The 60,948-nt window shown below is 40.3% G+C and overlaps 1 protein-coding gene across 1 annotated transcript; it reads right to left on the minus strand.

The window, feature by feature from the left end:
• Positions 1-1,298: 1,298 nt before the first annotated feature.
• LOC134326353 (mitogen-activated protein kinase kinase kinase 11) lies at positions 1,299-60,290 on the minus strand. The gene is made up of 10 exons (XM_063008503.1): positions 59,534-60,290; positions 20,440-20,620; positions 17,888-18,036; positions 10,210-10,385; positions 8,127-8,373; positions 6,202-6,309; positions 5,902-6,058; positions 5,335-5,441; positions 3,167-3,730; positions 1,299-2,147 (listed from the first exon to the last, which is right to left on the minus strand). Exons 1-10 carry the CDS (start codon positions 60,288-60,290, stop codon positions 1,540-1,542), a joined length of 3,054 nt encoding a protein of 1,017 aa, XP_062864573.1. The 3' UTR covers positions 1,299-1,539.
• Positions 60,291-60,948: the final 658 nt, after the last annotated feature.

Below are 60,948 nucleotides of genomic sequence, written 5' to 3' on the forward strand. Positions count from 1 at the left end.
AGATGCAGTTGGCTACTGCACACGTGTCGGAGGGGTCGTGTGTCAGTCTCACTCTATCAGCAGTGAAGATCAGCATCAGTAGAGAGGAAGTGTAATGCAATCGGGTAATTGGATACGACTAGATTGGGAGGAAAATTGGGAAAAATGCAAAAAAAAAAATAATTAAAAAAAAAATCAAGGGTGATGCTAATGTTGACCACAACTATATCTGTTCATTTAAAATCTATTTGTAAACATAAAGGATTTAAGAAGACTTGCTGGAACTGGTTTATCTAAACATGCTAACACAGCTAATTACAAATGGAACACATCAGTATGCAAGCTGGCAATAATTTAAACCTAACTGATTTTATGATTTTTGTAATATAGACTTTGTAATATGATAGTGTATTGACAAGTGACATCTCATGTTTTTAACTTAGCAAACTGGCACTACTGCTCACTTAGTGAGCCGCTTGGATCGAGTTGTTGAGTAGTTCACATATAGCAATTGAGAGCCAAGTTTTGACCACCGAGCGAACCGAGTTGCTCCCAAGCTGGCACATCTAATGCCGACCAGTCGGCGTGCGAAAATCAGGGCAAAAATTGTGTAGTGTGAACTAGGCATTAGGTAAATTAAAGATACAGAATTGCCTGTGCTGGTGTTTGGCATTGAACTTCAGCTGATAATGAATAATGTGCACTCTACCTGAATGTAACCTAAAGTGTAAAACATGTTAAAATCCCAATAAACAATTATGTAGGGCAGTTATGGTCCTAAACCACTAAGAACTGAAGCTAGACACATGTAGCTAAGCATCTTCTTTATCTAAGCATCGGCAGACTAGTAAATGTCCAACTTGTTTTAAAGTTAATATGCTGTTTTTTGCTAGTTCATGGCCAGGATGTTTAGGATTGTGTTCTAAACATGTTTATACTGTGTTTTACTGTGTTTAGAAGCTTGGAGCAACCAGCTAATGCTTGTCTGTGTTTTTTTGTTTGTTTTGGTTTTTGTATCATGATACATATTGTGTATTTCAAACTACTTATCAAGATGTTCTGCCATATCACCCAGTCCTGCATACATTCTGGCCTTCATTCATTAATAATTAGCAACGTTAGCATTTTGTTTCGTTATTTATAAGCTAAAACAAGACGTGAATGTTCACAAATTGAGGTAACCAACTGAAAAAGGCACTTGAAAATGTGGCACTCCAAATATCTCATAAAATAAAAATATGACAAACAAAATTCCCAGTTGTACACTTGCAGTGCTAATAATTGCTAATAATAATTGAGGGAAATGGCTTTGCTGGTGAAATTATTCACTTGATTTGACATAAAGGCACATTGTATAAATGCAAATCAGCTACCCTTTTTTAAAAGCAAGAAAAAATTATAATTATAATTATAAATTATTTGATGTTGGGTTAACTTTTTTCATTGTTTTGCAAAAATACTGAATACATTTTCGGACAAAATCTCCAGAGCACCACATGGTAGTAATCACTGCTGGTATAAACTCATGCTGTACGTGACAGGTAAATGTATGGCTTCCCCTTAAAACCGGTCATCTTTCTGTTGTGTTGCTGATTTGAAGGGACTCAGACCCAGAGTCCTCCTTGGAAAAACTTTCTCTTTGGCAACATCTATGGGCTTGTTGACTCCTGCCCAGCCCAGGTCAATAAATGGGGTGTCAGCAGGGTTCAGTGTGGCAACCCTAAGTGACAGGTTAGGACTACCATTGGCCGAACAGGGTGCGGAGCGAGACATATGGAAAGGAGCACAAAAAGGATCAAATGGTGATGAAAGGTCAGAGTTTGCAGAAGGATCCACCTTGAGGCTAAAAGGATCACAGTCAGGAGATGGAAATGGGTCACAGTCTGTAAAAGGGTTGGTAGGAGAGGGTCGGTACCCTAGTCGTGGACTCGTCGGGTTGCTAGTTGAGATGCCAACCTGTAAGCCACACTTTTTTTTCCCGCCAGCTGAAATAAAGCTCCAGGGATCGATCCGTGGTCTGTTAGGGGATGGACGTGGCCGTGGAATGATGTCGACCTCCAGACGCTGTGTTTTGGGGCTCCAAGGACAAGAGTCTGGGTACTTAGCAAAAAGTACAGGAGACTGTGTGTCCGCTTCCATAGTGTCTTGGCACAGTGGTAGATCCAAAACTGAATAAAGAAGAAAGAAAAAGAAACAGAAATTAAATAGATTAGATAGAGCACATAAAAAACTGCTTAAACAGCCCAATTTGAACTGATAATTACAAGGTACAATACACCGATCAGTCATAACATTAGCACATCCCACAGACGTTCGATTGGATTGAGATATGAGGCCAAGTCAACACCTCAAACTCATTGTTGTGCTCCTCAAACCATTTCTGAACCCCAGCTCCATACATAACAAACTGTGATGCTCTGTGTATTCTGACACCTTTCTATCAGAACCAGCATTAACTTCTTCAGCAATTTGAGCTACAGAAGCTTGTCTCTTGGACCACACGCACCAGCCTTCGCTCCCCACATGCATCAATGAGCCTTGGCCGCCCATGACCCTGTCGCCAGTTTACCACTGTTCCTTCTTTGGACCACCTTTGATAGATACTGACCACTTGACCTGGGAACGCCCCACAAGAGCTGCAGTTTTGGAGATGCTCTGACCCAGTCGTCCAGCCATCACAATTTGGCCCTTGTCAAACTCGCTCAAATCCTTGTCCATTTTTCCTGCTTCTAACACACCAACTTTGGGGATAAAATGTTCACTTGCTGCCTAATATATCCCACACACTAATAACCCAACTAATTTTCTTTTTAAATAGACCACATTAAATGCAATTCAGACCCCCTTGCATGTCCACCAACTATCCTTACTGTACTCCTTTCCCCATTTAGCTAAAAGTTCTATTATTTGTACTTTGCTATTCCAAGAAGTTGAGAGGCCTAACTTAATAAGGAGTCATTTGTCATAACCATGACTATTTAATTAAAAAATAACTGTTAGCTAGATCTTAGTTAGAAGATCTGTATAATAATCAGCATATTTGATGAGTGTAGGTTAAATAGTTCAGCTTTTGAATGTTAAAAGTAATATTTGGCATAGCATTTATCTATAAAACCTGAAACTACAATCTAACAGAAGATGATCATTTAAAATCCACCATTTAAGAATAACTGTCTGAAGTTAATACCTAGTTGTGAGGCTCTGGAACTTCTCCCTCTGTCTCCACTTTCAAACATTTCTTTTATTTCTGTCCCTCCGAGCTGGTCAGCACTTCCATGCAGTGGAGTCTTTCTGCCTGATCTCTCCAGGTGTCTTTCTCTGGGATTTGGAGGTGGGGGGGTCAGGGATAATGGCTTATTTTCCAGAGGCTTCAGTGTATCGAGAAACCCTTGAGGCAAAGAATCCACACTGAAAGTGATGAGGTCCCCAACTATTGAGTTATTTGTGGGTAAGTCCTCCAGAGCAAGTGGGGGGTGTTCTCGCTCTAGCTCCAGAACAGAAACGTTAGTTCTTGGGGCAGTTCGTGGAGGTGGAGTAGGCGGGTGCTGTGGTTCCAAATGACGACCCAGAGCCACAGAGGCCAGCAAGGTAGCACCACTGAGCAGGGCCTTGTGAGTGCTCTTGACATGGACAAGAACACCTGAGCGACAGTCAGGGTTTGGGGAGCTTCGAGGAGACAAATATCCCTCTTCACTCTCAGAGTCCTCTGCTGTGTGAGCCATCCAGAACGGTTCTTTACTTAAGCCAGAACCTAGAAAAGATTAGAAACAGTGATGACCACATGCCCATAGTAGCCTGCAGGCTGTGGCTTGTTCTATGACAATGGAATTTTGATTACATTTCTGGTAGGCCAACAGGCATACAATAATTTGTTATATCTAGACACCTCAAAAATAAAAGATTCTAATGTGCCCACTATTTATGAAGTAACCACAATAAGTAATTAAGCCAACGCTGCTGGCCTTGCTACTTGCTAATTAACAAAACACAACAGGCAGGTTTAGTTTTTGCTGGACCAATCACCACAACAACAAATTAATATTAAACAATGAAAAAGTAAACAATAAAAATGATTCATTCTCGAGTTTTCTCTTCGTCGTCTTGAGTCAGTGACGTAAAAGTGGTTGCTGATTGGATCATTTAAAGCTGGCAGCAACACTAAAGAATTGTAAGATCTCTGTTGTTTTGCTGTATTGACGTTTATCATGGTTTCTTGTTAGCCAGGAGCTAATATGCCTCCACTCTCCAAACGCCTGCCTCAGCTGTGCCCATCTGTGTAAGAAAATCGCTTGAAGGCAAGATAACATTACACCAGATTTAAAAAGATAAGGACTTACATGACTCTTTATTAGCTACCGTCATTGATCCTGCCACTGTACCTGCTCTAAACAACACTGCTCTGTGACCAAAAACTGTTTCTGTCCAGGCCAAAAAAATCAATGGCCACAACTGGGTGCTCGACCAATGCTGGTAGCCTAACACACGGTAACAGCCCACAGGTGAAAGCTAGGCAGCAGGCGCTCTGACAGGCAAATCCTCATCTTCTGACCCCACACTGCTGTATTACATTGGAAAAACAGATTCTCTGTTTTAGAGAATGCGAGGACCATCCTCAGTCCTTTAACAAATCTGATTCACGCAATGCACACCTGGCTCTTGACGGTAGGTTTGAGGCTGCCATGCCAACAATAACTTTTCTGCTTGACTGCCAGATGTGTTGAGAATCTGTGGTGACTACAGTCATGTCCAAAACAATGTTTCCAGAATATTTCCAGAATATATAAATCAATTTTCAACTGTGTTTGTCCACCTAACTAATGAAAACCCTTTTATATAATTTATTCTCTCGGCTGTCGCGGTTAAAAGCTGAAACTGGTCATTCGTTCATTAAGCTGTCACTTACACAACAACCAATGAAGAGAGAGATTGAAATTCCACCCAAAATCTGAATTCAGAAGCTCTGATTGGTTTATACATCTGAATCTCTTTAACAAATGAGTTGTTTACGAGTGAGCAAAACGAATGAATCTTTACCATAGATAAGAGCACAGTTTCCTGATTCAATTCCAATGAATAATTTGTCTAAAAAGAGTCGTTTCTGACTCATTGACCCAGTGATTCAGTTTTCATGTGTGTGTGTGTGTGCACGCGCCCAACAGCTTATACGCGAAAGAAAGCGTTCCACGCATCGCTTGTGCTTTGTTTTAAACATTCTGAAATGGTAACCTGTGTATCCTAGGCATACTCGAATATATCAATATTTGTGATATACCGCCCAGTCCTAACTGGTAGCTTGAAAATATAAGGCACACCTCTATGTGTCACAAGCACGATGGAGAACAACAGATAACATACCATTTTGGGATGGTTCTGGTGTTGTGGATCGGTACTCTTCAAAGTCGTCTTTGGAGTCTCCATTTTCATTGCTGTCCAATGCCAGGAGCCGAGCTCTCATAGACAAACTGAAACATACAAACAAACACATAACTCCATTAGTTTCTACTCCCTCAGAAAATATTTAGATAGTAATATGTGCACTTTTGTATAAATACACTTTTACTTGGCGAGCGTTGTGGTGGATCTGGTACTACTGGAAACACTGAGTACAAGGTAGGAAGGAATACACCCTATAACTTAAATCCCCTTACACCTCCCCTGACAATTAATAATGGTCAATTTAACTTACATTGGCTCAGCTGGTAAAGTAGGTACCATATGGCAACATGAGTCCTTAGATCCTGGCATAATACTTGTCTGGTTACTGTCTGTGAGAAGTATTGTAACGACACCAACCAACTCTACCATCTACCCACTCAGAAGGGGTCATTTTAATTGGTATCTTTAATAGTTTTTGTGGGCAAACCAAAACATTTTACATGAATACTTGCGTGTCAGTATGTATAGGTGTATATGAGAACATACCCACTGTCATGTGGACTAAGGCGCTGCATTTTGGGGCTCTTGGGACTTTTGGGGCTCTGGGGTCTCCAGTGGGAGGTAAGTCTCCTTTCTCCATTATTTTTAAGAGGAAGTGTCTCACACTGCCCCACCGAGCTCCACTTACTCTCACTTGGACTCACTGCAATAATTATTATAATTATAAAACATGACAACTGTATTAATAAAAGCATCAGAATTTTAAATGAACATTTTCAAATAATGACAATATCTTGACACAGTATGACTAAATTTGTATGTGTTAGTTGTAAAAGTCACACTCACGTTGGATTGCACGAAAGCGAGGACCAATAGATGGTGAACACAAATCTGGAGAATTCCGTCTCTTTTCCAAACCAGGAGATGCTTGCACTGTGATCTTATGAATAAAATCTGAAACACACATTACATTTACATGGTTTGATGATTCGGTGGGTGGCAATGTTGACTCACAGCAAGAAGTTCCTTTTGTGAGGAGTCTGCATGTTCTCCACGTGGCTATGTGGGTTTCTTCCCGGAACTCTGGTTTCCTTCCACAGTAAAAAGACATATACACTGATCAGCCATAACATTAAAACCGCCTCCTTGTTTCTACACACACTGTCCATTTTATCAGCTCCACTTACCATATAGAAGCACTTTGTAGTTCTACAATTACTGACTGTAGTACATCTCTTTCTTTGCATACATTTTTAACCTGCTTTCACCCTGTTCTTCAATGGTCAGGACCCCCACAGGACCACCACAGAGCAGGTATTATTTGGGTGGTGGATAATTCTCAGCACTGCAGTGATACTGACATGGTGGTGGTGTGTTAGTGTGTGTTGTGCTGGTATGAGTGGATCAGACACAGAGTTTTTAAATACCATGTCCACTCACTGTCCACTATTAGACACTCCTAACTAGTTGGTCCACCTTGTAGATGTAAAGTCAGAGACAATCACTCATCTATTGCTGCTGTTTGAGTTGGTCCTCTTCTAGACCTTCATCAGTGGGCACAGGACGCTGCCCATGGGGCGCTGTTGGATGGATATTTTAGGTTGGTGGACTATTATCAGTCTAGCAGGGACAGTGAGGTGTTTAAAAACTCTATCAGCTTTGCTGTGTCTTATTCACTCGTACCAGCACAACACACACTAACACACCACCACCATGTCAGTGTCACTGCAGTGCTGAGATTGATCCACCACCCAAATAATACATACTCTGTGGTGGTCCTGTGGGGGTCCTGACCATTGAAGAACAGCAGGAAAGGGGGATAAAAAAGCATGCAGAAAAACAGATGGACTACAGTCAGTAATTGTAGAACTACAAAGTGCTTCTATACGGTAAGTGGAGCTGATAAAATTGACAGTGAGTGTAGAAACAAGGAGGTGGTTTTAATGTTATGGCTGAGCAGAGTAAGTTGTGAGAATTGCAGATTGCCCATGTCTGTGTTTAACATTGAATTGATGTGATGAATCATGTGTAACCTAATCTGTCCTGTCATGAATGTAACCACAGGTGAGATCCAGGGTTGAAATTTCTGTGGTACCATCAGCCAGTATGGGGAGGGGGTCTTTCCAAACAGTATTGCAGTTTGTTGACATGCTTATCAGTGCACTCTCAGTGCTGATCACAAGCCCAGATAAATTAGGACAACAGGAAGGGTTGCATAAGGAAGTGCATCCTGCATGATATTGCAGATTTTAAAACCTGACCTAAAGTTGGGTTACAACATGATTAAACTATTGGGAACTCACTAATGACCCTGTGATAATCACCACCCAGATGTGTGTTCAAACCACAGTGAAAAGGAGCTTCCACAAAAAAACCTAAGAGAGAAGATAATTAAATTGCACCAGAAGGGCAATGCATATAAGACCTTGCACATTCCTAGAGACTTCTTTGGGAGCATTGTCTGAAAGTTCATGGCGCAACAGACAACAAAGAAAGACTTGATAACCTGATTAAAGCTGGGACAAATGTGTGAGATCACTTAACAACCAAGGTGGATGGATGGATGGATGGATGGATAGACAGATAGATAGACAGACAGTGATGCATACAATACAATACAATGACGCACATAAAGTTGCAGTCTGAACTATTCAAACCCATCAGCTTTAAAGGTATTAAGGTATGGTGATATTTATAGAATTAAATGAGGTCACATCCCAGTGCATGTAGTTATGAGTGCAACCATGCAGGCAACATCCTGCTCTGATTACCCTGTGGCATGCTGATCTTCTCTCCATTTTTACTCTTGAGCTTGTGTTTTTTAAAGGTTCCTTTGCGCTTCTTGACGTTAGGTTTCTCCTGGTTCTGGTTCAGGTGGAGAATGAGGAGTGATAGTTCCCTCTCGAACACATCCTGCTCCCACTGTGCTAACTGCTGCTCCCTCAGACGAAGAAATTCTTCATGAGATTTCTGCTCCAAAGCAGCACGCTTCAGTTCTTCTTCACGACACAGCAGCTCCTAAACCATATTAAACACAAATATTATTAAACACAAATATTTTTCAAAAGTTATAGATTTTTTATTCACTATATTCTGTTGAGTACTTTTAGAATTGCAATGTCTGCATGTCTATCCAAATATACATGTATATACACTGATTACGCATAACATGAAAGGGTCTACATGGTCTGCAACAATGCTTAGGTAGGTGGTACGTGTCAAAGTAACATCCATATGTATGGCAGGACCCAAGGTTTCCCAGCAGAACATTGCCCAAAGCATCACACTGCCTCCGCCGGCTTGCCTTTCTTCCCATAGTGCATCCTGGTGCCATGTGTTGCTCAAGTAAGCAACGCACACGCACCCGGCCATCCACATGATGTAAAAGAAAATGTGATTGATCAGATCAGGCCACCTTCTTCCATTGCTCTGTGGTACAGTTCTGAAGCTCATTTGCCCACTGTCAGTGCAGCCCCATATGCAACAAACTGCAATGCACTGTGTATTCTGACACCTTTCTATCAGAACCAGCATTAACTTCTTCAGCAATCTGAGCTACAGTAGCTCGTCTGTTGGATCAGACCACACGGGCCAGCCTTCGCTCCCCATGTGCATCAATGAGCCTTGGCCAGCCATGACCCTGTCGCCGGTTTACCACTGTTTGTTCCTTGGACCACTTTTGATGGATACTGACCACTGCAGACCGGGAACACCCCACACGAGTTGCAGCTTTGGAGATGCTCTGACCCAGTCGTCTAGCCATCACAATTTGGCCCTTGTCAACAGATTTACATCCCCTTAATACAACCTTTCAACTATAGTGTTCTGAACTGTTTTTTTCTGTCATGCTCTTTATCTGATGACACTCAGCTCATCCTGTCATTTTTCCTTTCAGACATTCTCAGTCGGATCTCAACATGCCTGACAGATATCTAATTACAGATGGCAGCTTATGATTTAAATAGTAATCCCTCATTGACTCTCGGATCAAACAATCTGATAATGTTAAAAACCTTGGTGTTGTCCAGGATAACTAGCTGTACTTCACAGCTCATGTTGCCAAGCTGACAAGATTGTTGTCCTACCTCCTGGTCCACTATCAGACCCCTGTAGATGCCTGTCTAAATTTAAATCAAATCAAATACTATCACATCGGCCGCTCAGGTGGCACAGCAGTAAAAACACACGCTAGCACACCGGAGCTGGGATCTCAAATACATAGTATCGAATCTCAGCTCTGAACAACGATTGGCCTGTTGTTCATATAGGGGTGGGGTAGTAGTAAGCCGGATAGGGTCTTCTCGTAACTGATGCAACTATGACCTCTGCTGGCTGATTGATGGCGCCTGCACAGGGGCAAGGAAGGAGTGCGTTAATCAGGGTGTGTCTCTCGGTACACAGGGCTGATCCGCATTAGCACTCGCCTAGTGCAGGTGAAAAGATACATACTGCTCTCTTCACAGGCTTTCTGTAGCTGACTGTATTCAATTTTAAACAACGGTTCTTGTCTACAAATCCAAAGATTGACCAGCCCTGACATTACCTTGAGAAATTATCAAACACATTCTTTACCACAAATCTTCAAGCTACAAGTTAAGCATGTCTTGATCCACCAATCAGAACTCAAAGGAGACAAGCATCAATACTCTTCTTTTAGTAGCACTACTTCCCGTCAGTTCAAACAGCTAGATCTGTTGCTGTCTTACAAAGACAACTAAAGATCCACCTCCTTACAATAAAAACTTACTTCTATATGTACTTTTGTTTTAATAAAATCTGAATAGAAACATGTGGATGAGGATAATAAAAATAATAATAAGAATTACAGGAAAAATACTCTTTAAACATACAGACCTTTTCCTTGGCACGTAGCTCATCAAACATGTCCTGGATCTCCAGTTTCCAGTTGTCCTGCAGTGAATGGAAGGAATCTGGAGGCATCTCCTCCATCACCTGCTGCTCCAGTGCACACAGCTGCGCCAAGATGGAGGCAAAGCTCGGCCTGTGGTGCGGGTCCTGGTCCCAACATTCTAGTATACACATACATACGTTCACAAACACACACACCACCACACCACAATTAAAGAACAAGCTTTAAAAAAATTGGGACAGAGGTATGTTTACCATTGTTTACTATTGTGTTACATTACCTTTGCTATATATATATATATATATATATATATATATATATATATATATATATATATATATATATATATATATATATATACAGTGTATCACAAAAGTGAGTACACCCCTCACATTTCTGCAGATATTTAAGTATATCTTTTCATGGGACAACACTGACAAAATGACACTTTGACACAATGAAAAGTAGTCTGTGTGCAGCTTATATAACAGTGCAAATTTATTCTTCCCTCAAAATAACTCAATATACAGCCATTAATGTCTAAACCACCGGCAACAAAAGTGAGTACACCCCTAAGAGACTACACCCCTAAATGTTCAAATTGAGCACTGCTTGTCATTTTTCCTCCAAAATGTCATGTGATTTGTTAGTGTTACTAGGTCTCAGGTGTGCATAGGGAGCAGGTGTGTTCAATTTAATAGTACAGCTCTCACACTCTCTCATACTGGTCACTGAAAGTTCCAACATGGCACCTCATGGCAAAGAACTCTCTGAGGATCTTAAAAGACGAATTGTTGCACTACATGAAGATGGCCAAGGCTACAAGAAGATTGCCAACACCCTGAAACTGAGCTGCAGCACAGTGGCCAAGATCATCCAGCGTTTTAAAAAAACAGGGTCCACTCAGAACAGACCTCGCGTTGGTCGTCCAAAGAAGCTGAGTGCACGTGCTCAGCGTCACATCCAACTGCTGTCTTTGAAAGATAGGCGCAGGAGTGCTGTCAGCATTGCTGCAGAGATTGAAAAGGTGGGGGGTCAGCCTGTCAGTGCTCAGACCATACGCCGCACACTACATCAAATTGGTCTGCATTGCTGTCACCCCAGAAGGAAGCCTTTTCTGAAGTCTCTACACAAGAAAGCCCGCAAACAGTTTGCTGAAGACATGTCAACAAAGGACATGGATTACTGGAACCATGTCCTATGGTCTGATGAGACCAAGATTAATTTGTTTGGTTCAGATGGTCTCAAGCATGTGTGGCGGCAATCAGGTGAGGAGTACAAAGATAAGTGTGTCATGCCTACAGTCAAGCATGGTGGTGGGAATGCCATGGTCTGGGGCTGCATGAGTGCAGCAGGTGTTGGGGAGTTACATTTCATTGAGGGACACATGAACTCCAATATGTACTGTGAAATACTGAAGCAGAGCATGATCCCCTCCCTCCGGAAACTGGGTCGCAGGGCAGTGTTCCAGCATGATAATGACCCCAAACACACCTCTAAGACGACCACTGCTTTATTGAAGAGGCTGAGGGTAAAGGTGATGGACTGGCCAAGCATGTCTCCAGACCTAAACCCAATAGAACATCTTTGGGGCATCCTCAAGCGGAAGGTGGAGGAGCGCAAAGTCTCGAATATCCGCCAGCTCCGTGATGTCGTCATGGAGGAGTGGAAAAGCATTCCAGTGGCAACCTGTGAAGCTCTGGTAAACTCCATGCCCAGGAGAGTTAAGGCAGTTCTGGGAAATAATGGTGGCCACACAAAATATTGACACTTCAGGAACTTTCACTAAGGGGTGTACTCACTTTTGTTGCTGGTGGTTTAGACATTAATGGCTGTATATTGAGTTATTTTGAGGGAAGAATAAATTTACACTGTTATATAAGCTGCACACAGACTACTTTTCATTGTGTCAAAGTGTCATTTTGTCAGTGTTGTCCCATGAAAAGATATACTTAAATATCTGCAGAAATGTGAGGGGTGTACTCACTTTTGTGATACACTGTATACAGTGCCTTGCAAAAGTATTCAGCCCCCTTGAACTTTTCAACCTTTTGCCACATTTCAGGCTTCAAACATAACGATATGAAATTGTAATTGTTTGTGAAGAATCAACAACAAGTGGGACACAATCGTGAAGTGGAACGAAATTTATTGGATATTTTAAACTTCTTTTAGAAATAAAAAACTAAAAAGTGGGGCGTGCAATATTATTCAGCCCCTTTACTTTCAGTGCAGCAAACTCACTCCAGAAGTTCAGTGAGGATCTCTGAATGATCCAATGTTGACCTAAATGACTGATGGTGATAAATAGAATCCACCTGTGTGTAATCAAGTCTCCGTATAAATGCACCTGCTCTGTGACAGTCTCAGAGTTCTGTTTAAAGCGCAGAGAGCATCATGAAGACCAAGGAACACACCAGGCAGGTCCGAGATACTGTTGTGGAGAAGTTTAAAGCCGGATTTGGATACAAAAAGATTTCCCAAGCTTTAAACATCTCAAGGAGCACTGTGCAAGCGATCATATTGAAATGGAAGGAGTATCAGACCACTGCAAATCTACCAAGACCCGGCCGTCCCTCTAAACTTTCAGCTCAAACAAGGAGAAGACTGATCAGAGATGCAGCCAAGAGGCCCATGATCACTCTGAATGAACTGCAGAGATCTACAGCTGAGGTGGGAGACTCTGTCCATAGGACACAATTAGTCGTACACTGCACAAATCTGGCCTTTATGGAAGAGTGGCAAGAAGAAAGCCATTTCTCAAAGATATCTATAAAAAGTCACCTGGGAGACACACCAAACATGTGGAAGAAGGTGCTCTGGTCAGATGAAACCAAAATCTAACTTTTTGGCCACAATGCAAAACGTTATGTTTGGCGTAAAAGCAACACAGCTCATCACCCTGAACACACCATCCCCACTGTCAAACATGGTGGTGGCAGCATCATGGTTTGGGCCTGCTTTTCTTCAGCAGGGACAGGGAAGATGGTTAAAATTGATGGGAAGATGGATGGAGCCAAATACAGGACCATTCTGGAAGAAAACCTGTTGCAGACCTGAGACTGGGACGGAGATTTATCTTCCAACAAGACAATGATCCAAAACATAAAGCAAAATCTACAATGGAATGGTTCACAAATAAACTTATCCAGGTGTTAGAATGGCCAAGTCAAAGTCCAGACCTGAATCCCATCGAGAATCTGTGGAAAGAGCTGAAAACTGCTGTTCACAAACACTCTCCATCCAACCTCACTGAGCTCGAGCTGTTTTGCAAGGAAGAATGGGCAAAAATGTCTGTCTCTCAATGTGCAAAACTGATAGAGACATATCCCAAGCGACTTGCAGCTGACTTGCAGCTTGCAGCTGTAATCGCAGCAAAAGGTGGCGCTACAAAGTATTAACGCAAGGGGGCTGAATAATATTGCACGCCCCACTTTTCAGTTTTTTATTTCTAAAAAAAGTTTAAAATATCCAATAAATTTCGTTCCACTTCACGATTGTGTCCCACTTGTTGTTGATTCTTCACAAAAAATTACAATTTCATATCGTTATGTTTGAAGCCTGAAATGTGGCAAAAGGTTGAAAAGTTCAAGGGGGCTGAATACTTTTGCAAGGCACTGTATATATATATATATATATATATTATATGCAGTGCCATCAGAAAGTATTCACACCCCTTCAGTTTTTACACATTTTGTTACGTTACAGACATTCGAAATCCGATTTGAGTATAGTTTTCTTTTAAAAAATCTACATGGAATAGCCCATAATGACAAAGTGAAAACATGTTTTCAGACATTTTTGTAAATCTTTTAAAAATGTAAACATTTAAACATAATAGGTACATAAATATTCACACCCTTTGCTATGACGCTCAAAATTGAGCTCAGGTGCATCCAGTTTACACTGATCATCCTTGAGATGCTTCTACAACTTGATTGGAGACCACCTGTGGTAAATTCAGCTGATTTAACATAATTTGGAATGGCACACACTTGTCTATAAAAGGTCTCACAGTTCACAGTGCATATCAGAGCAGAAACCAAGCAATGAAGTCAACGGAATTGTCTTCAGACCTCCGAGACCGGATTGTGTCAAGGCACAAATCTGGGGAAGAAAACAAAAAAATTTCTGCAGCATTGAAGGTCCCGAAAAGCACTGTGGTCTCCATTATTCGGAAATGGAAGACGTTTGGAACCACCAGAACCCTCCCTAGATCTGGCCGCCCGACCAAACTGAGTAATCGGGGAAAAAGGGCCTTGTTCAGAGAGGTGACCAAGAACCCAATGGTCACTAAGGCAGAGCTCCAGTGTTCCCTTGTGGAGATAGGACAGCCATCCAGTAGGTCAACCATTGCTAACACACTCCACCAATCAGGCCTTTATGGTAGAGTGGCCAGATGGAAGCCACTCCTCACTAAAAGGCACATGGCAGCCCGCTTGGAGTTTGCCAAAAAGCACCTTAAGGATTCTCAGACCAGAGGAATCAAAATAGAACTTTTTGGCCTGAACTACAAGCGTCATGTCTGGAGAAAAACAGGCACTGCTCATCGCCTGGCTAACACCATCCCTACTGTCAAGCATGGTGGTGGCAGCATCATGCTGTGGGTATGTTTTTCTGCGGCAGGAACTGGGCGACTAGTGCGCATAGAGGGTAAGATGATAGCAGCCAAATATAGAGAGATTCTTCAAGGAAACCTGCTCCAGAGTGCTCTGGAACTCAGACTAGGGTGACGATTCATCTTCCAACACGACAATGACCCAAAGCACACAGCCAAGATAACAAAGGAGTGGCTTCAGGAGCAGTCTGTGAATGTCCTTAAGTGGCCCAGCAAGAGCCCGGACTTGAATTCAATTGAACATCTCTGGAAAGACCTAAAAATGGCTGTCTACAGACACTGCCCATCCAACCTGACTGAGCTTGAGAGGATCTGCAGAGAAGAATGGGAGAAAATGCCCAAAAACAGGTGTGCCAAGCTTGTACAGACATACCCATGAAGACTTGAGGCTGTGATTGCTGCCAAAGGTGCTTCAACAAAATATTAAGCCATGGGTGTGAATACTTATGTACCTACTATGTTTAAATGTTTACATTTTTAATAAATTTACAAAAATGTCTGAAAACATGTTTTCACTTTGTCATTATGGGCTATTTCATGTAGATTTTTTAAAAGAAAACTATATTCAAATCGGTTTCCAAATGTCTGTAACGTAACAAAATGTGGAAAAAGTGAAGGGGTGTGAATACTTTCTGATGGCACTGTATATATATATATATTTATATATACTGATCAGGCATAACATTATGACAACTTTCCTAATATTGTGTTGGTCTCCTTTTTGCTGCCAAAACAGCTCTGACTCGTCAAGGCATGGACTTCACTAGACCCCTGAAGGTGTGCTGTGGTATCTGGCACCGAGATGTTAGCAGCAGATCCTTTAACTCCTGTAAGTTGTGAGGTGGCGCTTCCATGAATCGAACTTGTTTGTCCAGCACATACCACAGATGCTCTGGGGAATTTCTTCCATTGCTTCGTGGTCCAGTCCCGATGCTCAACTGGTGCCCCATATGCAACAAACCGTGATGCACTGTGACACCTTTCTATCAGAACCAGCATTATCTTCTTCAGCAATTTGAGCTACAGTAGCTCGTCTGTTGGATCGGACCACACCGGCCAGCCTTCGCTCCCCACGTGCATCAATGAGCCTTGGCCAACCACTTTTTTCTTGGACCACTTTTGATAGATACTGACCACTGCAAACCGGGAACACCCCACAAGAGCTGCAGTTTTGGAGATGCTCTGACCCAGTCAACTAGTCATCACAATTTGGTCAAACTCGCTCAAATCCTAATGCTTGATCATTTTTCCTGCTTCTAACACATCAACTTTGAGGATAAAATGTTCACTTGCTGCCTAATATATCCCACCCACTAACAAGTGCCGTGATGAAGAGATAATTAGTGTTATTCACTTCACCTGTCAGTGCTCATAACGTTATGCCTGGTCAGTGTACAGTGTATCACAAAAGTGAGTACACCCCTCACATTTCTGCAAATATTTCATTATATATTTTCATGGGACAACACTATAGACATGAAACTTGGATATAACTTAGAGTAGTCAGTGCACAGCTTGTATAGCAGTGTAGATTTACTGTCTTCTGAAAATAACTCAAAACACATCCATTAATGTCTAAATAGCTGGCAACATAAGTGAGTACACCCCACAGTGAACATGTCCAAATTGTGCCCAAATGTGTCGTTGTCCCTCCCTGGTGTCATGTGTCAAGGTCCCAGGTGTAAATGGGGAGCAGGGCTGTTAAATTTGGTGTTTTGGGTACAATTCTCTCATACTGGCCACTGGATATTCAACATGGCACCTCATGGCAAAGAACTCTCTGAGGATGTGAGAAATAGAATTGTTGCTCTCCACAAAGATGGCCTGGGCTATAAGAAGATTGCTAACACCCTGAAACTGAGCTACAGCATGGTGGCCAAGGTCATACAGCGGTTTTCCAGGACAGGTTCCACTCGGAACAGGCTTCGCCAGGGTCGACCAAAGAAGTTGAGTCCACGTGTTCGGTGTCATATCCAGAGGTTGGCTTTAAAAAATAGACACATGAGTGCTGCCAGCATTGCTGCAGAGGTTGAAGACGTGGGAGGTCAGCCTGTCAGTGCTCAGACCATACGCCGCACACTGCATCAACTCGGTCTGCATGGTCGTCATCCCAGAAGGAAGCTGACGCACAAGAAAGCCCGCAAACAGTTTGCTGAAGACAAGCAGTCCAAGAACATGGATTACTGGAATGCCCTGTGGTCTGACGAGACCAAGATAAACTTGTTTGGCTCAGATGGTGTCCAGCATGTGTGGCGGCGCCCTGGTGAGAAGTACCAAGACAACTGTATCTTGCCTACAGTCAAGCATGGTGGTGGTAGCATCATGGTCTTGGGCTGCATGAGTGTTGCTGGCACTGGGGAGCTGCAGTTCATTGAGGGAAACATGAATTCCAACATGTACTGTGACATTCTGAAACAGAGCATGATCCCCTCCCTTCGAAAACTGGGCCTCATGGCAGTTTTCCAACAGGATAACGACCCCAAACACAACCTCCAAGATGACAACTGCCTTGCTGAGGAAGCTGAAGGTAAAGGTGATGGACTAAACCCAATTGAGCACCTGTGGCGCATCCTCAAGTGGAAGGTGGAGGAGTTCAAGGTGTCTAACATCCACCAGCTCCGTGATGTCATCATGGAGGAGTGGAAGAGGATTCCAGTAGCAACCTGTGCAGCTCTGGTGAATTCCATGCCCAGGAGGGTTAAGGCAGTGCTGAATAATAATGGTGGTCACACAAAATACTGACACTTTGGGCACAATTTGGACATGTTCACTGTGGGGTGTACTCACTTATGTTGCCAGCTATTTAGACATTAATGGCTGTGTGTTGAGTTATTTTCAGAAGACAGTAAATCTACACTGCTATACAAGTTGTACACTGACTACTCTAAGTTACATCCAAGTTTTATTTCTATAGTGTTGTCCCATGAAAAGATATAATAAAATATTTGCAGAAATGTGAGGGGTGTACTCACTTTTGTGATACACTGTATGTACTTCCATATATGAATGGATGGATGGATGGATGGATGAATGAATAATCTTACCTGACATAAGTTGGGCGAAGGGATCAGGACAGGTGGATGGTATGGGCAGGGTCAGTTTGTTTACTGCCACTCCATAAGCTACGGCTAAACCATCTATCCCTCTGTATGGAGCCTCACCAGTCAGTAACTCCCACAATAACACACCATAACTAGATAAAGTAGAAATAAAAAGTTAAAAACATTAACATACATATACTAACTTCCAAATGTCACAAATTATTTAACCTTAATTCCAGAGGGTGTAATATGCTCATGCATCAAACAGCACTATGTGCTTAGAAATTACATATAGAAGCAGCTTTAGGACAACATTTAATAAGGTATAAAATTATAAAACAATATACTATAAAATCTGCAATGGTGTCAGTCCCTCCCTGTATCTAAGCACATGGATTTAATGTTTTTTGTTAAATTACACACCCCCTCTGTCTCTTCCCCTTTTTACTAATTCATCCTCTGATTTATGATCCACAGTCGTCCCTTGTGTGTCAATGATTAATCTGCGTATTTAAAACTCTCGCTGGTCCCAGCCAGCTTGCCTAAACTCTCACCCATCCCAGCCAGTTCTCCAGACCTGTGACTCCTCCACCACTGTTTTGTCAGCCTTCAGACAGCCCAAGCGATGCAAAGTTCATCCTTCCCTGTCTCTAAGCACATGGATTCTGTGTTTTTGTTTTGTTACACACTGTCTCTTCCCCTTTCCTCTGATTCACCCCTTGGTTTATGATTGCCAGCTGTTCTTTGTTTTATTTGCTTGTTTATTAGGGTTTTAACATCATGTTTTACACTTTGGTTCCCATCATAACAGGACAGGCAGTTACAGTTGAGAAATAATTTATGAGATTAATGTCAAACACAGTCACTGAAAAATTTGGGACAGTATGGAAAATGCTAATAAAATAAAAATGCAGTGTTTCTTACATTTACTTTGACTTTTATTTGATTGCAGACAGTTTGAACCTGATATATTTCATGCTCAACTTCATTTCATTTCTTAATATACCTCCATTCCTGCATTTCAGGCCTGCAACACATTAAAAAAAGCTGGAACGGAAGCAATTTAGGGCTAGTAATGAGGTGAAAAAACTAAATAATGATGTGACTTCAAACAGGTGATGTCAGCAGGTGATTGTAATCATTTTGTTTGGTACAAAAGCAGCATCCAGGAAAGGCTGAGTGTTTAATGAGCAAAGATGACCAGAGGATCTCCAGCTTGTCAACAAATGTGTGAGAAAATAATTGAAATGTTTAAAAACAATGTACCTCAAATAGAGATGGGAAGGGATTTGCATATTTCTCCCTCTTCAGTGCATAATATCATTAAACCATTCAAGAATCAGGAGGAATTTCAGTGTGTAAAGGGCAAGGGTGCAAGCTTAAGCTGAACGCCTGTGATCTTCAATCCCTCAGACGGCACTGCATCAAGAACCGCCACTCAACAATAGCTGATATAACCACAAATCCAAAAGCCAGTGTCTGTCATGGTATGAGGTTGTGTCAGTGCCCTTGGCAAAGGTCATTTACACTTATGTGATGGCAGCATTAATGCAGAAAAGTACATTGAGATCTTGGAGCAACATATGCTGCCTTCAAGATGTCAACTTTTCCAGGGACGTCCATACATTTTTCAACAGGACAATGCAAAACCACATGCTGCACACACTACAAAGGCATGGCTGTAGAAGAAGAGAGTACGGGTACTGGACTGGCCCCAGTAAAGAATGTGTGGAGAATTTTGAAACAAAAAATGCAACAACGATGACTCCATACTGTTGCACATCTTAAGACGTGTTTGCAGGAAGAACGGGACAAAATAAAAGCTGAAACACTAAATCACTTGGTCTCCTCTGTGCCCAAACGTCTTTTAAGTGTGGTGAAAAGGAATGGCAACATTACAAAATGGTAAATGCTTTACTGTCCCAACTTTTTTTGGAATGTGTTGCAGGACTGAAATGCAGGAATGGATGTTTATTAATAAATGAAATGAAGTTGAGCAAAAAAACATGAAATATCCCAGGTTCATGCTGTCTGCAATCAAATAAAAGTCAAAGTAAATGAAAGGAACTCTGTGTTTTTTTTTAATTATTATTTGCAATTTCCATGCTGTCCCATCATTTTCTGATTTGGGGTTGTACTTAACACTTGTTGCATTATGCATTACATGTAAAATGCTGGTTGTACAAAGGACACAGTGTAAATATACCATAAAACGTTCCTTCTATTTTTTTATTACTTTTACACACACACTCTAACAGCATGATAGGTCAAATGGGTACAATGGGTGCGGCTACAGCTACATGGATCCTGGAGACCAGGATTTGACTCTCTCCTCCAATCACTTTATATGAGGTTTTTACATGTTCTCCCAGCATCAATGTGTTTTCTCCAGCTACTTTAAACATACGACTGAAATAGATTGCCATCTTGTCATTGCCACTAGGTGTATTTAAGCAAATAAAGGTTTGAGTGTAAGTTTGGCCTGCATAAAATTTGTACCCCTCCCTGACCAGGCAAAAATGAGTAAATGAAGTAAATGAAACACACACTCCTACCTCCACACATCACTGCCTTTTGAAAAAGTGGAAGATTTGATGACTTCTGGTGCCATCCAGGCATAGGTTCCTGCTGTGCTCATCTTAGTGGTTTTGTGCCACTCTCTGGCCAATCCAAAATCTGTGATCTTCAAGGTGTTTCCTTCTATGCCATTCTTCTCTATTGGATGTGCTAAAAGTACTAAAGAATATGTAGAGAGGTATGTTAGTTCATGGTGATGAACAGGATTATTTAATTCATTACTCATCATCTGCACTGTGGATCATCACTTCCTGTGTGTTGGCAGAAAAGCAGAACTGGATGTGTGCATGAGAGACATCACAGACAAATAAGTAGCAAGAGTTAGGGAGGAGGGGGGAGGAAACTGCACTGCAAGTTTTAGAATAAAAGTCAGGCACTTGGGTGGTGGATGATTCTCAGCACTGCAGTGACAATGACATGGTGGTGGTGTGTTAGTGTGTGTTGTGCTGGTATGAGTGGATAACACAGCAGTGCTGCTGGAGTTTTTAAACACATCACTGTCACTGCTGGACTGAGAATAGTCCACCAACCAAAAATATCCAGCAAACAGTGTCCTGTGACCACTGATGAAGGTCTAGAAGATGACCAACTCAAACAGCAGCAATAGATGGGCGATCGTCTCTGACTTTACACAGATGAATACACACTGGACATGGTGTGACATGGACTAGGGAGCTCTCTACATAGACAGCATTCTACTTCACCCTACGCGTGCTTCCAAGAAGAAGCTGTTCAAATTCTTAGATATCTTAAAATGCTGTCTAGTAAGGTACCTTAAATTTTAACAGGATTTTGACTGAATAACGAGGGAGCATCCGATGCTTTCTAAGTGGTGAAGGCAATCCCAGGATTCAGTGCAGCATAACTTTTCTCACAAAAAAAAATGACAAATATGGCGGACGGTGCAGAGCAACGAACAAGTTATTTTCAAATGTAAATAAATTGTCATTGACCTATAATTTGTATAAAGGTGCACAAGTGTCTTTTATTCGCAAATTTGGGCTTGTCAGTGACAAATCAAGTTTTCGGTACACGGAGGGAGACATTAGTTGACATGCTACCTTAAAGTCTGAGAGTCTGAAATCCTGCTCTACCACAAGCAAACTAAAGAGCACACTCGAACAGCACACACACACACGCGCACACACGCACGCACACACACGCACACACACACGCACACACACACGCACGCACACGCACGCACACACACACGCACACACGCACACACGCACACAGATAGAGAGAGAGTGTGTGTGGTGCTTTCCTCCAGTCCGTTCCTGATCCCTCCCCAATGTTTGTCTTTGCATGTGTAACTAAAGTTTATTTGCAGAGGATGCACAGTGTGCAGAGCAATCTATGTACAGACAATACAATGATACCACTATATGTGTGGGTAAGCCAAAAATCACTAAATATACACCGATCAGCCATAACATTAAAACCACCTCCTTGTTTCTATACACACTGTTCATTTTATCGACTTCACTTACCATATAGAAGCACTTTGTAGTTCTACAATTACTGACTGTAGTCTATCTGTTTCTCTACATGCTTTGTTAGCCCCCTTTCACCCTGTTCTTTAATTTTCAGGACTCTCCCAGGACCACTACAGAGTAAGTATTATTTGGGTGGTGGAGCATTTTCAGCACTGCATTGACACTGACATGGTGGTGGTGTGTTAGTGTGTGTTGTGCTGGTATGAGTGGATAAGACACAGCAATGCTGATGGAGTTTTTAAACACCTCACTGTCACTGCTGGACTGAGAATAAGTCCACCAACCAAAAACATAAAGCCATCAGCGTCACCCCCCAGCGTCCATTTAGAAGATGACCAACTCGTCTCTGACTTTACATCCACAAGGTGGACCAACTAGGTAGGAGTGTCTAATAGAGTGGACAGTGAGTGGACACGGTATTTAAAAACTCCAGCAGCGCTGCTGTGTCTGATCCACTCACACCAGCACAACACACACTAACACACCACCACCATGTCAGTGTCACTGCAGTGCTGAGAATTATCCACCACCCAAATAATACCTGCTCTGTGGTGGTCCTGTGAGGGTCCTCACTAGGGCTGGGCGATATATCGAGATTTTATAAAATATCGATATATTTTCATACGCGATATAAGATAAGACAATATCGCAAATATCGATATAGATGTTGCGTTCCAGTTAGATCAGACAGTTCGTCTTTCTCTTCTCCCAGTTTGTCTCTGCACATGTTCACCTGGGCACATGTTCACTGAACACAACTCGCCCCTCCCCACCGCTTCACCAGTAATTCCTGCAGGCAGCGATAGCATGGAGACGGATAAAGACATGACCGAAGCTATCGAAGAGGAGCTGCTTACTAAAAAGAAAAATAATGACTCTTTTTGGAATTATTTGGAGATGGTTCGAATTCAAAGTGTCAGATGAGCAGCAGAATAATGTATTCTGTAGAGAATGCCGAAAACAAGTCCAGACAAAAGGTTCCAGCTCCGTGTACCTTTGGCATGGCTGGATTACTGACCGGGCCAGTGGGGCCAGCGCCCAGGGGCCCTTGAGGTCAGGGGGGCCCTGGCCCAAAACATTTTGCGATGCCTATCAACATTTATGATACAATATAATTTTATTTCCGAGGGCCCTCCATTTTAAGGATCCTCTGACTATTAGGGACTTTGACCCCAGGGCCTCTTGGGGGCCCTAGCCATGCTTTTGGGCCCTAGCCATGCTTTTGGGCCCCTTATGAAAATGGATGAGGCGTTGTGGCACTGCTCTGACTTCGACTTCTGGCTATTAGGGGTCCTAGGAAAGAGGGGGGCATATTTTTAGAGGGCCCTGGTTATGAGAGCCCCTACCAGGGGGCCCTAGAGAAGAGCAGGGCATACCATTAGAGGGCCCTTGATCACGAGGGCCCCTGCTATGGGGCCCTTGACTTCCATAGAAGTCGTTTACCATGGCTCCTTGACTTGCTAGGGACCTACAAATTGCCAGGCAAGCTACCATATTTCATAACAGACATTTGTTGCAAATATGTGATTCAGGCCCTTACTTAATGTTTCTGAATTTGTATTGTTTCAAAATTATTATGTTCAATTTCTCTTAAGCGCAGAGACACAAATTAAAGAGAATTGAAAAGAGTTGTTGCAGTCATCCAGTTTTTGGGGGAGAGGGGACTTGCTTTCAGGGGAGATGATGAGCTATTAGGATCAGCCCACAATGGTAATTTTTTGGGCATCATAGAACTCTTAGCCAAATTTGACCCATTCCTAGCTGAGCACCTCCAAAGGTTTGGAGGTAAGGGAAAAGGTTCTGTGTCCTACTTATCATCGACAGTGTGTGAAGAATTTATCCATTTGATGGGACAGAGAACAAAGCAGGCAATTGTTAATGAGATCAAAGAATCAAAATACTTCTCTGTTATAGTTGACTCCACTCCAGACCTTGCTCATGTGGACCAACTTACTTTTATTTTCAGGTTTGTTAATAATGACGGACATGTAGTTGAGCGTTTTCTAGCTTTTGAGCCTATTGAAAACCATAGTGGGGACAGTTTGGCAGAGTGTGTCGTTGCTATGGTGGAGAATCTGGGCCTAAACTTATCCAACTGTAGGGGCCAGTCATATGATAATGCAAGTAACATGTCGGGAAAGTACAATGGAGTCCAAGCTCATCTTAAACAAAGAAACCCTTTGATTTGTTATGTCCCCTGTGCAGCACATTCACTGAATTTAGTTGGTGTCAATGCTGTTGACAGTAGCCCAGAAGCTGGACGTTTTTTTGACTTTGTACAGGCAATGTACACATTTTGTGCATCATCTACACACAGGTGGGGAAAGGTTTTCCGTGATACTGATATCAAACTCACACTGAAATCACTGTCAGGTACTCGATGGAGCGCACGAGCTGAGTCAACTAAGGCTCTTTGGAAATATTATGCACAACTGAGAGAGGCATTAAATGATATGTTTAAAGATATGGAGGAGAAATGTGTAACTCGAAGTGAAGCCTCTGCACTCTGTGACAAATTGGACACGTTGGAGATGGCCTTCATGGCATACTTCTGGGACACAATACTACAGAGGTTCCTAGCCACAAGCCTGCAGCTGCAGAAGCATGATATTGACATATGTACAGCTACACAACTTCTCTTGTCTTTACGAGACTTTGTGGCAGCACAGAGAGATAACTTTGAGGTGTTTGAAGGGGCAGCTTTAAATGTCACCACTGCTGTCTCCCAAGAGTACAGGCATGACCTCCAGCGTACAAAGAAGCGCAAAATTATGTCTGATGATAGTGCAGAGCCAGGTGTAGCATTTAACGGAAAGGACAAGTTTCGGATCGAAACTTTCAATGTTGTCATTGACAAACTTGTGTCCTGTCTCAACCACCGTTTGAATGCATACACAAACTTAACTGAGCTATTTGATGTTCTTTTCATGCCTGACAATATGTCCAACAGTGAGCTCACTTTAAAGGTTAACTCACTCGCTGCAGCATATCCTTCAGATCTCTGCCCAGGGGCCCAGACTATCCTTAATCCGTCCTTGACCTTTGGTCATTCGTTATCACTTCAAATCCCAAAGTTAAAAAACAAGAAAACGAGTCGTTATTCGTTTCAAAAACCAATACAAGGGCATGCATGCGCTGACATGCACGTATTTACTTCACATTAAGTGTTGAGAAAGTAATAATAACGGTGCGTCTCCTGTTGTTCTGACTCTTGTGTTTGTATATGTGATGTGCATATACTTGCTCTATCTGTAAATACAAACATTATGGGGATTTCTGTACTGAATGTTGTACGTGGTTGTGTTAGTTTATACTGGACGATCGCCCGACGTCCGACACGTCATTTATTTATTTATCTTCTATTATAGTATTTCTTGTTGTCGGCCCATAAACAACCAAACATTATTAAATTGCATGAACTAACTCTGCAGTAAACAAGGAGCAAACAGCAATTAAACAACAAATAAAGCTGTTAAATAATAATAAAGTGCATGAAGCAGAACGCTGATTAAAATGCATTAAATGTTGTAATAGTTACACAGTAACATGAACGATTAGTTCTGCCTGTATTACAGAACTGAGTTCTATACGTTAAAACATTTTATGTAAATGTTATGGTGACATATACATAAAATAATGTATAAAGTCCAAACATGTGGGGGTGGGGTGGGGGGTTAACGAGGGGTTTACTTTAACGGGGTTTTACTTTTAATGTCACACAAGCTCAGCCGGAAACCGTGTCATTCCGACATCTTCCCTACACACTCGCTCCCTGCGCCCTATAGTACACTTAACATTCTTAAAGGGCCAGACAATATATTTGTAATTCACATTACACAACAGGAGATGCCTTAGAAAATAACTTTTTTATAGTTCTTGTGTAAAGCTTCCCCAGCATGAATATTAATAAAAGTGCCTGTAAAAAAATTTGAACTTGTAGCTTTGTCTCAGAAGTGTCTTTTTGTTATTACCTTATGGGATAAAAAAATATCGAGATATACAGGGGTTGGACAAAATAACTGAAACACCTGGTTTTAGACCACAATAATTTATTAGTATGGTGTAGGGCCTCCTTTTGTGGCCAATACAGCGTCAATTGGTCTTGGAAATGACATATACAAGTCCTGCACAGTGGTCAGAGGGATTTTAAGCCATTCTTCTTGCAGGATAGTGGCCAGGTCACTACGTGATGCTGGTGGAGGAAAACGTTTCCTGACTCGCTTCTCCAAAACACCCCAAAGTGGCTCAATAATATTTAGATCTGGTGACTGTGCAGGCCATGGGAGACGTTCAACTTCACTTTCATGTTCATCAAACCAATCTTTCACCAGTCTTGCTGTGTGTATTGGTGCATTGTCATCCTGATACACGGCACCGCCATTGGATGCACATGGTCCTCCAGAATGGTTCGGTAGTCCTTGGCAGTGACGCGCCCATCTAGCACAAGTATTGGGCCAAGGGAATGCCATGATATGGCAGCCCAAACCATCACTGATCCACCCCCATGCTTCACTCTGGGCATGCAACAGTCTGGGTGGTACGCTTCTTTGGGGCTTCTCCACACCGTAACTCTCCCGGATGTGGGGAAAACAGTAAAGGTGGACTCATCAGAGAACAATACATGTTTCACATTGTCCACAGCCCAAGATTTGCGCTCCTTGCACCATTGAAACTGACGTTTGGCATTGGCACGAGTGACCAAAGGTTTGGCTATAGCAGCCCGGCCGTGTATATTGACCCTGTGGAGCTCCCGACGGACAGTTCTGGTGGAAACAGGAGAGTTGAGGTGCACATTTAATTCTGCCGTGGTTTGGGCAGCCGTGGTTTTATGTTTTTTGGATACAATCCGGGTTAGCACCCGAACATCCCTTTCAGACAGCTTCCTCTTGCGTCCACAGTTAATCCTGTTGGATGTGGTTTGTCCTTCTTGGTGGTATGCTGACATTACCCTGGATACCGTGGCTCTTGATACATCACAAAGACTTGCTGTCTTGGTCACAGATGCGCCAGCAAGACGTGCACCAACAATTTGTCCTCTTTTGAACTCTGGTATGTCACCCATAATGTTGTGTGCATTGCAATATTTTGAGCAAAACTGTGCTCTTACCCTGCTAAATGAACCTTCACACTCTGCTCTTACTGGTGCAATGTGCAATTAATGAAGATTGGCCACCAGACTGGTCCAATTTAGCCATGAAACCTCCCACACTAAAATGACAGGTGTTTCAGTTATTTTGTCCAACCCCTGTATATCGTATATCGCCGTTCAGCAAAAAATATCGAGATATTATTTTTGATCCATATCGCCCAGCCCTAGTCCTGACCATTGAAGAACAGGGTGAAAGCAGGCTAAAAAGGTATGTAGAGAAACAGATGGACTTCAGTTAGTAATTGTAGAACTACAAAGTGCTTCTATATGGTACTATAGGGCACTGTTGTTACTTTTAGGATGCAGTGTGAAACTACACTGATCAGCCATAACATTAAAACCACCTCCTTGTTTCTACACTCACTGTCCATTTTATCAGCTCGATAAAATGGACAGTGAGTGTAGAAACAAGAAGGTGGTTTTAATGTTATGGCTGATCAGTGTAGTTTCACACTGCATCCTAAAAGTAACAACATTTCCCCCAATGCAGGACTGAGACACAAAACCTATGTGCTGTGCCATACTCCGCTCCCTTGAATGCTATCTGTTGGGCATGCTGCCAGGAAGACATTTTTGATGCGGTTCAGGTCTCCTGGCCTCCGAAGGAAAAATAAAACAAAGAAGAGAAACAAGAAGGCACAGCACACCATGCAGATCCAACACTGGCGCTAGGAAAGTCTGTAACTATGACAACCAGCTGTTTTTGTTGTTTGTTTTGGAAACTGAGATGTCAGTAAGCAGCAAAATCCAAGTTGAACTTATTCATACAATACACCCATTTATTAATGAACACAATGACCATCACTATCAATTAACACTTCTGCATAGCAATGGTTCTCAAACTGGGTTCCACTGCAAAATGAATTATTATTATTATTATTATTATTATTATAGCTATTCAAGATATAAGGACTGTGCATTTTGTAAACCTGCAGTTCGCAGGTCTCGCATTGTCATTCTTTCCTCATTTTTCATAATCTCTTTCTTTATAGCCTTTCAACATTTGCTGTTTGCATACAAGTTGTATAAGTGTGTATGAGTGCAAGTTGAAAGGTTGCCAAATAGTCCATGTGTGTCTGTCTGCTGCTTTACTGAAAGACAAAGCCCTCCTTCTTCAAGGGGAAAACCCCCATCAAGCCCGAATTCTGCTCCCACCCACAACCCACACAGACAGAGATGGCCTGATGAGTATAAAAGAGGGTTTTTTTTATTAATTACCATTAAAAGAGCACATTTATTTTTAATCCTTGTTCTAGCATTGCTACATGAGATATTAGTTGTGTCCTCAAAAAAAGAAAGACGCACATGAAATCTGTACTAATTTTCTGTACTGGCACACAGGTGCTGGAATAAACCTCTCCGAGTGTCCAAACAGTTGAGTTTCCTGTCTTTAAATAAAAACTATATAGCCACTTCTTTATTAAGTACTTACACAGACAGCAATATTAAACATAACTATACAAATGCTACAGCAACATTTGGACTCTAAAAGCAATTCAATAGTTTTCTACAGTGGTATGATTTCTTGTATTTTTGGTTTTCAAACATGAACTGCTCGTAGGGCTGCCTCGATACCACTTTTTTATGTCCGATATCGATACTGCAAATTGAGTATCTGCCGATACAGATACTGCAAATTGAGTATCTGCCGATACCGATACTGCAAATTGAGTATCTGCTGATACCAATACCAATCCGATACCGTCATTCCTCCTCTCAAACAACTAATCAGTAATAATACATGTCTCAATGCACCATGGTTAAAGTAGCTATCTAAATAACAATGCTCAGACTGTGAAACAAATATTCTCAAGGAATAAATACAGAACTTACATCACACTTATGCAAAACTGCTGTTTTTATTTTCACTTTTACACACAGAACATTTAGCAGCATTTTTGGTTTCACTTATGTTCGAGCTGTTGTTCACGTGACACATCTCGCTTTACGTCATCCAAAGTGTCTACAATTGAAAGATGTGGATGTCAAACGCAATGGACAAATTATAATTGACGCAGAGTTGAGATTTTCCGTTGAAGTTCTGTCAAGTTTATAGATTATTAAACTCTGCTGGATTTTGAAGAGGACGTCTGTGGCTAAACAGGAAACGGTGTAGTTTGTTTTATTTCACACTAATGGATTAATGGTTGAGGATGTGAGAGGTCTCCAAACCGGGACAAGATAGGTTGTTTATCTCAGGTGAGCGATGTATAATTTATAAAGTGATTTTTATTGTGTTTGGGCAGTAGTAGATGATTTTTTAAAATGCTAAAAGTTTTAGTAGATTAGTGACTGACAATAAACGGCGCTCTGTTGGAACGTACCTTTGTGTGTTATTTGCTTTACACACAAACAATGGCCTTATTTACATTAAGTGCAATTTACATTGTTATTTACATTGTGTTATTTACATTAAGCAACAGTATTGGATTGGATTACACGTTTTTTTCTTTCTAATATCCGATCCGGTGATTTGGGCCAATATAGGACCGTGCCAGCCCTAGTTGAAAGTCTTGCCACAGCATCCTAACTGGATTTAAGTTCAGACTTTGACTCCAAAACTTCAATTATGTTTCTTTTGAGTCATTTAGAGGTAGAATTATCTGTGTGCTTAAGATTACTGTTTAGGTCACAAACTGATGGGCATTAGGGCTGGGCGGTATGACCAAAAATTTGTATCATCATATTGACAGTTTCGCGGTATATCACAGTATTTTTTTTTTTATCACTGGGACTTTTTATATGTCTGTGGCTTATTCTACTGTCATAAGTACATAGAATATAAAAATAGTAATTTCAGCATGTATACAGTGAAGGTTTTGAGTACTATAAGGTCTATTTGGCCACAAAATGACACAATATATGATGGAATCAGTACGCGTGAAACAGCTGCAATTAATACAATTGTTATTGTTTATTTAATAATTAAATATTGTACAATCACCATTAGCTCTTCCTTTAACAAATAACACAATGTTTGTAAAGTGGACGACTTTAAATATCTAATATTCCAGTTCGCTTATAACGTTGGAATAGCAACTGATCTGAAGTATTTTCACCCTGTAAGACATAATTGGAATCCAGTGTTTTAATTATCGCTCTGAAAGCTTTTTTCTTGACTGTCTATAGAGGAATCGTGTCCTTGCATATGTGGATTGTTACTGCATTTCTAATGTCGTCAAACTGTTCAGTGTTTTAATCTGTTCTAAACTGATGACAGGCCTAATTTTTTGACAGGTTCTTCCAGTGCATATTTGGTCTTAACTTCTTCATCCTCCATCTGTTTTTGTTTATTTTTTTCACCATATTGAGGAAGCCTCTCTCATCTGTTTACACGGTCATTCTAATGCTAACTGGCTAACTATTTACTCTGCATGGCGCTCCATAGCACTTTTAGCGGCAAACAATATTATATGATCTGCTGCCTTTTGAAGCCTACAGCTGTTAAAATTAACTACGTTGCTGTATGGCAGTATAAGAAAAATCCATACCGTGTGAGGAATCAAAGCCAGTATACCGAATGTATCATCATACCGGGGATATATTCTTCTTGAGGATTTTTCTAAAACATAGCCTTGGTTCTTGATGCATTAATAATGACAAGTTGTCCTGGTCCTGCAGAAGCAAATTAGCCCCAGAAAATCACACTACCCTCACCATGCTCAAATGTTGGTGTGGTGATAGCTTTACAGAAGATGTAATGGGACCCATGTCCAAAATATTCTAAAATTGAGAAGGACAAATTTTTTCACAGCACTGTAAGTTAACGCCTCTCTATAGGGAACAAACTTCTGTTAGTTACCATTTAGTTCATGTTTTTTTGTTAATTAAGACTTACTGAGAAGAAATATTTCAATATATAAAAACTTTGCATATTTTGCTCAGATTGTGCACTAGAAGTTGCTTAATAGATAAATTCCACAATCCTGCAACAAATTTACAAATATTTAGGCGGAGGTGTGTTTAGCAATGTTTTCCATCACCTTTCTTAAAAACACTAGTTGTAGCAGTTTTGCAAATTTAGTATTTCTTCCTTCTAGCTTAATATGAGACCCAAAAGTCCATGATCGCCAATTTATGAATCTCTTCTTCATTATGCACCACACATTTCCAATAGGAAATTTTACACATATTTTATTAATTTTTGGTTTTTATTTTAAAATTAAATTTGAGTGCTGGAGATTTATGACACTGCTAAAAATGCCATAAAAACTATTGCAAAATAATGTGACAACTGCAACACACTCAAGCTGGGACAGGGGTTAAAATTATGACTAGGGTTATACAGCTATCACTGATCTGGAAGGTTCCACAATTAGCAGTTTAACTGGTAACAGGTGGCATCATTAATACTGAATATAAAAGGAGCATCCACCAAAGGCTTAGTATTTGCAAGTAAATATGGGTCGCACCATTATACACAATTTGGATTAATCGGAAAACCAAAAGCAAGATTTATAGCCCATCATCAGAGCTACACATCTCTAAAACACTTGTGAATGGGTGTCATGTTCCAAAATTAGTGAAAAGTTCCCAGTGTGATTTTATTACTTGTTGTATTATACAAGTAATAGTATGTGGACACCTGACCATATGAGCTCATCAGACATATCGTTTCAAAACCATGGGCATTACTATGAAGACCCCCACCCACTCTGTGGCTATAACAGTTGTCACTTTTGTGAGAAAGCTTTACACAAGATTTTGATTGTCTTTGGATTGTTTTGCCCACTCTGTCAAAAGATCATTTGTGAGGACAGACACTAATGTGAGACCAATAGATCTGGCTTACAATCAGTATTCCAATTCAAACCAATGGTGTTAAATAGGGTTGTGGTCAGAGTTAAATTATATAAACTATGTCATTTTAACTTTGTGGCAACAGTTTGAAAACAATAATTAAAAAGTTACATTAAATTTAAAAATTAAGTGTAGCCAAAACTGAAATCAGTAATAAGAAAGGATGTCCACCAACTTTTGGCCATATCATGTACACCGACCAGGCATAACATTATGAGCACTGACAGGTGAAGTGAATAACACTGATTATCTCTTCATCACGGCACCTGTTAGTGGGTGGGATATATTAGGCAGCAAGTGAACATTTTATCCTCAAAGCTGATGCTAGAAGCAGGAAAAATGGGCAAGTGTAAGGATTTGAGCGAGTTTGACAAGGGCCAAATTGTCTGGGTCAGAGCATCTCAAAACTGCAGCTCTTGTGGGGTGTTCCCGGTCTGCAGTGGTCAGTTTCTATCAAAAATGGTCCAAAGAAGGAACAGTGGTAAACCAGCGACAGGGTCATGGGCGGCCAAGGCTCATTGATGCATATAGGGAGCGAAGGCTGGCCCGTGTGGTCCAGCAGATCCAACAGACGAGCTACTGTAGCTCAAATTGCTGAAGAAGTTAATGCTGGTTCATAGAAAGGTGTCAGAACACACAGTGCATCACAGTTGCAGGGCTGTTTTGGCAGCAAACGGGGGCCAACACAATATTAGGAAAGTGGTCATAATGTTGTGCCTGGTCAGTGTATTTTTACCTATGAAAAAAGTACATTTTAATAAAAAGTCCTACTTTATTTGTTTCATTAGTTTCAGTTTAGACCTGAAATGTGCTTTCCCTAGGAACAAATCTAATGGCTGAGAAATTTATCATGTGTTAAACCTGTGTGAGTGTTACCCATTAACTCAGGGTATTGTGACTTATGAGCTGATGGGTAACTAGCAGTATAATCAGTAGATTACAGTTATTAAAATCATTCAGATTAATTGACTATCACACTTTGTGTTGTGGATTTGATCTTAAAAATAAAAAAACTGAAATGTCTTATTGACAAAACTATTTAGACCCTATATTTAGTACATACATTCTGCACAGTCTACAAGACTACATCTGCAAGACTACAAAGCACGTTATGCAAAATCTGCTGATTCAGTCTTTTATCCTTACGAACTGTTCCTGTTACACACATAGTAGTGAAAACATTGCACAATCTACATGTACACATAAACTCATTTATTCATTAACATTCACCTGCCTGTCTGTACTGTTTGCTTTAACATTACAAAGACGGGTTATCTAAAGGCCAACAGAATAAAAAACAGAATGTCTATATAGTGTATTAGTGTTTAGTACAAGGTGTCCAAAATTCTTTACAACTTTGATACTCAGTTAAAAATCAACCACCAAATTATGTTGGAAACATAATTTGTTGTAATAAACCACCTAGCACAGTTTGGGCACCCTGTATATAGAAAGACATACAGTCAAGTCGGAAAGTCTGCACACGCTCTTTCATCTTCTCCATGTTTTATTACGTTACAGATGGGGCTGTCGCGCTAACTGCAATTTTGAAATACCGTGGTATAGACCAGCCAACCGCATGGCATGCCAAGCAACCGCAACACCGCGATGTTCACGGTTTTTCTAGAGATGGGACGATCGATCGGCTACGAATCGGTATCGGCCGATTTTTAATCAAAATATGCTATCGGTGATCGGCGATATTTCCTAAAAGTAGCCGATCCGATCGTGTGATATATAAAGACCATGTTAAGTTAACAGCTCAGTGGATTGATCCAGACTTTGAGCTACGAAGCACCAACCATCACATCACCATTCATCAACAATCGTACAGAAACCATCGTAAAAGCTCTTACGATGTAATTTTGCTGATTGTAATATTTACTTTAAAAAGATAATTCAACCCGGTCACATCTGAGTCGATTCTATCAGCACGTTATATAAACTCCTGGTTCACTTTGGTAAATCGTAAGCGGTTCTTACTTGTGATGTAGATGAGAACAGAAGACGTTACAGAGCCAATCCGTTACAGAGCCAATTAAATGTATTTTTTCGTTGAAGAAAAATGTATTGAAACGAATAATAACTTACGATGTAGTATATATTGTTATGTCAATTATACCTAATAAATAGATGGTTAATAGAGGTGCGATAACCAGGCTAGATTTCCCCTGCTCTCTAAAGTCGCATGCAGGTACAGTACATGTGTATTTGTGCAACAAGCACACACACCATCAGAGAGAGTTTTAGTGCCACCGGGAACATCGCTACCTCACTCAGATCCTCTCTGAAACCACATCAGGTCAACATGTTGGTTTTTCTAGCGCGCATGATAACGCAGGCTTAAGGTCTTAAAGACTTTATTCTTTATTCTAAATGAAAGGTTTTGTTTTATTATTTTTTTAACCATATTTTGATTAGATGTGCATTTAAAATATTTAGCTTAAACAGTTTGCTTTTTTTTTGTTTCACAGTGTATATCTAGCCTAGGCTAGAAGCTAAATTTAAACCTTTTTTTAATACAGAAAAGACGTGCATTCTTATTGCGCATCCTTGCTCTGTTCTGTATTTAACAATAAACACGCATTTGATTTGTCTTAAAGCTGTCTCATATTTGTAATTATAAAGCAATAATATACCAAATATAGCCTAACAATAAAGCTTGTTCATATAGCTCTAAAATCCAGATAAATTAAGTAATTTATAAAAAAAAAAAATAAAAAAAAAAAAGGCGATATTATCGCATACTATCGCGGTGTTGAACCATGCTGAATACCGCAAGGGCAAATTCTTTCACCGCGACAGCCCTAGTTACAGATTCTATATTAGATTGACTTATTTTTTGCCTCAAACATCTACACACAATCACCAATAATTCAAAAAACAGGAATTATTTATGGGTTACATATCTATACACACCCTTAGACTAATACTTGGTTGATGCACCTTTGGCAGCAATTACAGCTTCAAGTCGTCTTGGGAAAGAAGCTATGAGCTTGACACACTTGTTTCTGGACATTTTTGCCCATTCCTCTTGGCATATCCTTGCAAGCTGTCAGGTTGGATGGGGAGTGTCGATACACAGCCATTTTCAGCTCCTTCCACAGATGTTGATTGGATTCAGGTCTGAGCTCTGGCTGGGCCACTTAAGAACATTTACAGACTTTCTCCGAAGCCGCTCCTTTGTTTTCTTGGCTGTGTGCTTCAGGCCGTTGTCATGTTGGAAGGTAAACCTTCACCCTAGTCTGAGGTCCAGAGTGCTCTAGAGCAGGTTTTCTTCAAGGATCTTGGTGTACTTAATTACATTCATCTTTCCCTCTATCAGGACTAGTCGCCCCGGTACCGCTGCTGAAAAAACATTCCCACATGATGATGCTGCCACCACCATGCTTCACTGTAGGGATGGCATTAGCCAGGCGATGAGCAGCATCTGGTTTTCTCCAGACGTGACACTTGGTATTCAGGCCAAAAAGTTCAATTTTGCTTTCATCAGACCAGAGAATTTTGTTTCTCATGGTTTGAGAGTCCTCTAGGTGCCTTTTGGCAAACTCCAAGCAGGCTGGCATGTGTCGTCTGGCCACTCTACCATAAAGGGGTGATTTGTGGAGTGCTGCCTGGATGGTTGATATTCTGATAGGTTCTCCCAGCTCCACAAGGATATGCCGGAGCTCTGTCAGAGTGACCCTCGGGTTCCTGCTCACCTCCCTGGCCAAGGCTCGTCTTCCCCGATCACTCAGTTTGGCGGGGCGGCCAGGTCTAGGAAGATTTTTCGTGGTTCCAAACTTCTTCAATCATGTCCAATCAATTGAATTTACCACAGGTGGACTCCAATTAAATTGTGGAAACAACTCAAGCAGTATCAGTGAAAACAAAATGCACCTCAGCTCACTTTTGGGTGTCATATCAAAGGGTGTGCACACTTGTGTAAATATGATATTTTAAATTTTAATTTTTAATAAATTAGCACACGTCTAAAAATCTGCTTTCACTTTGTCATTGTGGGCTATTTTGTGTAGAATTTTCTGACAAAAAAAGAAATCTATTATAGAATGAGTCTGTAACGTAATAAAACGTGGAGAAGGTGAAAGGGGTGTACAGACTTTCTGGCTTGACTGTAGGAGATTCCAAAAACCAGCTGCACAATTACAATGCACTACATACATACACACACGTACACGCACATACAGTGAGCCAAAGGGCCTATTCCATAACAACTGTGCATGTTACAATCAGGGATACATACAAAATGCTGGGCTGATGGTAGTCAATCAAAGTTAAAAGCAGATATGATCAGCATAAAGACCTGATAAGGGCCAAAACATTATGACGGGCTCATCTATGGTCTATGTACTAGACACCACAAACATTAACAACTACAGACCAGAATCACTCCTCTCTTTTCTATCCAAAATTCTTGAACAGACTGTCTACAACCAACTATCTCTCTTTCTCACGCAGAATGACCTCCATGACCCATTTCAATCTGGCTTCAAGGCAGCACACTCCACAGAAACAGCTCTTGTGGCTGTTAGTGAGAAGCTACATGCAGCCAAAGCAGCAAAACTGTCATCAGTCCTCATTCTTCTTGATCTCTCTGCAGCCTTTGACACAGTGAATCACAGCATTCTCTTGTCTACTCTCTCCAACTTTGGAATAACTGGTTCGGCATGGCAATGGATGGCCTCCTACCTGGAAGGAAGGAGGAAGGATCAATATCCCCTCCATGCACTCTCTCTCCTGGTTGTTCTCCAGGGCTCTGTACTTGGCCTGCTTCTATTCTCTATCAACACCCGCTCTCTTGGTAGGGTCATTTCCTACCACGGCTTCTCTTACCACTCCTATGCAGATGACACTCAGCTCATTCTGTCATTTCCTCCCTCAGACACACAAGTCTCAGCTTGCATCTCAGCATATCTGCAAGATATTTTACAATGGATGTCAGCTCATCATCTAAAACTCAATTCCAGCAAGACAGAGCTGTTACTTATTCCTGGAGATCAATCTCAAACCCAAGACCAAGTCATCTCTCTCGATGACTCCCAGATCAAGCCATCTGATAATGTATGAAATCTTGGTGTTGTCCTGGATAACCAGCTGACCTTCTCTCCTCATGTAGCCAACAGGATCGTGCCGGTTCCTCCTTCACAACATCAAGAAGATTCGTCCATTTCTCTCCATGGAAGAATCTCTCAGATTCTTGTCCAGTAATCTCACGGTTGGACTACTGCAACTCTGTCCTGGTAGGTGCTCCTATGTCTACTATTGAACCCCTGCAACTCATCCAAAATGCAGCTGCTCGCCTGGTTTTTAACCAACCTAAACACAGCCACATCACCCACTGCTGCGTTCTCTTCACTGGCTTCCTGTAGCTGCACACATTCAGTTTAAAACACTGATGCTCGCCTACAAAGCCAAAAATGGACCAGCCCCAAGCTACCTTCGAGGTCTAATAAAACCGCCCTCTGTATCATACAACCTTCGAGCCACTAGTCTTGCTCGGCTTGATCCTCCACCCAGAATTTGAGGAAGACAGGCATCAAGGCACTTCTGTGTACTTGCACCCAAGTGGTGGAACAAGCTTCCCTTGTCTGTCCAAAAATCTGAGTCTCTCGCTGTCTTCAAAAGACAATTTAAAACTCACCTAAGCACTTAAGCTAACATGTTCTCACTAATGCTCTTATTGATTTCTTGCATTAAACAAAAAAAAACTTTGGTTCTAACAGAGTTTTCAGCACATTTGTATTCTTGGATTGTTGTCTACTTAAACTAGAGTAAGGTAAACTGGTACAGAGCAATTTAATGGGTACTTTGGCTTAAATGCCAGATAATAGTGCTGATAAGGTAAATGTGTCACAACACACAGTTTATTGAAATCTTTGTGTATGGGGCTGCATAGAAGCAAACAGTCAAAGCGCTCATGCTAAGCAATAAAAGAAGGTCAGCTCCATGTCTCTGTGGGCTTCACAGCTGTTTTGACAGCATTTTAAGGTGGTTCTAATGTTTTGGCTTATCAGCGTATGTTCATATCTGATATTTGCCATGTCATATGTAGTCAAAACATATAAGAACATAGTTTGAAAAATTCTACATAAATGCCTATGGTTAAAGAATGGAAGGCCCAACAATGTAATGGTTACGTATCTTTTGGTCATTTAGTATATTTTAGATCAGGTCATATGCTGACCAATGTAATATATAATTACTCATTTTTTTAAATAATAACAACACAATGAAAAATAACCTAATTTTAGGTCCAAATGCTCCTGTTACAGACAGATAACCTGATATACTTATTCACTTTACTAACACCAAAATAAGACTAAGCCTAAGTATTTTTCTAGGTAAAAAAAAAATAAATAATAATATATATTTTTTAAAATCTTTACATGTTAGCAGTTTGCCGTGTCTTTTTTGCTAAATTCCAGACTAGGCACCCAGCCAAAATCACCGCTGACTACAGCAATGAAAACACAGCAACAAACAAAGATACCGGAAAAGAACCAAACATAGTGATGGCATGCAAAATATGGCTCTGTGTGTGCATCTGAAAGAGGGAATTTGTGAATCTAATTCTAATGAGTTTAAATTATTGTAAAACTTGAAAACAAAGTAACTAAAGAGGTGCTTTTCCTGAAAAAAACGCAAGCGTGATTGCAGTATAGCAGATGCTTGGTGGTTGTGTTACTAGAAATTGCCAAAGTGTACTCTTTAGGTTTTCCTAAGGTTAATGTTTTCTTAGGTTGTTGCAAAGGTATATCTAGACTATTGCTATGGTAACATGTTGCTTTTAAGGAGTTGCTAGGCAGTTACTACGATGATGCCAAGTGGTTGCTAAGGTGTTGCTACATGGTTGCTATGGTAGCAGGTAAACTGCTAACATGTTGTTAAGCGGTTGCTAAGGTGTTGTTGGGTGGTTTTATCCTTCAGGCAACCCAAAGAGGTGGGGTGCCAATACTTTTACTCACGCAGATGACTGCGTGTGCAAGCACTCAGTTGGTGAGAGAGTTAATACTTTTGCTCAGACAAGGAACTGCGTGTGTGTGTAAGCACATACTTGGTGGGAGTGTGAACATTTTTGCTCAGACCAGTGACTGTGTGTGCGCAAGTATGAAGTTGTTTTGAGTGTGAATACTTTAGCTCAAACAGGTGACTGTGTGTGTTCAAGCTATTGAACAAGCAGACGTACAGTAGATCAACGTGCCTTACAAAAAATAAATGAGAATAAATGGAAAAAAGGAAGGATGGGGAAAAAAGAAATGCAATCAGTATGGCTAAGGATTAGAGGTTGTTGAAAGTGTACATGAATCCTGTTGGCTGTCAGGTAAAGGAAAGATGTTTTTGTAGGGGCAAAAAATCTTCTTGTCTTTATTGTTGTTCCGTAGCCTTTGTCCCGTTTTTCGGTTACGGGGTCGGCATTTCCGGCTTCTTCCCGTTAGGGGTCGCCAGCGAGATTTGGCACAGTTTTACGCTGGATGCCCTTCCTGACACAACCCTCCCTATTTATCCGAGCTTGGGACCGACACTACAATGCACTGGTTTGTGCATCTAGCGGCTAGGTATCTATAGAACAATTCAGTGTTTCCAATTAGCCTGGTGGCATGTTTTTGGACTGTGGGAGGAAACCGGAGCACCCGGAAGAAACCCACGCAGACACGGGGAGAACATGCAAACTCCGCACAGAAAGGACCCGGACCGCCCCACCAGGACCTTCTTGCTGTGAGGCGACAGTGCTACCCACTAAGCAACCGTGCCGCCCTAGTAGGGGCAAAAAATTAATGAGAGAAAAAGGAAGACAGAATAAAAAAATTAACAAGTGTGTATTTTTGCCCTGATTTTCTCTCGCGGCTAGATGTGGCAGATGTTCGCTTGGGGCTCAAAAATCGGCTCGAAAAACGTTATGTGTGAACTGTTCAATGACTCAATCCAAGCGGCCTGCCGATCATGCATGTTAAATATCTCGAACAGTCGGCAAAACAAATTTGTGTAGTGTAAAAGGCGCTGCGAGCAGGTTGTGAGTGGAAGCGAGTTCATTGTCGAACTACAACCAATGAGAACACAGGAAATGGCGTGAGGGGAAACCCGGGGGTGGAGTGTAAAAACGTGGGACAGAGGCATAATATAGTTTCACACAAGCTTTACAGTATTTATGATCATATTGTCCATGCCAAACCATAATACCCACGTTGCATTGCAAAAATATTTATTAACCTCCAACTCACTACAGAACAGACCATCCCTGCTGGTCACGCAGCCCAATCCACTAGGTCATTTATGTCGCTCGCTTATTGTTGACATGCGTTTTTGGACAAGGTATCATTACCCCCCTCGTCACTTCTCGCATGTGTTTTCGTGACAACAAGTAGTTTGGGAAACCAGACAGACTCAACTGTGATTCCTCCTGATGGTAGATGGTGTAGTGTGTGAAGTTTTTGATGGAAGAAAATGTTATCATGTTATCAGAGGAATATACAAAAGTCTTTACAATGACCAGAGGCAAGGCTCTGTGGCACCCACTACTATTAGCTCCATGGTGCCACTCCAATAAATCCACTAAATATCAATGTATTTTTAATAGCTTAAAAATCTATTTCTACTAAAAGAAAATTAAGAAGCTTGAGTAAAACTTCTGCTTTTAGTTTTTACTTTTACTTAAATGTAGTCCAGGACGTTTTGACCTAATTCTCCTTTTCATGCAAGTTTACATGTCAGCAGGACCTGTAGGCCAGGCGGGTACCTTCCTTCTTACTGCCCTCATTTCCTCTGACATCTCTGGATACAGCCAGGTCTTTCCAAAATAAAAGAGACAATAGAAATGAGGTTCATTTCCTTATCAGCTTCAACCACACAAGTAAGAGAAAAAGCTGACTAAGGATTGTTTCCAGTCCCTCTCTTTTCAGCATAATCAGGTGTGAGGGAGCAAAGCACTAGTACTTAGTCTCTTTAAGATCTTACATCAAATAAATTCAATATAACGGATATTATGATTGCATCACCATCTGGTTCAATTCTACACCCCCACACCACTGCTGCTGCTTTAAATGTCATTCCATAAAAGTGGAACTGATTTATCCATACATAAAATGATGCTCTACATAAAAATTCATGTGCATGTGTTGGGATGATTAAACAAAGTGTAAGGTTTTCTGTAACTTTAACATTTTGAAAAAATATATACAAACTGATCTTAATACAAACTTTTAGCTGGCTTTCTGTGGTTATATCCTCACAACCTACTTCTAGTCAATCTTATAATTTAATCTTAATAAATTACTGATATTAAATACACAAATACACCAATCAGGTATAACATTATGACCACCTTCCTAATATTGTGTTGTCCCCCCCCCTTTGCTGCCAAAACAGCCCTGACCCATCGAGGCATGGACTCCACAAGACCTCTAAAGGTGTGCTGTGGTATTTGGCACCAAGATGTTAGCAGCAGATCCTTTAACTCCTGTAAACTGCAAGATGGGGCCTCCATGAATTGGATTTGTTAGTCCAGCACATCCCACAGATGCTTGATTGGATTGAGATTTGGGGAATTTGGAGGCCAAGTCAACACCTCAAACTCGTTGTTGTTCTCCTCAAACCATTCCTGAAGCATTTTTGCTTTGTGGCAGGGTGCATCATCCAGCTGAAAGATACCGCCCAGCCCTACAAGGTGATAAAGGTTTTAAATGAATATTTTCAATAAATGAAATGATCAATTAAAAGCTGCATTTTGTGTTTTCTCACATTGCCTTCATCTTAAAATTAGAAAATGTGAAACATTTATGTTAGCACTGTACAATATCTAAATATGTACAAATCCCAGTTTTGGGAAAAAGTTTAATTTTGCAATGCCATCCCTGCTTACCCACTGGTAGAAAAACAATGACCAAGTTTAAAATTGCTTTGTGTACAATTCTGGTTTAGTGGTTTGTTTACTTTTACCTTATACATGTTGGTTTAATAACTCAATCTCTATCTGCATGTAACCGGGTTTCCATCCAAACGTTTCACAAGTGTAATGCGCATTTATGAAAAATAAAAAAATAAAAAAGGGGAAAATGCTGCATTTCCATCAACTACAGTTATGCGAAAAAACCTTTACATGACGTGAGAGACGTCGGGCAGAACGAGCAATGGCCCGTCTAATGTGGGCTCAAATGCCACGGCGACGTTCACCTCACAGCTGAGAACGTAAACGCACTAAACAATTTTCAGAGCACATTGTGCAGAACCATCAGACGAGCTTTGGATCTAGAATTTCAGAATGTCAAAATCAGCCTTTGATGAGCTATGCACCATGATCGGGTCATCTGTAGAGCCAAAAGTTTACAGTCACCGGCCACCCGTGCCAACTGAAAAGACGATTGCTATTGCCTTGTATAAGTAGTAGTGGGGGAGACGTTCGGCGTGAGCGTAACAACAGTTCACCGTAGTGTATACGCTGTATGCCAAGCAATAACATCAAAACTAATTAAATATTACGTCGTATTACCAAATGCGCAGGAGGCAGAAGAAATAGCGCAGCGTAATTACACAGCGCACCACATACCACAGGTGTACGGTGCACTGGATGCTACACACATTCCAATCCTCCCCCCAGCAGTCGGGTACAGGGACGATGTAAATTGGGATAGCCATCGATTGTTTTGCAGGCACTTCTGGATGACCAGTTGTTGATTCGTGATGAATGTGTTGTCTCTCTCGCACATGATGCAGCAGTCTTTAAAACATCACACCTTTTCAGGTACACTACACACGTTGACAGTATAAATGTGTGTGTGTGTGACTTAGAGCTTGAAACGTCATCGTTTATTCGCAAAACCTGTTTCCATCCCCTTTTTTCGCATTTCGGTGATGCGATATTCTGACTTTTCCACCTCCTTCAAGCGTGAAAACTTTTTTTGCGATATTTGGGTCTTTTGTCGAATTTTGAGCTTTTCCATCCAGGTTTTTTAATGCGCATTTTCAAAATTCGCAAAAAGTTGGTGGATGGAAAACCGTCTTGTAACTGTATTAATTTCAGGCATCAATACAATTATGGATATACATTTTCATGGGGGGGGGTCTGTAGGCTGGAGCCTATCCCAGCTTTTCAATGGGCAGTAACACCATGGACAGGGCACCCTGGACAGGGCACCAGTCCATCACAGGGCAGACACACATATACACACACACATACACACACCCATTCACCTATAGGGCAATTCAGTGTCTCCAATTAACCTGAGTGCATGTTTTTGGACTGTGGGAGGAAACCGGAGCTCCCGGCGGAAACCCACGCAGACATGGGGAGAACATGCAAACTCCGCACAGAAAGGACCCGGACCGCCCCACCAGGACCTTCTTGCTGTGAGGCGACAGTGCTACCCACCAAGCCACCGTGCCACCCTTGTTAAGACCCTGCTATGCAACTTATTAAGCACTGATTTCAATTATTCTGCCAAGATGTCAAAATGCATGTTGTAGCTTCACAGGTGCCATAATAGAAAAAACGTGTTCTAGCAGGTATTTGACACTGAATTAAAACAATTTTATTTTTGTTACATGTACATACTCAAATTCTAAAGGAACACAACAGATTGACCAACTCAACTTTGGTCTAACACATCCTGCCAATGCACAGGATTGTGCTTACCTGTGTGGTATTGCTCGGCTGTTTCCTGTTTATCCGAAATTTAAGAATAGTCATAGAAATCTTTTAACGACTATATGAAGGGTGGTGAATATAGTTTGTATGGAAATACCTCCTCACAATGGCAAAGCTTATGCTGGGTCTTTTGTTGAGTCACACTGGTTCAGGTTTTGTTTTGTTTTGTTTGTGGCCGGTTTAGCCCAACATGAAGTAATTAGAACTGTTAACCTTACCAATTATTCACAGTGGTGTTTAGAATTAGTGGCAGTTTAGTCTTGGTTGTTGTACAACCCCGAATCAGAAAAAGTTGGGACAGCATGGAAAATTCAAATAATAAAAAAACACATTTACTTTGACTTGTATTTCATTGCAGACAGGATGAACCTGAGATATTTCATGTTCGTCAACTTCATTTCATTTCTGCATTACAGGCCTGCAACACGTTCCAAAGTAAAGCATAAAGTAAAGGAACAGTAAAGCATTTACCACATGGTAATGTTGCCATCCTTTTCACCACACTTAAAAAGTTTTGGCACAGAGGAGACCAAGTGATTTAGTGTTTCAGCTTTAATTTGGACCCATTCTTCCCGCAAACACGTCTTAAGATGTGCAACAGTACGGGGTCGTCGTCGTAGGGCTGGACAATATGGCTAAAATTTATATCACGATATAACTCCTAATTTCGGTCGATACGATACAATTCCGATATTGATATGAATAATACAAATGTCAGAAAAACTGCCAGGAACACCAACATTGAAAGGCTGTTTTTTTGCAAAGTCTATGAGATCTCACCCTTTACAACTACATAATATTTTAGAAATAATAATAATACAAATAAATTAGCTTTCACCTTTTACTTGTATTCAGCATTTGCATACAGACAAAAACACGACATCATTCTCAAATAAACATAAGCTTTGACAATATACGTATAAGATAATATATTAACATATGTCTTAACCAGAGGTGGAAAGAGTACTAAAATATTGTACTCAAGTAAAAGTACTATTACTTTAATGAATTTTTACTTAAGTACAAGTAAAGTTACTAGTCTAAAAATCTACTCAAGTAAAAGGTAACTCATTTAAAATGTACTCAGAGTAAACGTTACTTAGTTACTTTATTAACAGCGGGGGGGGGGGGGGGTCTCTTCTGTGTAATGCAAACAGGACAAGTGGATATAAATCTCACAATAGTTGTTTTTAATTGAAATATAATAGAAGAAACATGTTGATACAACATTTAAAACATTTAGGGGTGTGTAATGTGTCATTTTAGTCCCATAAAACTTTTTAAAACTGTATAACCACTAGTGATGTGTGGTAGAATTATTTGAATCTATTGAACGGCCCTTTAAACTGAAATAAAGGAATCGATTCACGCTTCTGGGAGTCGTTATGTATATATACGGCTCTTTAAAAGGAACCGAGACAAAAGATCCGACTCCCCGTCTTCCCGTCGCAGAATTCACTGCAGCAGTTTCCCAGACGCGATTTCTTTAGCGTTTATTATTTTAAATTTTACTCTGACCCCCACAGACCGGTTATGTGCCCATGAGGCACACAAATTAGTCCTGTCCCTGTATAAAAGACTCCTGTCACAGAATCAGTTTCTTCCGTTCAAATCTCTCGACCACCATGGGCAAGACCAAAGAGCTATCAAAGGACGTCAGGGACAAGATTGTAGACCTGCACAAGGCTGGAATGGGCTACAAGACCATCAGCAAGAAGCTTGGTGAGAAAGAGACCATTGTTGGTGCGATCATTCGAAAATGGAAGAAATACAAGATCACAGTCAATCGCCCTCGCTCTGGAGCTCCATGCAAGATCTCACCTCGTGGGGTAAGAATGATTCTGAGAAAGGTGAGGTCAGTCCAGAATTACACGGAAGGAGCTTGTCAATGATCTCAAGGGAGCTGGGAGCACAGTCACCAAGAAAACAATTAATAACACACTTCGCCGTAATGGATTGAGATCCTGCAGTGCCCGCAAAGTCCCTCTGCTCAAGAAAGCTCATGTACAGGCCCGTCTGAAGTTTGCCAATGAACACCTGAATGATTCAGAGAAAGCTTAGGAGAATGTGATATGGTCAGATGAGACAAAAATTGAGCTCTTTGGCATCAACTCCACTCGCCATGTTTGGAGGCAGAGAAATGCCCAGTGGAGATGGTGTTCTTGGGGTCATATACAGCATTTCTCTGCTCCCAGCTCCCTTGAGATCATTGACAAACTCCTCCCGTGTAATTCTGGACTGACCTCACATTTCTCAGAATCACTCTTGTCCCTGACGTCCTTTGATAGCTCTTTGGTCTTGCCCATGGTGGTCGAGAGATTTGAATGGAAGAAACTGATTCTGTGACAGGAGTCTTTTATACAGAAACAGGACTAATTTGTGTGCCTCATGGGCACATAACCGGTCTGTGGGGGTCAGAATTCTTGCTGGTTGGTAGGGGATCAAATACTTATTTATTTCCCTTAATTAAATACAAATTAATTTATAACCTTTATTTAATGTTTTTATTTCTGGATTTTTTGTTGATATTCTGTCTCTCTCTGTTAAAATAATCCTTCCATAAAAATTATAGACTGTTCAAGTCTTTGTAAGGGGGTAAACTTACAAAATCAGCAGGGGATCAAATACTTATTTTCCCCACTGTATATATTTGGGTTGTCGTTAATTGCGTTAATTAACGCATTAAATTTTTAATAGCGATTAAAAAAAATTAATTGAGATTAAAATTTTTAATCAAACTTTTTTTTTTTTAACTTGGCTATGTTTATACCACTTTAACGTCACAGTCGTTATTTGCGCTGCTTTCGTATATAAACATTGTCTTTATAATGTATAGCGATAATGCAGGTCTTTTTTGCTTTCATGAGTTTACAAATTACTCTAGCTGCTGCTACTGCTAAACATTGCAAAATGGAGGGCGTTTTAAATCATAATTTCGTTTTAAAAAAAAGCGAGGATTCATCACTAGACAAAACTACAGTTATCTGTGTTCACTGGAAGAAGCAATTTAAATATCATCGAAGTCTTTCAATGCTTCAATACCACCTTCGGTCATAGCACGTCTCCTCGTCAGGTGTATGCACGCATGGAGACACATTACAGGCAACTAGATCGTTAGAAAATTCTGGACCAAAATTAACTCAGACAACTTTATTTGAGAGGAATCTGGATGGAAAGCCCATGGACTTTAAACGTCATGAGAACATTACAAAAGCTGTTGTACAAAATCGCATCGGACTGCAGACCCATTAACATAGTTAACGATGTGGGTCTACGTGACGTCATACGTGTTGCATCTGGAAATAGTTCATATGAATTGCCTTCTCGAACAAGTGGCACAGAGAAAATCGGATTCGGATCTTCATGAAACACAACGAGCTCGTGTGCAGAAATTAATTGATGAAGCTACATGAGTGGCATTGACTGGTGATTACTGGTCATCTTGTGCCAATGCTAACTATATGGCATGACATATGGCAACTATATGGCATGACAGCGCACATCATTGACCAGCAGTGGAAACTATGGTGTCACTGGGCGTTTATAACTTCACTGATAGACACGTGGCTGAGTATGTGGCTGATCATTTCAGACAGGTTGAAATGGAGTGGAATTAGTGCTGGACAATAATTTGATATCGATATACAGTATATAGCGATACAAAATGTTTCAATAACGGTGATATGATTTTTAAACAAATTCGATCGATATGCATACGTCAGTGCGTGATGACGTACGCCACAGGCACGAAGCCAGTGCTCAGCGTTACCGCTCTGATTACACTCCGCTACAACACGGTGGATATTAGCGGCAAAATGAGTTCAACAGCTGTGAGTGAACAAGCATCCACGGGTTATGACATGCAATTTTTAGCGCAAAATCAGCAGTAAATAATAAAGTAACCAAACAATTATTTTTTTCACCCACAGGAGACATATCTTATTAGTCTAACTGACCACACACACACACACAGGTTTAATGTTATCCAGTTTAGTCTGAAAAAAACTTAAAGAGCCTCACAGTGAAGATAAACCGAAAGCAATAGCGTGTGTGTGTTTCTTTAAAAAAACGCTTTGTTCACAGTGTCGCTTTAAATGATTCTGATTCAGGAGTCGAATGTGACGCGTAAGTTTCTATCTCCGTTTTTACTGTTATTAATAAATGCTGTGGTTTTAAATAAACACCAGCTACTACAGAACATTTTGTGTGACTTTCTTACATTAAAAAGCTTCATTAAAAAGCTTCATTAAAAAGCTTAATTAAACCGCTATTACCACAGAGCGGTCACCGAGTCAGACTCGTTCCGTCTGTGGAGCTAAAAGTTCTGATTACCCTAAAAGTTTAGCAGATGATCCTGAACTAACGAATTTGGTCATGAATAAACTTTTGCCTCTGATTGGCTCTGTAACGTTTCTGTTCTCATTTACATCAAAAGCAATGAATAATGTGCTGATAGAATCGGCTCAGATGTGACCGGGTTGTATTATCTTTTTAAAGTAAATATTTCAGTCAGCAAAATTGCATCGTATGTATGATGCACAACGTTAATTCTGTTATTTTAGGTCGTGAAGAGCTTTCATGATGGTTTCTGTATGATGGTTGATGAATGGTGATGTGATGGTTCGTGTTTTGTAGCGCAAAGTCTGGATCAATTCACTGAGCTGTTAAGCTTAACATGATCTTTATATATCAAGTGATCGGATCGGCTACATTTGGGAAATATCATCCGATCGTCGATAGCATATTTTGATTGAAAATCGGCCGATATCGATTTAAAGTCGATCGATCGCCCCATCTCTAAATTTTACTTTTACTTAAGTATGTTTTGTATTAAGAATTGTAATTTGCTACATTTTAAATAAGATCCGTTACTGAGTAAAACAATAAACGCTAAAGAAATCGCGTCTGGGAAACTGCTGCAGTGAATTCTGCGACGGGGAGTCGGATCTTTTGTCTCGGTTCCTTTTAAAGAGCCGTATATATACATAACGACTCCCAGAAGTGCGAATCAATTCCTTTATTTCAGTTTAAAGGGCCGTTCAATAGATTCAAATAATTCTACCACACATCACTAGTGGTTATACAGTTTTAAAAAGTTTTATGGGACTAAAATGACACATTACACACCCCTAAATGTTTTAAATGTTGTATCAACATGTTTCTTCTATTATATTTCAATTAAAAACAACTATTGTGAGATTTATATCCACTTGTCCTGTTTGCATTACACAGGAGACACCCCCAACCCCCCCCCCCCCCCCCCCCCCCCGCTGTTAATAAAGTAACTAAGTAACGTTTACTCTGAGCACATTTTAAATGAGTTACCTTTTACTTGAGTAGATTTTTAGACTAGTAACTTTACTCATACTTAAGTAAAAATTCATTAAAGTTATAGTACTTTTACTTGAGTACAATATTTTACTCTCCACCTCTGGTTAAGACATATGTTAATATATTATATTATATATTGTCAAAGCTTATGTTTATTTGAGAATGATGTCGTGTTTTTGTCTGTATACAAATGCTGAATACAAGTAAAAGGTGAAAGCTAATTTATTTGTATTATTATTATTATTAGTATTATTATTATTTCTAAAATATTATGTAGTTGTAAAGGGTGAGATTTCATAGACTTTGCAAATAAATTTTTCAGAGGTTCGCAGGTACAGCCTTTCAATGTTGGTGTTCCTGGCAGTTTTTCTGACATTTGTATTATTCATATCGATATCGGAATTATATCGTATCGACCGAAATTAGGAGTTATATCGTGATATAAATTTTAGCCATATCGTCCAGCCCTAAGTGGAATTGTTTTGCAAAGGTCTGCAGCATTGGAACAGACAATGCTAGAAATGTGATTAAAGCTATGTCATCTCTACCTTTTGAGCACATTCCTTGTGCAGGCCATACAGTTCAGTTGTCTGTTAACATTGCCATACAGTCTGCTTGCTTGGAGAATCTGTGGCGAAGTGTCGCAAGATTGTTGGTCATTTCAAGCACAGTGCTGCTAATTTTGTTGACCTTAAGACACAACAGGCAGAGCTTGATTTGGATGAGCAAAGTCTAATTCCTACACGGTGGAACTCTACATATGATATGATTGAAAGATTACTAAAGAACAAAGATGCTGTTACTGCAGTTTTGGTAAAGCATGATCACAAATTGGCCAAAATCACAGAAGCTGAGTGGAATAAGCTTATGCAACTTTCTGTAAAAAGTTCCTCTGTTCACCTGCCACTACAGTACCCTGTGAGTGCCTGTTTTCAGTGGCAGGGTTCATAGTTGACAAGAACAGATCCTCACTTTTGCCAGATAATGTGAAAAGACTTGTTAGTTTGAATAATTGGCTGAAAGATGAATGACTATAGTTTGTTTGTTAGGATTGTAATGTCATGTTTTACACTTTGGTTACATTCATGACAGGAACAGCAGTTACTCATTACACAAGGTTCATCAGTTCACAAGGTTATATCTAACACAGTCATGACACAATTTAGTGTCTCCAATTCACCTCACTTGCATGTCTTTGTACTGTGGGAGAAAACCAGAGCACCCGGAGGAAACCCGGGTGAACATGCAACGAGAACATGCAGGGAGAACATGCAACGATTGAACCCAGGACCTTGTTGCTGTGAGGCTACAGTGCTACCCTCGTAGCCACCATGCCACCCTGTAACTGTAGCATGGTGGCTACGAGGGTAGCACTGTAAGCATTTTCTTGCAATAAAAGTGCTCAACTGTTCAAATTTTATATTGTTATTTTTGCAGTTGATGAATCAAATTAAATGAATTTTGTGCGATTAATCTCGATTAAACATTTTCATCATGTCACAGCCCTAATATATATATATATATGTATATATGTATATATATATATATATATATATATATATATATATATATATATATATATATATATATATATATATATATATACACACACACATGAAAATAATTTAATATGACTAGAAACACAGCATTTTCAGGACATAATTGTTAGCCAATACTTGACTGTAAAACTAAGGAACAATAAAACACTGACCAAAATTTACAAAAGAAAGACTCTGGTAGTTCCTAACTAAAGAGACAAGTAACAACACGTCTGGAACAACCAGTTTGAAAAAAGTAAAAGAAAACACAGACTTTAGTCTGTGGGAGAGACTGAGAAAGAGAGATAAGATCCAACATTATAGAGCACATAATGTATTCAGAAAAATTCTGTTATTAAAGCTTTAACTATTTTCTAGTAAATCATTAAACAAATACAGGCAAGAGCTAGATAAGATAATAAATAGTAAATCCTGAAATATGATGCTAGAATTGTATTATGATTTCAACACCGTTTTCAAAACTTCTTCTGGCACATTTCCCAAATAAAACGTTGAAACAGAAAAGACGTCCAGCTGAGGACTTAAAGACTTGATAACAACAAAATGGCACATCTTCAGTCAAGTTGTTTGCCTTACCAAGCATCCTCCCAAGTGTGTTTGTGTGTGAGGGCCACTGATGTCAGTAACTCAGTTACTCTAATCTGACCACATTTTTCAGTAACAAGTAATCTAACGAGTTACTGTTTCCAATCCAGTAATCAGATTAAAGTTACTTATCCAAGTTACTGTGCGTTACTATTTTTGCAACTCGGGGAGTGACGTCTGGCCTATGCGACAATTAAGTCACGAGCTGCGTCCGAAATCGCATACTTACAGAGTATGCACTAGATTGGAGGAAGTATGCACTACTCGGTCGGTAAAGAAGTACATACTTTCAGTACAGAAGTGTGCAGTATGCACACAACACCGCTACGTACTACACGTGGGGACGTGATGACGTAATATCACCATAGTTACAGACTCATTACAAACCCCACTCGCCAAAATTTTGGATATTTATCGTCTTTTTGTTATTTATTTGTCTTTAAAAATTTTATTTTATTTATCTTACTTACACTTGTGAACAGAGGACTCCGTTTTCCTCTATCTTTCTTGTTTCTTATTCCGCTTCAATCGCCTACGCAGCTCCAGTTGCATTACGGCAGCTGCTGAATGTAACTAATAAAGTAACTTGTAATCTAAATTAGTTACTTTTAAAGTCAAGTAATCAATATAGTAACTCAGTTACTTTTAAAATCAAGTAATCAATAATGTAACTAAGTTACTTTTTAAAGGTAACTATGCCATCACTGGTGAGGGCACATAATGAACAATCACCCATTTTTACCAAGGACACCCATAATTGTAGAGTGAACAAGGTGTACATAGGGTCTACATCATGCAAACAAAAACTTACAAATTGCATGAACATATGTTATCTTATGGAATTATGGAATGAATAAAGACCTTTGGTGAAGCTGCAGTGTGTGACTTTTTGGAATTTGGAATCTAAAGACCTCAGCAACAGGTGCAAAAACATTAGTACTAACATTAGTTAATTAGTCTAATTAGAAGAAGAACAAGCAAAATGCCTTTATTTGTCAAACAGGTGTACAGTACAATGAAATTCTTTCTTTGCATATCCCAGCTTGTTTGGAAGCTTGGGTCAGAGTGCCGGGTCAGCCATTGTACAGAACCCCTGGAGCAGACAGGGTTAAGGGCCTTTCAAAGACCCAACAGTGGCTGGGATTCAAATTATCAACCTTTCAGTTGATAGTGCAAAGCTCTACCCACTAGGCTACCACTGAGTTCTAAATTATGCTTGAAACTAAATGAGTATTTGGTGCCTGTGACAGATTGACACCCTGTATAAAGTATAATCCGGTCTTAAGACCAGTTTTTTAGATTGCACTAGACCAACTGAAATCCTAATGACCTACAATAGGGATAGTATTTTCAATTGAGACTATAGTATCTAGAAAATTAAACAAAGGACCCTATTGCTTAACTCTAGGGTGGTAACCCTTAAGAGAACACCTTTTGTAGATTCAGTAGTCTTTCAAAATCATTACTTGCAACACATTAAAAAAGTTGTTTACCACTGTGTTATATCACCTTTCAATTTATTACAATTTTAAATTATTTGGGAGATCAATTGTTGCAGTTTTTGCCTAAGTGGATGTTGTTAAATAAATTACTGGCCATTCTTGCTTCATAATGACTTCATGATGTGGCCATACATTTTCAAAAAAACAGATCTGGACAGAAGGCAGTTACACACACTCACTCTATGGGTGTGTTCAAAAACCTAGGAAGCTACCTTGCTGTCTTAATGCCTACGTAGGCAGCTGGCTCAGTAGAGAGGATTCTAATAAGTCATAGACTTATAAGTCAGGTTATTTAAATGCACTACTTAGACAGCAATAACATGGGGTTTCACTTACTAAGCTAACACAGTTAGCATCATGCCATTCAAACCAATGGGATAAGGTGGCACAACACGCTAGCATGTCAAATAACATTGCCTACCAGTACCAAAAATGGTTAAACTGTCCCTGACGAGCCTGAACTTGCAAATAAATACACTTGTACACGTTTATACAAATTAAACATCAATGATAATTTATTTAAGGCAGCATCGGACGCTCACTCATTCTGCAGTCAAAATACCGTTGAGATTTTAAGATATCTTACTAGACAGCATATTAAGGCATCTAGGATTTCAAACAGCTTCTCGGGGACGCGCATAGAATGGCATAAAATGCTGTCTATGTAGAGAGCAGTCGTGTATAAAGTACCTGAAGGCCATACTTAAGTAAAAGTAAAAGTATCTTACCAGAAATGTACTTTGATAGAAGTAAAAGTCACCCTTTTAGAATATTACTTGAGTAAAAGTCTAAAAGTATCTGATGTTTAATGTACTTAAGTATCAAAAGTAATTTGATATTAAATGTACTTAAATATTAAAAGTAGAAGTAAAAGTAAATGCTGTTAGTATAAACTGAAGCGGTCATTTTAAAAAATATGAAGATTGTTCTTTTAAGCCTGTAGACCACCTTAACAATCAACCTATTTTCTTCCTTCCATCTGAACATGATTTGTGCCAATTCATAATTGTAATCAGCTGTTCACATCACCTATTTGAAATCATGCCATTATTTAGTTGTTGTTTACCTTATTATTAGCCCTAAATTGCCCTGTTCCAACTTTTTTAGAATGTGTAATAGGCTTAAAATGTTTATGTATGTTAAGAATTGTAATGTGGCACAAACACATTGTGGCACAAACAAAACATGTGGCACTTTTTACCCTTTAATGATCTGCACAACCGTTAGTTTAAATCAAAATATTTGAATAAAATAAGCTGTATTTAAATAATCCTTTTTGGGCCGTATCTACTCCCTGATTGGCATGTGTTAAACTCAAAAAAATATTAGTATTCTTACTTTAAGAAAACACCATTTCTAACGTATATGTCAACTTGAAGTCAGCAGCTGAAAAATCATCCATAATAAGTTGGAAAAGTTGAGTTCTTGTTGAGACCATTAAATGGTTAAAGACGTGCATTTTCCTCAGCACCATGAATCTTTCCTCTGCCAGTTATCTGAGGAAAAATTTGTTTGTTGGTGAATTTTTTTAAATTATGGACACGTCTTCATGTCTGCACTGAATTAATTACAAACAAGTTTAGTGAAACGTTATATTTGTGGTTCGAATGTAATCGAAAATGGTAGCTAGATATCTGAACAATGTTAATGCTAATAATAATAAATAAAAAAAACAATGATGCTGTGGCTTTACTTTGTTAATCATTCTTAACTTACATCAGTGTGTTGGACGGGGAGGTTCTAAAATGCCGATATTTTCGTATCTGGGTGAACAACGCGCTTCACTCCAATCGCATTAAGAAAACATGTTTGCATCTGCACATTAATGTGTTTAACCACAGATTTAATTTACAAGCGCAGATTCGCCAAACCTGCATGCAGTCTGTCACACATCTTACATCACTTAGCTAAAAAAAATCTTGGCGTTTTATTTTGTAGTAAAGAGTAACGAATTTGCATACAGCAAATGTATCAGAGTAACAGTACACAATTTCTTTAGGAAATGTAGTGGAGTAAAAGTAAAAGTTAACGAACATTTTTATACTCCAGTAAAGTACAGATACTCAGAAAAACTACTTAAGTACTGTAACAAAGTATTATTACTTCTTACTATACACCACTGGTAGAGAGCGCACTAGGTTTGCGAACACACCCTGACGTCATGCTGTTGTAGCATTTGCAGAATGAGGCCTGACTTCTTGTTAAAATAAGCATTGGACTTACCAAGAAAAGACATTTCCTTGATGACAGCATACGTCTCTCTCAAATCATGGTAGCTTAATCTTCACATTGACGTTCTGACACATTTGGCATCTCTGCCTTTAGCCAAGGTGACTTACAGTTTTAGTTACAGTTGTAGTAAAGTAATAAGGTGTGGGGCACAATCATGCTGGCCCAATGTTGAAAGCAGCCAATAAAAAAAATAACAGATTACATTGGTCTTTGTCATGATGTTTAGTAAACGTTGTTTACAGCATCGGCATTGCTATACAGCTAGCCATAGTCATCACAGATCTGTTAGCCACCAGTAATAGCAAGGTAATATAATGAGTCAAAAAGTTAATATTCATTAAATTAAATTCCTTGTCACTGAAATTTAAAATGAATTTTATATTTCTCATATTTCTGAGGGCTGGAAGGTAACGTACATTTAACAATGCTTTCTGACCTTTCCCTACAGATACTGAGATTCATCTGGATTGCCTAAATCTTTGCACAATATTATGCATGGTAGATGGTAAAAGATCTCAACTTATTTGCACACTTGCATTAACAAATGTTCAGTAATAAATGTGAACACTAGCTTACATGTGGAAGAAAAGGCACCAGAATGTACTGTAGAAAAAAGGTAAACCAGCAAAGGCTGTGTGGTGCTCTGGGTTCTGGCCTTCATGTGAATGGTACTTTGACATGTACAAGTACAACCCTTCATGGTAACAGTATTCCCCTAAGCCAGTGTCCTCTGTAAGCAGGATATCCACCCTGCTGAACTGCAAATTTTTAAGGAACGTGACACAGACTTTAACATCTTAAACTTCTACATCTACACTTGCCATCACACAATCCAACTGAGCATCTGAGGGATGTGCTGGACAAACAAGAAAAAATCATGGAGGCCCCACCTCACAATTTACAGAATTTAAAGGATCTTCTACAAGCATCTTGTTGCCAAATACCACAGGACACCTTTTAAAGTACTGAGAAGTTCATGCCTGGATGTCGAGTTCTCTGTGAAAAATAGCATCCAGCAAAAGGCACAAAAAACAGCATCTGCCATGGTACAGAGGGGGCATCAATGCTTATGGCATGAGTGACTTGCATACTTGTAAAGGTAACATTGGCACTAAGGGGTGTATTGGGACTTGAGAGAACATATACTGCCACCAAGGTGCCATGTTTTACAGCAAGACAATGCCAGGCCTCATTCTGCATGCTCTACAACAGCATTGACTCATAGACAAAGAGTGTCTACCCGCAGTCCAGATCTGTCTCCCAATGGAAATTATGAACCACACATCATAAAGAGCAGAATCAAGAGCAGAATCAATAAAACAGCATTCATGAACTGTCAAGCAGCTATTGTGTATCAAGCTGGAATGCAAGTGGTCAAAATTCCACTTGCAAAACCGTAACAATTACTATCCTCGATTTTAATCAAAAATTCTATCTGGTTCGTTTACTTTCTGCAAGTTATTATTAGATAACTTATTAGATTATTATCAGAGATGCCCCCTCCATCACGCAACACAATTAAATACTCAAAAATGAAAATATGGCAGACTATCTTGCTAAAAGACCAGTGATATTTGTTCGTAGGGATGAAACAAGATCTGCCTTTGTAGTTCATCTGGGTCCTGGGTTTAATTCTTGTTTATGGTTATTGTCTGTGAGACTTTTATCTTGTCCTACTTGTGTCAATGTGGGTTTATTCCAGGTACAGTGGTACCTTAAAACTCGATTGGTTCTTGGACTGGCATTTAGTTTAAAAGGCGTTGGGTTTCAAGGTATTTTTATCCATAAGGATGTTTGGGAAACCTGTTAATGCGTTCCATGGTCCCGTGGACTTGCAAATATATTTTAAAATAATGGGGTTGTTTTTGACAATTATACACTGAAAATAACACAAGTATAATATAAAAACACTGAAATAAAAAGCTGATTCTTACAATTTCTCAGCACCCCGAGCTGTAACACAAGTTTAAAAGTGAAACAGAGAAGAAAATCAAGATAAACACAGATACATGTGGAGCTTTCAGAATGAATCTGACGGTTATTCCACACAAATGCAGATTCGTTTTATATTCACACTTTGATGACGTTTTACCAAATAGCTCAAGCCAAGCGCTGAACAAAGCGATTCATTGTTAATTTTGAATTAAATAAATACATTTTTAAAAAACAAACTGAACATGTTGAATTTAAGGGTACTAATTTCTCAATGAATGGTGCTGAGCTTCAAAGATTTTGAGTTTAGGGCAACGCTACCCAACCTTTTTAGCACCGCGAACCGGTTTTATATAAAATAAAATTTTACGGACCGGCAGGGGCGGGAGGATTCAAAATAGAATAACTATAGTACTCACAAATTAGCTTTTTTCACTGCAACGAGATGCTGCTTCCACCTGGGGGTAATATGAGATGATAAACACCCGTGTGTTGGAAATCGAAGCAGTGTTTTCACTGCTGATATAGCAATCTCTAATTATTTATTCTTTCTGTGCGGCCCGGCAATAAATGACCCACGAACCGGTATCAATCCGCGGCCCGGTGGTTGGGGACCACTGGTTTTGGGGATGTTGAGTTACAAGGTACCACTGTACTTCAGTTATCATCCACCTTCCGAAAACATGCTGATGAAGGAATGGCTCCTTTACAAGAGTAAGTGATTAGGTATATGAGTGTGTGATGCTCTGTGATTGACAGGCATCCTGATCTATTCCGGTCCTAACTACCTGATTACTGGGTTTACATGCATGGTAGTCTTCGGATTGTGGGAAACACTGTTGAGCAATAGCAAATTACAGCTGAAGTCAAACTGTCACTTACACGCCTGGGTATGAAATGATTTCTGCAACCGTCCTATTTTTTTCTACTGAATAATTAAAAGGAACACTTGATGTATTAGAGTTTATATACATTTTTCAGTCAAACACTACTGGCTGGTGACTTTAATGTGCTCATACAATTAGGGATAGGCTACATCGTATATAAAGTGTAAAAAGCCCTACACAGATCCCTGAGAGAGGATCAGATCTACAAAACAGATTTACAAATAAAAAATATCAATATCTGAGTAATTTTAGGTCCCAATATGATTTGTTTAAACAACTGTACATTAATAAGAGTGTGGTGTTTTTTTTTTTGCCATGTTTGGTAAAAGCCTAACAAGTAACCAAACTGCTGCATGAATATTGAAATTCCCTTACAGGTTTATGTAAACCTTGACTAACTGTAAATACCAGGAATTGATTTAGCATCGAGACTGCTCGGTTGGGGTACTGCTTTTCAGATTTTGCATTCACAGGTGACAAATTCCCAATTATCAGTCCAGATCAGCGCCGAGCTACAACTGCCCTGAGGTTACAAAAAATTAGGGCCGCATAATATATCATTTTAGCATCGTCATCACAATGCCCATTCCTTTTTGTAAAATTTACACAGTTCTCATTTTCCATTATACACCAGTCAACCATAACATTAAAACCACCTCCTTGTTTCTACTCACTGTCCATTTTATCAGCGCCACTGACCATAAAGAACTCTGTAGTTCTACAATTACTGACTGTAGTCCATCTGTTTCACTACATACTTTTTAAGCCTGATTTCATGCTGTTCTTCAATGGTCAGGACCCCCACAGGACCACTACAGAGCAGGTATTATTTAGGTGGTGGATCATTCTCAGCACTGCAGTGACACTGACATGGTGGTGGTGTGTTAGTGTGTGTTGTGCTGGTATGAGTGGATAAGACTCAGCAGTGCTGATGGAGTTTTTAAACAACTCACTGTCACTGCTGGACTGAGAACAGTCCACCAACCAAAAATATATCCAGCCAACAGCGCCCCGTGGGCAGCATCCTGTGACCACTAGAAGATGACCAACTCAAACAGCTGCAATAGATGAGCAATCGTCTCTGACTTTACATCATCTGGACCAACTAGGTAGGAGTGTCTAACAGAGTGGACAGTGAGTGGACACGGTATTTCAAAACTCCAGCAGCGCTGCTGTGTCTGATCCACTCATACCAGCACAACACACCCTAACACAGCACCACTGCAGTGCTGAGCATGATCCACCACCTAAATAATACCTGCTCTGTGGTGGTCCTGACCACTGAAATAGATGGACTACAGTCAGTAATTGTAGGACTACAAAGTGCTTCTATTTGGTTAGTGGAGCTGATAAAATTGACAGTGAGTGTAGAAACAAGGAGGTGGTTTTAATGTTATGGCTGATTGGTGTATATCTACCAGAGGCAGATTATACCTGCCAAATACAGTTTGCTAGTTGCTAGTTGTTGTGAGTGACATGCAGTTTTTGCATGCACAGCAAACCATTCGATCATTCTTGATCAACAGCTAAAGTGCCCCCATTCCCCCAGTTGTTCACCACTAAAAATGAGCAATTTGGTTGCGAAAAAAAAAATCTACATCAGATGTATGGTGTTACTTTAGTTACGGAAAGGATGATGTTCACCAAATAGAGGTCATTTGTCAACAGTGCCTTGCAGTGGTTGCCACAACACAAGGCAACCTGATGCAATGACTTTTCATAAGGGATGTTGGAATGCCAACAGACATCGAGCCATCAAGACAACTTTACACATCAAACATGCTGACTGATTACATTTAGGTATGGGAAAAATTGTATACACATAGTTGATTTCTTGAGTTGACACTATGAATCAATGCAGTACAGCAAACTTGTTTTGTTAGTTTTTGGTATGTACAGCGCCCTAGGCAAGGCACCTTATTGTTGCACCTTTATGACAAGAACAGTAACCTTGCACTTACTGTTATTTGATTTGAGGTCCCGGTGAATGACAGGAACTATAGCCTCGTTGTGCAAATACAGCATGCCTCTGGCAATCTGTACAGCCCAGTTTACAAGCACATGTGGCGGAATACGTCTTCCTGACAGAGCTCGGCTCAACGGCCCTCCGGACGCATATTCCATAACCAAGCACAGGTTTGGTTCCTGTAAGCATACTCCTTTAAGGACGATGATGTTGGAATGTGTGAGCATAGCAAACAGACGTGCCTCATTTCGCACATTTTGTGCCGTCACACTGATGTCCTCATCTGGGTCCTGCCGAGCCGCCTTGACAGCCACAAGCTCCCCTCGCCACGTTCCACGGTACACCTTTCCAAATCCACCAACGCCAATTACCTCTTCCAAACTAAGTTCCCGGAAATCCACAACATCAGGTTCAAACTGTAACCCCACGGTCGGGCCAAGCTCACTTGAGACTCCATTGTTTGAAAGTTTACCATAACCACTTGGCTTGAGTGAGACATAATTGGAAGGGAAGATTCCCACCTTGTTGTTGACTTTGCCTGCCCACCAGCCTTCATCTCCGGATATTTCAGAGTCTAGAGACAAAACCTCTACAACATCACCTTTGCGCAAGGTGAGCTCGTCTTTTCCGGATGCTTCGTAGTCAAACAAGGCTGTCCATACTGGGTTGGTAAAGTTTCCCTTTTGTGATTGCTCAAGGCTTTTCCAAGGTGGCAAAGTGCCACGTGTAAATATGTTTTTTAGAGGCTCCATGGCGGTTCACACAAGGGTCCAGTCTTCCATACTTAGGACAGAATTTAAAAAAAAAATCTTTACTCCAGACAAGATTTTTGCTATGTTTGGAAAAATCCTCAATATGATCCAAAGCAGTTCCTAGCAGTCCAGAGGGGGAACCGTCCAGGCCAGAGGGACATTGAAATGTCAGGGGGCCCAAAATTTTTATTGGGACCCCTGATAGTCCCTGCCAACCTGTCTCTAATTTTAATCTTGTAATACAGGATCATGAAGGGCATGAACCCTCTGGTCCTACCAGACAACCATGGTCATCAGTCATCTGCCTCTAGTTACCCCTCCAGGACCAGAATGTATACAGAACACAGGTCTTCATCAAAAAAACAAGCTAAAATGTTAAAAACTTTTACAAAATGTGTCTATAAAAGCCAGTCACAGGAACACAGATGTAAACATGGAACCAATAAAAATCTAAATGAGGTCAAAGTTTTGCCCCTCAGTCCGACTGATCACAGGATTAATCCCACAGGAAACTTAAAAGATAAAAAAAAAAACACAAAATATGCGCGACTGTTTTAAGACTTCTGATAAAAATAAGAATCCCAGAACAAGAATCGCATGTGTCCAAAAGCCAGTCCGTTGTATCCTTATAGCTTAATAGAACAAATAGTCCATGTTT

Source organism: Trichomycterus rosablanca, chromosome 14 (genome assembly GCF_030014385.1).
Source record: "Trichomycterus rosablanca isolate fTriRos1 chromosome 14, fTriRos1.hap1, whole genome shotgun sequence".
Taxonomy (NCBI): Eukaryota; Metazoa; Chordata; class Actinopteri; order Siluriformes; family Trichomycteridae; genus Trichomycterus; species Trichomycterus rosablanca.

Coding starts and splice junctions, on each gene's coding strand:
- LOC134326353 (XM_063008503.1), bottom strand. CDS start 60,290: ATGGAGCCTCTAAAAAACATATTTACACGTGGCACTTTGCCACCTTGG. Junction 20,621..59,533: donor GGACCTCAAATCAAATAACA/GTAAGTGCAAGG, acceptor CATATTCTTTAG/TACTTTTAGCACATCCAATA. Junction 8,374..10,209: donor AGCTACGTGCCAAGGAAAAG/GTCTGTATGTTT, acceptor AATATGGTTTAG/GAGCTGCTGTGTCGTGAAGA.